This window comes from Tachypleus tridentatus, chromosome 1 (assembly GCF_004210375.1).
Source record: "Tachypleus tridentatus isolate NWPU-2018 chromosome 1, ASM421037v1, whole genome shotgun sequence".
Lineage (NCBI taxonomy): Eukaryota > Metazoa > Arthropoda > Merostomata > Xiphosura > Limulidae > Tachypleus > Tachypleus tridentatus.
In genome coordinates this window covers 45,788,951-45,861,039 of record NC_134825.1, presented here as the reverse complement: position 1 = coordinate 45,861,039, position 72,089 = coordinate 45,788,951, and the positions used below count along the sequence as shown (strand labels likewise).

General features: G+C 31.6%; 8 protein-coding genes across 8 annotated transcripts; 2 read left to right on the top strand and 6 right to left on the bottom strand.

The window, feature by feature from the left end:
• Positions 1–1,488: 1,488 nt before the first annotated feature.
• On the top strand, positions 1,489–5,033 carry LOC143247440 (cuticle protein 10.9-like). Its single transcript, XM_076495535.1, has 3 exons — positions 1,489–1,643; positions 2,536–2,655; positions 4,214–5,033. Exons 1-3 carry the CDS (start codon positions 1,635–1,637, stop codon positions 4,562–4,564), a joined length of 480 nt encoding a protein of 159 aa, XP_076351650.1. The 5' UTR covers positions 1,489–1,634; the 3' UTR covers positions 4,565–5,033.
• Positions 5,034–15,790: 10,757 nt separating this feature from the next.
• LOC143247433 (cuticle protein 10.9-like) lies at positions 15,791–17,978 on the top strand. Its single transcript, XM_076495521.1, has 3 exons — positions 15,791–15,907; positions 16,122–16,241; positions 17,575–17,978. The coding sequence occupies exons 1-3, from the start codon at positions 15,899–15,901 to the stop codon at positions 17,923–17,925; spliced, it is 480 nt and encodes a 159-aa protein (XP_076351636.1). The 5' UTR covers positions 15,791–15,898; the 3' UTR covers positions 17,926–17,978.
• Positions 17,979–27,828: 9,850 nt separating this feature from the next.
• Positions 27,829–29,664, bottom strand: LOC143247428 (cuticle protein 10.9-like). Its single transcript, XM_076495507.1, has 3 exons — positions 29,546–29,664; positions 29,146–29,244; positions 27,829–28,414 (listed from the first exon to the last, which is right to left on the bottom strand). The coding sequence occupies exons 1-3, from the start codon at positions 29,552–29,554 to the stop codon at positions 28,064–28,066; spliced, it is 459 nt and encodes a 152-aa protein (XP_076351622.1). The 5' UTR covers positions 29,555–29,664; the 3' UTR covers positions 27,829–28,063.
• Positions 29,665–35,739: 6,075 nt separating this feature from the next.
• LOC143248569 (cuticle protein 10.9-like) lies at positions 35,740–37,517 on the bottom strand. The gene is made up of 3 exons (XM_076497061.1): positions 37,453–37,517; positions 37,053–37,151; positions 35,740–36,321 (listed from the first exon to the last, which is right to left on the bottom strand). Exons 1-3 carry the CDS (start codon positions 37,459–37,461, stop codon positions 35,971–35,973), a joined length of 459 nt encoding a protein of 152 aa, XP_076353176.1. The 5' UTR covers positions 37,462–37,517; the 3' UTR covers positions 35,740–35,970.
• Positions 37,518–43,850: 6,333 nt separating this feature from the next.
• On the bottom strand, positions 43,851–45,625 carry LOC143248496 (cuticle protein 10.9-like). Its single transcript, XM_076496944.1, has 3 exons — positions 45,563–45,625; positions 45,163–45,261; positions 43,851–44,431 (listed from the first exon to the last, which is right to left on the bottom strand). The coding sequence occupies exons 1-3, from the start codon at positions 45,569–45,571 to the stop codon at positions 44,081–44,083; spliced, it is 459 nt and encodes a 152-aa protein (XP_076353059.1). The 5' UTR covers positions 45,572–45,625; the 3' UTR covers positions 43,851–44,080.
• A 7,187-nt stretch (positions 45,626–52,812) lies between these two features.
• LOC143248435 (cuticle protein 10.9-like) lies at positions 52,813–54,588 on the bottom strand. Its single transcript, XM_076496833.1, has 3 exons — positions 54,524–54,588; positions 54,124–54,222; positions 52,813–53,392 (listed from the first exon to the last, which is right to left on the bottom strand). Exons 1-3 carry the CDS (start codon positions 54,530–54,532, stop codon positions 53,006–53,008), a joined length of 495 nt encoding a protein of 164 aa, XP_076352948.1. The 5' UTR covers positions 54,533–54,588; the 3' UTR covers positions 52,813–53,005.
• A 4,016-nt stretch (positions 54,589–58,604) lies between these two features.
• LOC143248347 (uncharacterized) lies at positions 58,605–60,656 on the bottom strand. The gene is made up of 3 exons (XM_076496736.1): positions 60,592–60,656; positions 59,916–60,014; positions 58,605–59,184 (listed from the first exon to the last, which is right to left on the bottom strand). The coding sequence occupies exons 1-3, from the start codon at positions 60,598–60,600 to the stop codon at positions 58,921–58,923; spliced, it is 372 nt and encodes a 123-aa protein (XP_076352851.1). The 5' UTR covers positions 60,601–60,656; the 3' UTR covers positions 58,605–58,920.
• A 6,018-nt stretch (positions 60,657–66,674) lies between these two features.
• LOC143247422 (cuticle protein 10.9-like) lies at positions 66,675–68,545 on the bottom strand. Its single transcript, XM_076495496.1, has 3 exons — positions 68,420–68,545; positions 67,994–68,095; positions 66,675–67,270 (listed from the first exon to the last, which is right to left on the bottom strand). Exons 1-3 carry the CDS (start codon positions 68,426–68,428, stop codon positions 66,920–66,922), a joined length of 462 nt encoding a protein of 153 aa, XP_076351611.1. The 5' UTR covers positions 68,429–68,545; the 3' UTR covers positions 66,675–66,919.
• Between the last annotated feature and the right edge of the window lie 3,544 nt (positions 68,546–72,089).

The window sequence follows — 72,089 nt, the reverse complement described above, 5'->3', positions numbered from 1 at the left end:
TAACATGATTTCGGTAGAGCTAGATTATACATATATATATGCATCGCATTACCAGTATCGGTAATATATTTTTGTGAGGGTATAGGTTGGGAGTTTAATTAATAGAAATACTAGGATGGTTTCCTTTCAGTTTAATTTTACTTTAAGAAATGACTATAGACCGTGAAAGGCAGTAGAAGCTCTAGATGTTGTGGTAGTAAGCACTCATCCTCTTAACATTAACTGATTTTTTATGATTTTCCATGACGGCTGATTAGATTCATACCGGATTTTTGTCTGAAAGATGTAATATCCCACAGGCATTATTCACTATGACAATAAGTTGAGAAGCTGGATCGATAACGGTAATGCGGTTTTAATTCACTAGTTTTGTAGTGCTGATTTAATCGCCTATTAACAACTAATGTAACAAATAATTTGTGAGATATGAATATACATATGAATAAAAGAGATCTTCTTTTCAAACAAAAGTACCCTAGTCTAAATTTTCTAAGGAGGTACAGACGTCTTAGAATAATGTAAACAATTCTTGATGAGGAGAAATTCACTTGAAGTTAAAATGTATCTCAGAACGGCTGCTATGGGTATTAGCACTTTTTCTAATAAAGCAGAAAACAACGTTTCGACCTTCCCAGGTCATTTTCAGGTTAACTTTATTAGTAAAAGTGTTAATACTCATATTAGTCGTTCTGAGATACAAGTGTAAACAGTTTTTCTTGTTAGCAAATCCAACTAGAGTATTTCACAAATACTTCATTTTTGCAGTTGATTCTGTAGATATTTTAATTATTTAAACAATAGGCATAAATAACATTTTCATTCGAGTTTTATCACAAATGTAAAGTTACTTTTGATTAATCTAATTTCTAAAAAAAAATATAATAAAAAGAGAGACAAACACTTTTGTTACATATTTTGATACTCATGAGGTACAATAAATACCAACAAAATCATCAGCATCGATTCAAGGAAAAGAAATGGTACAAGAGAGATGAATGCTTACCAAACAACAAACTTTCTGTTACAACAACAGTAAAAGCCTTCTTCGTTACCAACCACTGATTACAGCATTATGCTAAAAGTTAAAAACATTGAAGTAAATATTCTGGCGTATACTTACTTGTACCTTTCTTCTTTGTGTAATTAGTTCAATAGACTATTTATAAAACACTTGTAATGATCCCGTTTATCTATGTTAACATTGTTCACATTTGTTGTTACTTAAACCATGTGTCTTCTAGCGGTCACAATGCTGTGATTAATGGTTAAGAACCCGCTCAGATAGTTCACTGTGTATGGATGAACTAAAACAATGCCCGTGATATTTTCTGTCTATGATATCGTTGGTTAAAAAGAACTTACGATATTGAACACTTTCGCAAAAAAAAAACAAAAAAAACTGGTCCAAACCCTCCCTCCCTTCAGGCTAAACTTTCACCACTCCCATCCACGTTCATCCTTAACTTTATATTTGTCAAGCATTCTCGCAGCATGTCAGTCTCGATTCCTGGTCATCAAAACTAGGCCAAAATTTAGTATATAAGACTTCTTCTGACCAGCGTTCTCCACGAAATCCACAAACGACGAACATTTCTTGGAGTCTTCTGTTGACTGTAGCACACCAAGACAACACGATGATCAAGGTATTATTTCATTGAAGAAATTTTAGTGTGTAATCTTAAACAAACTAATTGTTAGAAGTGATTTCTCCACTAGTCTTTCCTTAAGCTAAAAATAAGAGCTATCTTAAGAAAGATAAGCAAAAATAGGCTGCTGGTAAAATGTTTGTATTTTAAGTTAATTATAATATATATATATATACATTTATTAGTTTGTTATAGCCTAACAATAAGCCAATACAAAAATAATAAACAACAATCGCTGCACCAGTTAAAACAGATCCTGGGGTACAAGCTATGTCGTATGTATAATGTGGGATGTATTATGTGGGATGTATAATGTGGGATGTATTATGTGGGATGTATTATGTCCCTTACTTTCTTATTCTTACCTTTATTTTTCAATTCATTTTTTCTTTATGTGAGACTGGCGAACAGTCGTTAAAATTGACCTGCAAAACGTTATATCTCACATTATAGCTTGTAACCTGGGATCGTTTTAACTAGTGCAGTGTTTTTTGTTTAGTATTTTAGTTTCGGCTTCTTTTTATGTTATAACAAACTAATATAATTAGTTAATGGTTTGTATTTGCTGTTTTTAACGCAGTCCTTCCTTTTAAGTTATAACAAACTAATATAATTAGTTAATGGTTTGTATTTGCTGTTTTTAACGCAGTCCTTCCTTTTAATTTTGTTTACTTAAGTCTATTAGTATTAATTTTCTCCAACATGTATATATATATATCCACATATATGCAGTAAACGCCAATACTCTCCAGTACTCATTTACGTATAAATAAATAAACAAAACTAGTATACATTGAAACTCACTATAAAACTTAATAGAAAAGTATTCATTTACCGAGAAATAAAAATATATAAGGCAAAATAATACGGTGATGTTTGCTAATTCCAGGTACTTGTTCTGTGTATGCTGGCTACAGCTGCCTATGCTGGTTATCCTTTCTTTGCTGCCCCAGCTGTCAAGTTTGTCCATGCTCCAGTTTATCAACCTGCAGTTAAAGTTGTTGCTGCTGTAAGTTCGTCTTTTATATTTATTATAATTTCGATCGAAAATTGTTTAAGAATAAAAAATGACTCAAATAAGTGTTCTCATGGAACAAATTCAATCAAATAAGTGTTCTCTTGGAACAAATTCAATCTTGAATGAATCATTTAACCTCAAATCTATTTAGAAAACAGAAAACATGACCAGCAAAAAATTGAAGTTTCGAACAATGTTACATTTTAAGTTAGGAAGTTAAATAGGTTTGTTACCAAATACAGGTTTTTATGTGTTTGGTAAAGAATATGATTTAGTGTAATTTAATGGTCATCTTGGTGAGTCAAATTTTGAAGTTACAACATAAAAATGATTATAATGAGGTCTATACTATGAGCAAACAAAAATTACTGTTTCTATTTCGTATGTTATCCTTTCGAGATACAAAAAATACCAAATATGATGATTATTAAACGTTCTGAGGATAAAGAGAATGTTTGTAAACAACAAACGTATGACAGCTATCGTCTCACCACCTCATTTGATACGGTGATTTGTTGATTAATATGAATTAAACTAAATCTCTTCTGTAGAAGGGTTACTTCAGGTACTTTTATACGTATTTATTTGAATTTCGCGCAAAACTACACGAGGGCTATCTGCGCGAGCCGTCCATAATTTAGCAGTGTAAGGCTAGAGGGAAGGCTGATAGCCATCACCACCCACCGCCAACCTTTGGGCTACTCTTTTACCAACGAATAATGAGATTGATATAACACCCCCACGGCTGAAAGGACGAGCATGTTTGGTGAGATGGGGGATTCGAACACACGACCCTTAGATTGCGAGTCGAGTGCTTTAACCACTTAGCTATGCTGGAGCGTTTATTCGATTTTAAAAATATGTATTTTTAATAAAACAGAAATATATTTTTCATAAGTTATAGCTAAGAATGATAAGCAATTATAAAAGAAAAACTATTGACACATATGTTAAACCAAACATAGAACAATTATTAAATATATAATTAGCTTTCTTGTTTTAAATAGCTTTGTACTTAAGGTAAACCAATCATCAAAAATCAAATTATTTAAAATTACTGTTGCTAAATAACAAAATAAAATTAGAACTCGATCTCGAAGTGCTTGTTGGGTAGTAATAGATATTTTTATGACGAAACAAATATAAAACTTATGGTCAGATTTCTAGTTCTTATACAAAATAAATTTCTTTTGTTCGTTAAGAAAAAAAAGTTACAACATCGTTATATTAGTTTTCGCTGCAAATTCGATTCGGATTCCAATACTGTTGTTGTTGTTTTGAATTAAGCACAAAGCTACACAATGGGCTATCTGTGCTCTGCCCACTACGGGTATCGAAACCAAGTTTTTTAGCGTTGTAAGTCCACAAACATACTGCTGAGCCACTGGGGGGCTTCCAATACTAAAAATACTTTAAAGGAATACATATTGAACATTGAAAAGAGTTTGATACAAGTCTCTTAAAAACACGTAGATTATAGAAAGTTATTTCATTTCACGCAATGGCACAAATATTATGTGAAACTTATTTAAATTTTCTGTACAATCAGGAAAAGCCTGAACCTTTTGACTTCAGCTACGACACCAAGGACGAAGATGGTAACACTCAGTCCCGCCAGGAGTCTGGAGATGGAAGTGGTGCCGTCACTGGCAGCTACTCTTACGCAGATGCAAACGGTCTCTACCGACGAGTATCTTTCACAGCTGATGCTAGTGGATTCAAGCCATCCATCGAAACCAATGAACCAGGTACTGCTAATGCCAACCCTGCTGATGTTCAGGTGTCAGTTCAGGAAGCCCCTGCAGTTAAGGTGAAGGCTGCCCCTGTTCACAAAATCATCAAACTGGTACATGCTCCCTACTTCCACGCTCCTTGGGCCTACGGCTATGCCCACGCTTAAATAGATATATAAGTTTTTTCTGTTGTAGAAAAGGAGCACTGTTTAATATATTTAAATATGGTTCTTAAGTTTACCGTCACAAAATCATGTATGTCGGTTTATCGTACACAGCTACTTTCAGTACCAGGTTGCTTTGCTTTTTTCTTACTTTAGTAAGTAATTGCTTAATGCTATGTTATGGACATAAATCTTTTTATGCCTTAATTATCTATTTATATAATATACGTAACTACATCTTTTTTAAAGAAATACAACCTAGTTTAAAAGGTTTCTAGATCTGATCTCTGGGTTTGTTGTCACAAAATCTGTTACGTTGTTTGATTCAAATAATTCTCTCTAGTTTTTGTCTGCTTTGCCTTATTTGTATCGCTTGATTAAATTATTCGTTTGTTGCTATGTTATGGGACTAAATCTTTTAGTATTCCTGTTGTGTTAGATAACTTGATGTAATAAAGTGTTTTAAAAATCATTATTGAAATTTCAAATTTCAATATTTTGAATAAACACGACTCAGGAAACGACAAGTCAAGGAAGTCATTAGAAACACATTAGTTTTCCTGGAAATTTCGGAATTAGGATTATATTATGACGTAATAATAGCTTTATGTGGAACAGGTTTATATGACACTTGGATAAGATTTTACAAATTTAAACTAAATCATATCCGTATTTTTCTGTGCACAATAATTTTCCTTTACCTTAGAATGCACTTTACACATTATCATATTTCGTTTGATTAACCTTTCATTAACCATGAATTTACATAACTTCCGTCCAGGGTACGGGTACCATAGATAATAGAACTATTTTAACTTTTATGTAAAGCATGCTAGGTTATCTTAGAATAGATAAAATTGTTTCCTTTATATATAATTTTAAAAAATCCAAAACATCTATAAAAATAGCAAAACACAAACTGTGAAACCGGAAATTTGAATGCATCTCCTCATGGACCCAAGAAACCTTTATGCCAAATTTGGTGAAGATCCATCAACAGGGGAGAAATAGTGGTAAACTAAACCGAAAAAAACACTCGTAAAAAACGCAAAATGCGCATTTAAAATATTTGTGTATTTATCCATGGACCTGATGAGCCTCTATACCAATTTTGGTGAAGATCCATTAACACACTGCGAAGTATTTACATGGACATACAACTCATAGTACAATTATATTTGTATAGATGGCATGATCTCCGCGAGTAAAGTATTCATAATGCTACATCTGCAACCTAAGAATGGAGAAAAATAAAATTCTCCGTAACAGGAAAAGGAGACGAAATGGATAAATCGTGACCCTTTATGCAAATTTACGTGAACACAGGATAAGAATTTGATGAAGTTGGGAGTTGCACATCGCGTAATAAAAAGGTTGTTCAGTATCGTTCAAGCAAGAGTTCTATTATAGTATGATTAAGAAGTAAACAAAATGCCAAAACGTCCTGGGTGTTATAAATTTGAACAAGAAATGTTACACAGTATAATAAAAATAAAATATATATGGAATAGTTAAATATTCCAATTATTGTTCATAGGTGATCTATTGAGGTAGTTGAATAATATCAGTGAGATGAGAAGTGCTTAAAAAATGCGTTCATAAGGGGGAAGCTCCCCCAGTGACATAGTAGTATGTCCGCGGACTCACACCTCCAGAAACCGGGTTTCTATACCCGTGAAGGGCACAGCACAGATAGCCGAATGTGTAGTTTTTGCTTAATTACAAATAAACATAACGGGAAAGTGCTGGGTTTAGCTGCTAACATCCAGTTTTCGTATTTAAGTGCTAAATTAAAAAGTTATAACTAGATCTGTAAAATAAATTAAGTACTTTCGTTATAAATACAAAACATAAAGTTAAACTATACGTTGTTAATAAAAAAGAAATATTTAGTAATGAAGGAAATAATAATTCTATGGAATAATAATAAACTTGATACACACACACACCGTTAAACACACATACGCGTGCGCGATACATGTATAACAATCTACAATGATTTGACTGACACAGGTCAAGAAAAAATCAGTCTTAACAAAACCATTCAGGTCAAAAGGAAAAGGCAACATATTTTTTTGTTACTATTAAGATTAGGCCCAGCATGGCCAGGTGATTAAGACATTCGACTCGTAATCTGATGGTTGTGGGTTCGAATCCCCGTCACACCAAACATGTTCGCTCTTTCAACCGTGGGGCGTTATAATGTGACAATCAATCCCACTATTCGTTGGTAAAATAGTAGCCCAAGAGTTAGCGTTGGATGGTGATGATTTCTCTCTAGTCTTACGCTGCAAAATTAGGGCCGGCTAGCGCAGATAGCACTCTTATAGCTTTGCGCGAAATTCAAGAAGAAACAAACTATTAAGAGTACAGGAATATGCAAGAAATTATTTTTGCACTAAGTTAATTACGACTTCATCCACTAGAGGTAACATGTGAACGGACACCATCTATGAAGTATTAACAGAATAATTATCATGAGTATGAATAAACATACTGAAATATGAAAGATCAACTCTCAAGTTACCAAATAGTTTATTAAGCTCCTTGTGAACTGAATTATAAAATCCTATATCTGCTATACATTTAACTTCCTTCGTTATTTTTTAGCTCTGTTAAACTGGAATAGCCGTGACATAACTTTTAATAATCTAATCTACTTTACTGTATAAAAGAAGCGAACGTGCCTTACAATATCATATGTATGGAATTAAACATAAAATTACACAATGGACTATCTGTGTTCCACCCACCACAGGTATTGAAACCGGTTTCTCGCGGTGTGAGCAAGCAGATATTCCGCTGTGCCACTGGAGAGGGGTATCATGTCTTATTCAGTGTTAAATGAAACTGTTAATGGTTTCATAAAGGTTGCTAATGAACAAATAATAAGTATCAACTGGTTCTAAACCATGGTCATGCTAACAACTGTATGTAATTATCACTCATATAAAAGCTCATGATAATTTAATTCAGTCATGTTGTATTTTATTCGCTGATTGCTAGCGTATGACAAAGTTTTCTTACATGCGAGTTTAAAGTTATAAAATGGTGACATATTAACGCATCTTGAATATTCTAATAAATAAAATTTAATGGCGTTATTACAACGAAAAATACGCACTTCGTTTTCCGCTGATGTTCCAAATTTTTATAGTGCCTTTTGAATATAAGTTTCAAGTGTAATTTTAAATAAGGAAACAACTCAATAAAAGTATACTTCTAGGATAACTCTGCATTCATGAATTTGAAAACTTGGGTTAGATTAACATGATGCTAGCTTAAAAATATAATTTCACTGTGTAAGAAATGATTTCGTAATGTTAGGTGTTCATCTAGTGAAATGTATGTAAGAACATTTACACTGGTTACCCAGATTTAAATACATTTTGTTTTTTAAGAGTCTGGTTTGCTTGTTTTATTATAGCAAAGCCAAATCGGGCTATCTGCCGAGTCCACAGACGGGAATCAAACCCCTGTTTTTTGAAAGATGGAAAATCCCACTTATAGAACACGATATAAAAATGGCAAACTTTTTCCAGTCAGATTATTTGTACAATTTATTAGTGTGCATTTTCATTGTTTGTTGAAACTATAAAGTTTGTTTCGTTTGTTTGTTTTGAATTTCGCGCAAAGCTACACTTTATTATTTCCTCAATTTAACAATAATAATATGATATAAGAAAAAAAGTGAACTTCTCAAATAGTTAGGACTAATTTATTCCGTAATCATATATATTATTACAGTACGTGGTGGTCGATTGTTAAGCCTATTAAGTATGACGTTGTCATATGTTAGTATGGTTATTACACGGTTATTGCTTGATAAAAATAGTTTTCATAGTTGTTTAATTTTTTGTATTCATGTGAGAAGCGCTAAAAAAACACAACAAAAACGATTTCAATGATATCCGTGAATCCAGAAAATTAACCATCGTCAGTGACGGATTCTCGTTCATACGCGTTAACTGTTTTACCGAGTTTATTACACGGCTTATAACGATGGTTTCAATCACTCCATTATAAAGAACCAGGCGCAGTAAATATCAACTTAACCGATGTTCAAATGAAAGGTAAGAAATCCTCTGTTATATAGATCAAGATTGTCCTATCCATAAAGTCCCACAAACTTATTCGTGGCCTATATTACTATGCCTTCTTAGCATATGGCTACCGCACGCTTTGAAAAAAAAGAAAATACTACCTACTTCAAAGTGTCGATTCAAGTACGCATTCATCAAATAGTTTTTATTATTACTATGAATATTTTAAATAGTAACTTCCAGTTTTTGCTTGGTTAACTTTTATGGGTGTTATTAATATATCTGTTTGTTTTTAATTTATTATAAACAAATATTTCAACATTCCTATTGTTCCTTGTATGTATTTAAAAAAAAAATGTTCTGAAACGTAATTTTAGTGCTAAAGATTATTTTTAAAGGTATAAAAAGTTTCTCAGTAATATAATGAACTACGTATGAACTAGAATGATAGTTTCACGCATGAGAATAGTTTCACCAAAACAGATTGAATACCTGCTAATGAACATTAACTGTCGATTATAAACTGAAGCAACAATATACAATAAACAATATGTTGTTGATTGGTAATTAAATACTTTTTATTTTAAGAAATTGATCTTAGACCAGAATAAACATTATAATTGTTGAAATAATGAAAAAAGTTTAAAACAAGTAAAAACACATGTGTAGGACAAAAACGTTATATCAATTTACAACGTAACGGTTTAAAACTGGCTGACGAAAGTTTGTTTGTTTATAAATTTTGGGCAAAGCTACACGAAAGTTATCTGCGCTTGCCGTCCCTAACTTTGCAGTGTAAGACTAGAGGGAAAGCAACTAGTCATCACCATCCACCCCCCACTCTCGGGCTACTCTTTTACCAAAGAATAGTGGAATTGACTGTAACATTATAAAGCTCCCACGGTTGAAAGGGCGAGCATGTTTGGTGTGATGGGGACTCGAACCCGCGACAGGCTGACGAAAGACTTTTGCTCGAAATGTGATAAATTAATACAAAGTTTTTGTCATAATCGTGTGTTTTTACTTATTTAAATTTTTTCATTAGTTTATTATTCCTTCAAGTCTTGTTTTACTATTATAACTGTTACTACGAGTTTCGTAACCTTTCCATTACTAGAATTTTTTATGCTTCTTCCATTTTCTGTATATTTTGACGGATTACAGATAACTTCTACACGTATATCATTTTTAGCAGTTTCTCTAATGTATCATTCATCAAATTTTAATATTTTTTCTACAAAAAAACCGAAGTTCATTATCTCTTATTTTCAAGAGCCCCGCTGATACAAAGGTAAGTATATGTATTTCAGAGCAAAAATCAGGGGTTTGATTCTTCTCGGTGGACTCAGCAGATGACCAGATGTGGCTTTGCCATAAGAAAAAAAAAACATGCACACGATCTTTTTAACATTCTGTCCAAAAAATTAAAACAACGTTAACTCCGCTGTATAACATTGTAACTAATAGCATAACAAACAAAACTCTTAAGTTGACGATTCAAATTTTATTAATCTAAATAGAAACATCAAATTTCAAGACAAGAGGTTATTTTTGAACTGTTTGTTTTACAGCAAAGAAACATTGGGTTTTCTGTTGTGTTCGCTGCGAGGACTCTAACCTAGGATTTTAGTGATATAAGTTCCTAAAGTTATCGCTGTCTCACCAAAAAAAACCAATCTCTACAAGAACTTGAACATTGGGACTCGTGTTTTGAGTTTTTAATCGTCACTTCAGTATTTAATAATGAATAGGATAATGATATTTCAGATAAACAAAATTATTTATTTATAACACAATGGGACACAGGTGAACGTTTTTGAATTTAGTAAATTTTAACTTCAGTATCCAAAGCAAAATATAAAGAATTACGTCATTCCTAAGTGGGTAATTAAAATACGTGACTATAATAACAGTAATTTAATTAAAACTATTCATCCTCATTAACCGTAACACTAGTGCATTTGGTACATCAATATACGGACTCCTTACAGAACTGGATAGTTTTATTCTGTTCACATACAAATGGTTTGGTTTGTTTTGAATTTCGCGCAAACCTACACCAGGGGTATCTGCGCTAGCCGTCCTTAATTTAGCAGTGTAAGAATAGTGTAACCCAACTATTAGGCTGTTCTTTTATTACCGAATAGTGGGAGTGACCGACACGTTATAACGCTCCCCACGGCTGAAAGGGTGAGCATATTTTGTGTGACGGGGATTCGAACCCACGACCCTCAGATTACGAGTCTAGCGCCTTAACCAGCTGGCCATGCCGGGCCGCACATACAAAATAAATTTGGTAATATGTTTATTAACAGCGCTTATAACCTGTGTCCTACATACCTTAATTTACGATCTGAAATTCCTCTCATACACAATACTATAAAACGTAACGGTTACCCACAATGTCTATTACGGAAACTTACTAATACTTTTTTAACGAACAAATATACTAACCTATCCAGACTGTCAACTGCACCCAAACTTAATATGTTCTCTTGTCTTCCATACATTAGTAATCAAATTTTAATTTAAAAAGTCAAACGTGTAATTCATTGTTGCTAGTCCCAAGTTGATTTCAGATTAGTGTTTAAACCCACATCACATACAGGATTTTTTTTTCTCGCTAAAGACCTTCTCCCATTTTCTCTTTGTTTTTGGCTTGAATATCTTTATACATGTGTAGATGGCAAAGTCCTATATATTGGCAAAACCAAACGTCACCTACTAGCTACAGCCAATAAACATGTGGGAATTTTTTGAAAACACAAAAAAGTTGAGTAATCCCCATGTGTCCTCTATACGCCAACAAAAGGAAGAAATAGGACATCAAATATGAATGTCCTTTACATGGACACTGATCTGGAATTGCTGATTAAAAACTCTCTATATGAAACGATTTTCACCAACGTTGAAAAACACGCAGTCTTTGTCTAAATTGCACAATTTTTAACGTGTACAGTGTTTTGTTTGTTACTCATTAATTTTTTGTAATTTTGATTAAATTACTGTTGTTATAACTATGTATTTCAGTTACTCACTTTAGAATGATTTAATTATTTCATTTTGCTTCAGATACTGAAGTTGGAATTTGCTGAATTTCGAAAGGTTTCTCTATGTATTTTTGTGTTACAAGTAAATAATGTTATTTATCGGAAGTATCATTATCCTTTTCGCTCTGAAAATTCGTTTTCTTTCGAACGCATCAACTGCTTTTTTCACAGTGTTATCTACGTTATAACTGGAATATAAATCATCTTATTACATTTTCCGCCTTTTAGTGTTCTCATCAAGTTATGTAGGTACAGAAAAAGCGATTTTATTAAAAAATATAATATAGGAGAAAATATATATCAATACTGCGTGTTTATGCATTTCAAAGAGAGTATTAATCGCTCTCATGAGTTATTTTTAATCCAATTTGTAATTTTTTAGTTTAGCCATTATCAAGTTACTTTCGCTGTCTTTTCAACTGACGAAGTAAACAATGTTATGTTTACAGCGCCAAATACTAAGTTGACGTTATTTAATAACTATCAAAACCATTAGTACAGTATACACATTACAGTATTATTTATAGATAAGAATAATAAAATAGGTAAAAATTCTTTCTATGAGGATTTGAATATTATTGGGAAACATTATTAATTATTATTAAATATTAGTAACTAATGGTATACTTTATAAGCAATTGGTAAATAAAAATAATTACTATTAAGTTGTGTTAAATATTATAATTAGAATTATCTACTATTAACCACTTTTACCATTGGTCATTAATCACCCGATATCACAACGACTGACTGTTCGATAGTTTATATCAAATTATAATGCGGTTTCAAATGAGAGATTCTAAAATCTCCTTGTACTAAATTGTTTTTGCATTTTAAAAGCGACTTGTTTTATTTTTTAAGAGAAAAACCAAGCTTTACTCCCTGTCAGTTTGATCATTTGTTCTTAGTAAGTTTCATGCAAAATTAGTAACCCAAAAGAGTTTTCTTATAGAATATCTTAACAGTTTTCTCTAAACTTAATAAAAAAGATCTGAAGAGAAGTCTCAGCACAAGTCAAGTAATAATCAACATTAAACACAAAGCTAAACGAACGTCTATCTGTGCTATGCCCACGCTAGGTATCGATACTTGAGTTTTAGTGTATACGTCTACAGATGTTCCACTCACTGGTGGGGAGATAGTGATGAACATCATGTTTACTGCAGAATGATTTTTATCCCCAAAGTGTCGCATTTAATCTGTACGTTTTAAAAACAGAACGAATTTCACGTTAACTTATCTGTACAATTTGTTTTCGTCGTGGCAGAAGACTGTGGAAGCTTTTGTAAAAAAAATACTGTCATTCTGATATCTCTGATTACATGTGTCAAATAAAGTGTGAACGATAGAGGGAGTTTTGTATTAGAGAAACTCAGATACAAATTTCTACCTATATTAAAAACATAACAACCTTCTCTTGTGCTTATAAATATCCGTCCAAGCATGTTTATTCATTCATTTCAATCTTTCAAAGCTAAAATTCTCAATAAAGAAAAAAAATTAAATCGCCGTAAAACAAAGAAAGCTTTTCTACAACGCAGCACATATAATCAGACTATATTAACCTATCGAAAGTGCCTAGAATATTATCACAACTATATTTCTAACACATATTCCGTAATATAGAATACTTAAAACTGTTTAATTTTTTATTCTCTTAACGTTTATACGAATATCAACACTCTCATAGTACAGAATTGGGGAAAAACAAGCCAATTGTAAATTTCACAAATAGATTATATATTCGTGACCTTGGTTTCACCAGTAAAGGTTGTGAGTAAATAATATACTTGCGAAACGTACAATTATTTTATTTTTCTTCAATATGTAATTATGAAGATTCACCAGGTATCGACGGTGTTCAAGTATAAATAACATAGTAATAACCCTGATGTTAAAGATAAACACTTAGGTTCAAGAAAGCTTAATAGAAAGAAATAGAAACCGTGTAACTAGAGCGCTTTCGGAAGATTAACCCTTCTTCTTCAGGGGGAAATTTGGAGTCGACGAGTCAAGAAACCATATAGAATTGGAAAAGATAGTAAAATTTACTTAACACTTACTGTTTCTTTTTAATTACATTTAACTATACTTGTAACTTAACCCATATAAACGCGGTTTCTTTAAATATTATTACAATTTGTTCTAATTTCATTTACTGATCTGCGAATCATTTGATATTTACCAAAACTTTTATATTTTTGCTTTAGCATCAGGAGTCGAACATGGGAGTTTAGCACTGTAACTACTTAAAGTTACCGCTGATCCACTGAGGACGGATATAACATGAGCGTAATTAATTGGGGCTGGAATGCACTATGGAACAAAATTTTTACTCTTTCTTGTTCCTGGGCAGAAAGTGTTATTTTCCAATTGATTATGAGTAAAGAAAATAGAAAAGACCTATTTTTCTCTTCAAACTTTGCTTTTGTGACCTGGGAGCGTATAACTAAAACATGATGGGCGACTATATTTGGAGTCTGATACGTGAAAGTGATTTACATTACAGTCGCAAATCTCGAAAAACAACTCACTTCTAAACACTTTTTTCATTTTTGTATAACTTTAGTATAAATACATGTAAATCTTGATTTATATGTTGTTTTATTCAGACCTTATATAAATGAAAATGTGCAAATTTGTCCGTTTTTACATAAAAAATAGGTTAATTTCTAAATTTCATTATCCAGGTCACAAAAGCAAAGTTTGAAGGGAATAACGGCCATTTTCTGTACTTTTACAACATAAGCAATTAAGAAATAACACATACTATCCAGAAACAAAATTTGTGTTACATAGTGTTATATACATAAACGCGAGGGATCATATAAAAGTTTATTAGTTCAGGCTTTATAAGGACGTACAAACGTTTTAGAGCCCGGCATGGCCAGATAGTTAAGGGGCTGGACTCGTAATCTGAGGGTCGACGGTTTGAATGCCCGTCACACAAAACTTTCTCGCCCTTTCAGCCGTGGGGGCGTTATAATATGACGGTCAGTCCCATTATTCGTGGATAATAAGAGTTGGCGGTGGGTGGTGATGACTAGCTGCCTTCCTTCTAGTCTTACACTGTTAAATTGAGGATGGCTATATAGATCTCGTGTACCTTTGCGCGAAGTTCAAAACCAAACGAACAAACAAACAGACGTTTTAGAATAACGTAAATAACTTTACTTTTTGAACATTCGACCAGAGTATATTACAATTACTGTTAATTAAACATCTTTACAGTTTATTTTATAGATATTTTAATTATATAAAAAATGAACATAAATAACAATTCCGTTCATGATTTAGAAAAATTATGAACTTTACCATGTTTTGTCTCAATCATGAACAGGAAAAAGAGGGGTACAATAAACCAGTTTTGTTACATTTATTCATGTTTTTAATGAATAAATGAATACAAGTAACACCAATAAAATCATCAGCATGGATTACAGGAAACAAACAAATGATATACCGACGATTTATTATCACCAAACGTCGACAACTCTGTTACAATAACAATTAGAACTCTATGTCTTTACTAACCACTGACAAAAGCATTATTATAAAGGTTAATAGCAGTACAACATCTGTCCTCAGCTGGTACAACGGTAAGTCTACGGACTTACAACGGTAAATTCAGAAGGTTCACTTCCACTTGGTGGATTCCGCAGATAGCTCGATGTGGCTTTGCTATAAGAAAAACATACACACTGTTAAATGTTATCAAATACATCTGGGGTTCCTGGTAGAACTATATTATTATACTATTTATACAGCAGTATAAATTATTCTGCTTAGTTATTAAATATACTATTCCTAGTACTATTTGTTTTATTGTTGTCCAACACTTAGCTTAAAGACTTATAATACTAAAATTCATGGTTCAGTTCCTGCAAAAATAGTCCATTGTATGACGATGGGTTAAAACAATGTCGATAAATTAATGTATGTATCGTTTTGTCTTTGATTTTCTAAGTTGATTAACAAGAGCCTACATTATAAGCACCTTTGTATAAAAACTGGTCCAAACTCTCCCTTCCCTCGAGCTAAACTTTCACCACTCCCATCCACGTTCATCCTTAATTTTTGAATATCAAGCATTCTTGCAGCATGTCAACCCCGATTCCCAGCCATCAAAACTAGGTCAAAATTTAGTATATAAGATGTCTTCTGACCAACATTGTTCACGAAGTCCACTAACGGCAAATACAATTTTTCGAGTCTTCTGTTGGTCAAAGTCCATCTAGGCAACAATGCTTAAGGTAAGATCCTCCCGTAAATGTTTTAGTACACAGCTTTAAAATAATCGACAGTTAGAAGTGATTTTTCTCTTAGTTGTATCTTAAGTATTACCTCAAGAAATAATCGATATTTCTTCTCTTTCACCGTGAAACTTAGGATAAATTGCATGTATTTATTTACTGAGAAATAAACATATATAAAATAAAATAATACAGCATTATCTTCTGATTCCAGGTACTTGTTCTGTGTATGCTGGCTACAGCTGCCTATGCTGGTTATCCTTTCTTTGCTGCCCCAGCTGTCAAGTTTGTCCATGCTCCAGTTTATCAACCTGCGGTTAAAGTTGTTGCTGCTGTAAGTTCATCTTTTATATTTATTATAATTTGGATTAAAATTTCTTTAAGAAAAAATACATATATTGTTCTCTAGAAACATATTGAATCTTAAAATAAATATTTATTCCCACATCAGTTTAAAAATCCGAAAACATGATTAGTGTAGTAACCAATTAAAGAAATTCTAGAAACGTTACCAATCTAGAATGTGAACAAAACAGTTCAGTAAAGAACGTGACTTGATGTAATTTATTGTCATCTTGATGTTGTAAATGTAAAGTTTAAACATATGAATTCGAGTTATTGTTGTAATTTCTCTGCTATTCATATTATAATTTTAAACTAAAAGTATTTTATAGTAAGATTAAAAAGTTCATACTTCGGGAAAATGAAACTTAGAACAATACATTTAAGCTCCCGTCAAATTAAGAAACCCAAAATATGACCAACAGAAAATTTAACCATAGAATAAAGAAATATCTTGTCAATCCAGGAGAAAGATACCAAAAAGTGAAGATTTTTAATGGTTCAGTAGAGAAAATACTTTGTTGTTTTTTATTGGTCACCTTATTGAAGTAAATTTTTAATATATATAAAATCTCATACTGTGTAATAAGTCTATAAAATGAAGAGAAGAAAAATATTTTTTTGATTTCAAAATTTATTATATTGAGACATGATAAAGAGAAAAGTGTCAGAGATAACTCGAAAGAACAGTATTAGCATAAAAGTATGAACATTCATGTATTACACAGAAAATCCAGTTTCTCTTTTAAATGCGGTAATTATCCACTACATTTGGTCTCAAACCCTTTTGAATACAGTGAATTACATTGAATCTTTTCTGTAAAGACACTATTTTAAAAGTGTTAATACATTTTGTATGAATTTAAAAAGTAAATTACAATGTGCTTTTCTCAATAAATACATTAGAATATTTCATATTCTGAAGATTTATGGTCAGATTTGTACATGTGTGTGTGTGTGTTTTTTTGTGGCAAAGCCACATCAGGTTATCTGCTGAGCTCACCAAGAGACATCGAACCACTGATTTTAGCGTTTTAAATCTGTAGAATTATCGTTCTACGAGCGGTTGGAGCAGATTTGTTGTGTTATGCAAGTAATTTTTTCTTGGATGTGAAATCTAGTGAATTATTACATCTTTGTATATTTTATCTATATATTTGACTCTGTCTTTTATATTGAATATAACTTGAAGGAATACCTACTAAAAGAAATATGCGATTAGATCACAAAAAATATTTCAAACATGAAGAATAGAGAATTTGGATTAATTTTATGTAATAACGAGGGCAATATGAAGCATTAACTGAATCTGGATCTGCTATCAGGAGAAGCCTCAACCGTTTGACTTCAGCTACGACACCAAGGACGAAGACGGTAACACTCAGTCCCGCCAGGAGTCTGGAGATGGAAGTGGCGCCGTCACTGGCAGCTACTCTTATACAGATGCAAACGGTCTCTACCGACGAGTATCTTTCACAGCTGATGCTAGTGGATTCAAGCCATCCATCGAAACCAATGAACCAGGTACTGCTAATGCCAACCCTGCTGATGTCCAGGTGTCAGTTCAGGAAGCCCCTGCAGTTAAGGTCAAGGCTGCCCCTGTTCAAAAAATCATCAAACTCGTACATGCTCCCTACTACCACGCTCCTTGGGCCTACGGTTATGGCCACGCTTAAATATATATAAGTTTGTTTCGTTGTAGAAAAATAACTCGGTTTATAAAGTTCGTAAGTTCACAAAGTGTTTTACGTTATATTTGCTTAATAATTGTTTCCAGTTCTTGTCTGCTTTACCTTTTTATCATCGCTTTATTAAATTATTTACATGTTGCTATGTTACAGGAATAATCCTTTTTGTATTACTAATGCGTACTGCTTGTTGCAATAAAGTGGTTTAAAAATAATTGTATGCACATATAAAAAATTCAAGATATTTGATAAATACGAGTCACGAAGTAAGGAGACAAAGACGTCAGTAGTTAAATATTCATAATTATTGATCATTGTGACTTATTGAAATAGTCATGAATAACATTAGTAATTAAACAACTACTTTAAAAAATCCGTGCATAACTGGAAGCCTCCCCTCATCAATGGCACATCGGTATGCTTGCGGACTCACATCTCTATAAATCGGGTTTTGATAACTATTGTGGGCAAAGCACGGATAGTCCATTGTGTAGCTTTGTGCTTAATTCCAAATAAATATAACCAGAAAATTCTGGATTTAGCTGCAAAAAGCCAGTTTAAATATTTAAATACTAATTAAAAAGTTAAAACCACATCTGAAAATATATCAAACACATTCGTAATAAATACAAAAGTTAAAGTATACGTTGTCTAAATAAATAAATAAATATCTAATGAAATGAAAGTTTTCAGTTTAAAGTTGAATAAAAAGAAGAGTTAAACAAGAATTAACTGTAAAAAATAATAGTAAACTTGGATACACACATATCGTTATACAGAAACATAAGATATGTCATACGGAGATTATTAACAATTAATATCTTATTTTAATGAAAATTTTATAGTTAAGAAAAAGCTTTCCGTTTTATTTCAACGTAAAATAAAAATGCGAGCTAAAAATTTGGAATTCATTAAGCATATGTGTGTTTTTATAGCAAAGCCACAAAGGGCTATCTGCTCAGCCCACCGAGGGGAATCGAACCGCTGATTTTAGCATTGTAAATCCGGAGACATACCACTGTGCTAGCGGGGAACCCGTTAAGCATCTCTGATCTGAGTTTTTAAAAACAGGATTTTCTATTTTACAGAAAATAAAATATGTTTAAAACATTCAAATCTGGAGAATAGAAAATACTCTTACAGTACTTGAAGAATACATAGAATTACTAAATCATCTCTCACACACTGTAATAAGTTCTTTAACATTCTAACATTATATTCGTTAAACCAAGCTCTCAAGTTGATGAATTTAGAGTTAGGCAAAAGTATAATTTCATTGAATTATTTTCTTATTCAAAAATACACTAAAACTCATACGCAAAACTTAATATAAGAAATTCGATCGTCAGTTCAACAGAGCGGAAAATAAAGTACGTTACGTTTGTCTCTATTAATTCCATTAAATTTTAATTAATAAGAATATTGAAGATTTCTCAGACAAATCGAGACAGAAAACCTTGATTTTGCATGCAAGAAATTTAATATAAAGAAGTGGCCAAAATTTGGCGACATTTTGCCATTGTTTTATATTCTATTTTACACTTTTGTTATTTTCTCACCTTCTCAGTTATCTCTGGAACTAATGTAAGAAAAAATTATTCGTATATTAATAACCAGTGAATAAAATACTTTCAACATGACCTGAACTAAAGCAACATAAACGTGATATGTGATCATTACTCATGCATTTCAAACAGTCAATATCATATTTAAGAACCAGTTGAGATTTATTATTATTTCTATGGTAATTTGTATTAAACCTTTAACAGTATAATTTACACTGATTAGGAACCACAACAGTGTGATGATACCTTCACTACTATAATACTACAACTAAATAAAGTAGATTACTTTGTTATACCTTATGTTATCAAGTGTTACAGAGTATAAAAATAACGAAGTACCTTGGATGTAAACATCGGATTTTATAGTTCTGTGAAGGAGAATGATAGCTGTGGTTGTTAACTATTTCATAAGTTTCTGTAACTTGAATTGAAGTACTTCTAAAAGAAAAAGTTATTACTCTGAACTCCATGATGTGAATGCCATCTCTTCTCATGTAATCACATTCATACTAAGCATTCTGTAAACACTTCATAAAAGGCGTCTGTTGACATCCCTATAATCGAAGTAGAAATACAATAAATTTCTTGCACATTTTGTTAACCTTGGTGTCAACAAGAGAACTTTTATTATTTAAGTTTTACACGGTCAGTTTCTGTACATTTAATAGTGTGTCGATTCGGGATTCATCTCTTGAACCACGCAGCTGAAGTCATGGTAAGTAATTTTCTCTCTCTTGTGTTTGTATAACAGCTGGTCTGTGCGTGTGATTACAATTCGTTTTATATTTTGTGAAGATCAATGTTTTCCTTCAATACGGTTTCTGTTCAACTTTAAATAGAAAGTTTAATCTCATTAGATATTTCTTACTCATCTAAAGCAAAGATGCTTTAAGTATATGTTTTGTATTTAAGACCAATGTTTGTGATTGATTTTATAGACTTGGTTGTGTCTCTTCTGCACTTAAACGATGAAATTCACTCTTTACCACTTAATACACGATATTCTTGTTATAATGAATTCCAAAGTACTCGTTAGTTAATTAACTTTATTCAAAATCATCACAATGAAACGTGAGGTGAACAACAACGTTGAACACTTAAGTTTTCCGTTATATCTTCTTCTAATACCGCATAATGTTTCTTTACTCACATTTAATAGTTCAAAACATTTTGACTCCTTGTTTGTTTCTTTTTGAAATTCACGCAAAGCTACATGAGGTCTATCTGTGCTAGCCGCCCTTAATTTAGTAATGTAAGTCTAGAGGGAAAGCAGCTATTCATCACCACCCACCGCTAACTTTTCGGCTACTCTGTTACCAACGAATAGTGAGATTGATCGTTACATTATAAAGCCCCCACGGCGGAAAGGACTAGCATGTTTGGTGTGACAAAGATTTTAACTCGCGACCCTCGGATTAGTATGTCTGTATTAAAGTCTTTAATCAGTTACACTATAACATCTTTTTCTCTTAAAAAACTTTCAAAACGTCAAGTACATGAAATGTAATTTTTAAAACATTTTATTGTACAGTAACACTACAGAACAATTTAGGTTCATAAACATAGCATTAAGCAATAATTTATTAAAACAACAGAAAAACCAAGCAACCTGGAACTGGAAGTAATTACTGAAATGTGCACATTAAACCGATTCAAATATTTTGAGGTGGGTTATTTTTCATCAAGACAAGCTTATACATATTTAAGCGTGGACGTAATCATAGGCCGAAGGAGCGTGTTAGTAGGGAACATGTACGAGTTTGGTGATTTTGTGGACAGGGGCAGTCTTGATCTTAACTTCAGGGGTTTCTTGAACTGACACCTGAACATCAGCAGGGTTGGCATTAGCAGTACCCGTTTCATTGGTTTCGATGGATGGCTTGAATCCACTAGTATCAGCTGTAAAAGATACTCGTCAGTAGAAACCGTTTGCATCTGTATAAGAGAAGCTGCCGCTGACGGCGCCACTTCCATCTCCAGGCTCCTGACTAGCTGGGGGTGTCGTAGCTGAAGTCAAAAGGTTGAGCTTTTCCTGATTGTACTGAAAATTTGTAATACAGCTAAATATCGTATTTAATGTTCATACAATGAAAGAACGTTCTTTATTCTTAATGTTTCGTATACTACCCTTGAAACTATTTGAGATATTGGAAGCAAAGTAGGATTTGCAGCAAGTAAAACAATAAAATAATGCAATGTATTTTATGACCAGGTGATCGTTATTTTCTATACCAAAACAAGGCTGACTTTAAAGAAGTTCGTTTGTTTCTAAACATGCAGATCGAAATGAGAAAATAATTGATGTGAGAAAGATAAACCTGTATGTTTGGTGGTTTATTGAAATGCATTCCCTTCATTCAGAGTAAATTATGAAATGAAAAAAATTGTATTTATCTGGACTTAGAATGAGCTTTATTATCTAATTCATATTAGATAATTCATATTACTAATTCATATGTTTAAATTTCAAACTTTCCCTATCAAGATTGCAATAACTTACATCAAATGTCTTTCTTCACTGAACACATAAAGGTTATATGTGGTATCATTCTTCATTATCTTCTTACTAGGTTGGTAAGATGTGACACTGCTCAAAATTTAAATTCTCTGATGTTTATGTTTTCGAGTCTGTAAATAGATGTGAGGTCAAATGTTTCATTCAAGATTGTATTTGTTTCTTTTAGTCTTTTTTTCTCGAATAGTTTTAGTCGCAATTGTAGTCAGTATATTGTAAAAACTTACAGCAGCAAGAACTTTAGGTGCAAGTTAATAAACTGGAGTCTGGATAATTTTAACAGCTGAGGCAGAGTAAAAAAAGGTTACCAGCATAAGTATCTACAGCCGAAATACACAAAAAAAGTACCTGAAATCAGAAGGTGATGTATTATTTTTTTTGCTTAATAAATAAATGTAACAATTTTTATTACGTTATACAGTTTTTATATTTATATTTCTCAGTAAAAAACTACAATAATTTCTGATGAGTGTTACAGTGAGAGTTTGTATTAAATTTGGGTATAAGGTAATTAATTTATAGGAAATTATTGCTGAATACTTGAGAGTTTTAGTTTCTATATATTATAATATGTATTACGATGAACGTAAAATGACTATTTCGATGAAGACTTATCTCAGTAATGCACGGAATTTTTATTTTAGAGATAGCAGTTGTTGTTAATTTAAGGAACAACTAATTTATAAGTCATTTCTAACCCTTTATTACTTTGAAACTGTACAAAAAAACGTCTGTAAAAAATTATACCTTCAGCATTGTGCTGTCTGTATGGACTGTAGTTAGCAGAAGACTAACTAAGTAATATGTAAGTTACTACAAAAATAATGAAAGAATAATTTGTGATCGTGGTTTTAATTATTCTAAAAGTTGTAGCGTTAGAGACATAGTTATACTGAAAGTTTACAGATGTTGTTTTCATTTCACCAACCTATAACATCTGAAGAAATAAATAGGAAAATAAAAAAATTAGTTATTTATGGAATTGATATAAGAAGTATTGAAAACAAAGTAAATGCTGTAATAAAAATACACAAACTGATATTAGCTGGTTAGATCTCAAAACGATTTTCAGTCCATACTCTGATTGGTATTGTGACCATATAGCTCAATGCAGTCTTTTAAATTTTCCAAATAAATCAATACACGTTACAAATGGTGTGTTAGTGAAATAAAGATCTCATTCCGGTAACTTAGTACTGAATCTGATATATTCTAATGCCAAAATCGAATTTTCAACCGCAGTTGGAACACAGCCAATAACCTATTGTATAATTATGTGATAAACAATTAACAAAGTCAAATTTTGCTGAAGTCAAAGTTTGACAAACTAAGTTTCCTTATTATAGAATATTGAAACTACAGAGACATGTATTTAAAAGGATTGGTTCAAAACAGTGAAGAAATCATCTTGTCATTTTGAAGGTTTAGAAAATTGTGTTGAAATTCAAAGACACTTTTTACAAATTCCAATGTTTTCTTCTTTTACTAGTATCTAGTATACTATTGAATGTGAATCAGATGATTCATTGTATACGTGCTATTGCTGGAAAAAAAGCGAGTTCCATATGTTTGGTTTGTATGTGCTATAAGAATAACAAACAAATCGAACTATTTGTTCAATGTAGAGTTGCATAAGGACTGGCATATGGTGCAGCCGATTAGTTAGCTGCCTTTCTATGATCTCTAAACGACTATTCTCAGGTGACCCTTTTGTAGATTTGTACGAAATTTGAAAACAAACATTATTTTACACTGTTAATGAGGTTCTAGCTGATGTACTACAAACTCTCCTATCAGATGCAGGAAATGAGTGTAATTTTATCATATATTATCTTATCTAGTTTTAGATTAAAAACTTAAAATGTAATTGTTTAAGAACTGAGGTTGTGAGCTGTATCATCTTTCAATAACGTAACATGGTTAACTCTAAGGAACAACAGCTAACGAGGTTTCATAAACGACTTTATGTGATAAATTATTTCTGATAAAGTTCTGCTTTGTATGATATAGTTATTTAATTGGTCTCAGAATAATTTTCTTGAAGTATTTCTAGACGACAACAAAACAAAAATTCTTTACAACGAAAACATTTATTATTGAAACATCTGACATGAAGCTAGTATAATAATGTTCTTTCATGTTACTACACTAATTTTGAGTATAACATTTAAAAATTATATAATACTCGTTTTTCACATCACACTCATAAGAGAAAATTGTGGGTTTTACTAAGTACATTAATTGCAATTTTTCAGTATACCACTGTTTAGGACGTTAAAGTTAAACTATTTTTTGTTATGGGTACCACAGAATAAAAAACAATAATCTTACTATGACGTACAAGTAAATAAGTTACTCCTACTGAGGTTATAAACCTCAGTTTTATTAAATCTTGTTTATCGTAACAACGAATGATTTATTCTGATATCAGGAAACATTATAATATTTATTAATGTTGCTTTAGTTTTGATGGATTAATGGAGTCACTAATATAACTTACAAAATAAAGGTTACTATTATATAATGATAGCACACTGACAGCAACAGTACGTATCTTGCTGTGAGAACACTGGAGGCAACGGTCGATAATCAGAACTTAACATTATATTCATAAAATGCAAGAGCTCTCAAAATGCTAGAAAAAGTGCTGTTAAACAAATTAAAGAAGATATATATAGCTTGTGATATTTAATGTAACAAAGCTGTAGAAATCAAGAACTGGTATACGACATCTTGGATTTCTTGTTTGTTTGTTTCGGAATTTCGCACAAAGCTACTCGAGGGCTATCTGTGCTAGCCGTCCCTAATTTAGCAGTGTAAGACTAGAGGGAAGGCAGTTAGTCATCACCACCCACCGCCAATTCTTGGGCTACTCCTTTACCAACGAAAAGTGGGATTGACCGTCACATTATACACCCCCACGGCTGGGAGGGCGATCATGTTTAGCGCGACTCGGGCGCGAACCCGCGACCTTCAAATTGCCAAGCGCACGCCTTAACGCGCTAGGCCATGCCGGGCTCTTGATAAACAACACTGATGTGAATAAACAAAATTAGGATTAGTGAACGTTTAGCCTGAGAGGAGAAATGACTTAGACAGGGTTGTATTTAAAATATTACAGTATTGAAGACTCACTTTAATCAACATATAAAACCATGGGCAAAAAATAGGCATAACTGTTGCTTTAAGTCAACGGTACGGAATGAATAATCCATTCGGGAACTGAGCTATGGATTTTAGCGTTATGAGCTTCACACATACTGCTGGACCATGAGGAGACAAAGAAAACTAGCAAAAACATATGTGAACAATGATACGATATGAAAATGAAATAATTCTTTTTGTTACACAAATAGCCTATTATAAAATTTACATAAACAGAAGCCACCCACAACTAAATGTATTTAAGAATATTTATTTTAAATACCTTTTAATCTTACTTGTAAGACTTTAATGAGAGGCTGAAAACGAATATGAATTTATCTGTTATTAAACCAGGATCGTTGAGGATCGCTTATGATGAATCATTCGTGTACCTTTTGTTTCTACTGTAGTTTCTGATGAAGGTCTTGTTGGTGTTACTTGTACTAAACATGAACATTTTTAATGAAAGCAACTGTTATCTCTCTTTATTGTATTTTTGTTAGCTATTATTCACATATAGATATATATTTTTTCTGTTTATTTTAAATATTGAACGAAACTGTAGCATCAATGTTTATTGAATATTTAAAATGTCTATAAAATAGACTGAAAACCTATTCAGGAAACAGGAGTATTCACCTTTTCTTACTTTAGGTTTGTTTTTTCTGCTTAGTAAGCGTAGAGCTACAGAATGGGCTATCTGTACTTTTCCCACCACGGGTGTCAAAACGTGATTTCAGTATTTTAAACTTCTACTGAGCCACTGAAGGGGCTTTTATTTTTTTATTTTAGGGAATTATCTAGTTGACGTGCTCCAGTGGGAAAATTTTCATGAGAGAAACTATCCTAGTAGTTAAAACTAAAAATGTGTAAAAAAAAAACGTTTTTTTCGCACAATGAAAAGTAAAAATATGTTTATCAGTTAAGGCCGGCTAGAACTGTTAAGATAGTTACCATCATCAGGGCTAATGTCTACAGTGTTAGCTAGCCTATACCGGTTGAGGCTCAATATAGGCAAGCTAACACTGTGAACATTAGTCCCAAATTAACTTAAAATAGTCATATTTTATTCTGAATTCTGAATATTAAGAATATGAATATTAATATTATCACAGTGCACCTGAAAAAAATAACCATTTTATCTCAGCCGTGTTGCTCATTATATTATGAAAATAAAAGTAATCAGTTTATGTAATGATAACTGATATTAGATATTATGAGTATCTTTCAGAATAATTTATTAGAAAAACAAGATACAGTAGGAATTATAACTATATTAACATATAGTATGGAAGCCTTGAAACTATCGAGATCTTTACAAAATTTACTTGTTTGTGGAGATCGTCAGAGTCTCTGTAGAAGAATCTGCCACTGACGGCGCTAGTTCCACCTAATTACTTTTGGAGAGTTTTAGTTGTTGCCATTATATTCCATATTGGCTTTATATGAGAATTTCATCTAGTATTATTTACTGGACAAACAATATGAATATGGCAACTGATCTTTGACTTATAACAGCTCATATACTATGTATCTCTTTTTGTTAACCCAAAAGATAATTAACGACTTTTATGTTTCCTCAGGGTTAAACATTTATTTATATATAACAACAAATAATAAGTTAATACTTTACTGACAGCCATGAAAGTTAATCTAGCAAAACATTGAAATTACTCCATAAATACGTTGACCTGGATTGTCATGAATTTCTAAGTGTTTTTTTTTCGATATCGAAAAGAGTGTCCCTTTGTAGAGCCTTGACATGTTAAATCTATAGGTAAAGTAGAAATACAACGAAGTTCTTGCACATTTTGTTAACCTTAGTGTCAACAAGAGAACTTTTATTATTTAAGTTTCACACGGTCAGTTTCTGTACATTTAATAGTGTGTGGATTCGGGATATATCTCTTGAACCACGCAGCTGAAGTCATGGTAAGTAATTTTCTCTCTCTTGTGTTTGTATAACAGCTGGTCTGTGCGTGTGATTACAATTCGTTTTATATTTTGTGAAGATCAATGTTTTCCTTCAATACGGTTTTTGTTCAACTTTAAATAGAAAGTTTTATTTCATTAGATATTTCTTACTCATCTAAAGCAAAGATGCTTTAAGTATATGTTTTGTATTTAAGACCAATGTTTGTGATTGATTTTATAGACTTGGTTGTGTCTCTTCTGCACTTAAACGATGAAATTCACTCTTCACTAATAAATACGCAATATTTTTGTTATTATTTGATTATTAAGAACTCGTTAGATATTTAATGTAATGCGAGACCCCCACATTTACCTGTAGGGTGAAAAACAACGTTGAATTCTCAACTTCTCAATTTTCTCTCTTTTCTCACACAAATAATATACCTGGTAATTGTTTCCCTGTTTTTTTCTCGCTGAGATTCCTTGACACACGACAAACGTTATGTAAATATTTAATGTTTCGTATGACAGTGTGTAGTATATTATAAGTGAATAGAAAGGAGTAACATACAGAAAAACGTCATTGCAGAGTTGTTTAAGATGTTACATACATAAAAAATATATTTGTTCTAGATAAAGCTATTATTAAACAACTTTATAATCATAATGTTAGACTACTAAGAAAATTAAAATCACTGCATCTGTGTTGAACTATTTAACGTGTTATACCAATGTACAAAGTTTTCAAATATGTGAAATGCGGCTTTTAAAACACTTTATTGCACAATAAAAATACAAAATTTTGAACTTAGACCCATAACATAGCATCAAGCAATAACTTACTAAAGCATTGTATATAGAGAAGCAAAACAATCTGAAACTGTAAAAAAATCTGCATATAAATTTTGTGACAATAAGCATAACAGCAAGATTCAAGTATTTTCAACCGGTTCATTTTTCCAGAAAAAAAAAACTTATATACATATGTTTACTCGTGGGCATAGCCGTAGGCCCAAGGAGCGTGATAGTAAGGAGCATGTACGAGTTTGATGATTTTTTGAACAGGGGCAGCCTTCACCTTAACTGCAGGGGCTTCCTGAACTGACACCTGGACATCAGCAGGGTTGGCATTCGCAGTACCCGGTTCATTAGTTTCAATGGATGGCTTGAATCCACTAGCATCAGCTGTAAAAGATACTCGTCGGTAGAGACCGTTTGCATCTGCGTAAGAGTAGCTGCCAGTGACGGCGCCACTTCCATCTCCTGACTCCTGACGGGACTGAGTGTTACCATCGTCGTCCTTGGTGTCGTAGCTGAAGTCAAAAGGTTCAGGCTTTTCCTGATTGCACAGAAAATTTGTATTATAGCTTAATATCATATTTAATGTTTGTAAAATAAAATAACGTCCTTTATTCTTAATGTTTCGTATATTACCCTTCAAATTATTTGAGACAAAGTAGGATTTGCAATAAGTAAAATAATAAAACATTCCAATGTATTTCATGACCGAGTGATAATTATTTTCTATACGAAAAACAAATCTCACTGTAAAGAAATTCATTTGTTTCCAAATATCGAAATGAGAATAGACAATGTATTTGATATAAGAAAGATAAACCTGTAAGTTTGGTAGTTTACAAAAATAAATACCCTTCATTCCGAATATCTTCTATATAACTGTATTAAAACTTAAGTTTTACTTATACTTCCATAGGGTAAATTATGAAATTAAAAGAACAGTTTTCACCAGGCTCTACACTGAGCTTTATTATCTATTATGAATTCATATCTTTAAACTTCAGACTTCCACCATCAATATGACAATAATTTAATCAATTAATGTTATTTACTGAACACATAAAAATCTCCGTTGTTAACATTCTTTATTAACTAGGTTGGTGAAAGTGCTAGAAACCTTAATGGTTAACTGGTCATATTTTCGGATTTTTAAATTGATGTGAGGTTAAACGTTTCTTTCAAGATTCAATTAGTTCCAGAGGACAATTTATGAATCTTTTTTCCTGAACAATTTTTAATCTAAATTATAAAATATATAATTGACAAACTTACAGCTGCAACAACTGGAGCCTGGATGACCTTAACAGCTGGGGCAGAGTATAAAAGATTACCAGCATAGGCAGCTGAAGCCAACATACACAGAACAAGTACCTGGAATCAAAAGGTAACGACGTATTATATCGTTTCTATATTTATTTTCCTTGACAAATAAGGGTGGTTCGGATTGTCGTCACACCAAACATGGTTGCCCTTTCCGATTGCTTCAGTGTTTTAGTTTTTATATGGTATGATGATCATAAACTAAGTACTTCAAATACGGCTTATCTCAATAAAGGACGGTATATTTTTCAAAAAAAGAACTTTTCGTTAATTTAAGAAATAACTAACACATAAATCATTCCTAACCCTTAGGTTTAAAACTGTACACAAATATGTCTGAGAAAAAGTATACCTTCAGCATCGTCTTCTCTGTATGGACTGCGGTTAACGGAAGATTCGGAGAGATGTGCTGACCGTTGCTACACTTAGTAGAGAAAGTTGGTCAGAAAACATCTTTTATACCCAATTTTGGCCTAATTTGGGTGGTTTGGAATCCAGGCTGATATGCTGCAAGAATTATTGATAAATAAAAAATAAAGGATGAACGAGGATGTGAGTGATGAAAGTTTAACCTGAGGGAAGGGAGGGTTTGGACCAGTTTTTCAGTGAAAGTTCTCAATAACGTAATCTCGTTTTAACTATCCAACTAAATCATAAAGAAAACAGTTATTGGCATAATTTTTTCTGAACGAAATTTACCTCTTTCTTTCTTTGTGAACCTGATGATGACCGAAGAAGGTCGAAACGTTGTTCGGTCCTCTACGTAAAATATTTTCTTAACCCAAACGAGCCGTTTTTACATATAAATGTCAAATTTATTAAAGTTTGCAAAATTAAACTTTATTAGCGATATTGAAACTACAAAGACGTATTTTAAGAGAGCTGGTTGAAAACATAATATTCCTAGAAGTCCAAATGTTTTCTTTTTTACTAGTAGCTAACATGCTACTGACTGTGAATCAGCTGATTCATTGTCCTCCAGACATTTCTGGAAAATAACGAGGTCCATAAATTAGATTGATGGGTGTGCATGTCAATAGCCATCAAACCACACTATTTGATCATTGTAGAGTAGCATAAAAACTGGTATACGGTGCAGCCGATTAATTAGCTGCCTTTTTTTTAATCAATTAACTCGAAACGACTGCCTGCGAAATTCGAAAACAACGTTACACTGCTAAATGGATTCGAACTCATATTTTACAAACTCTTTCATCAAATACAAGTATTGGCCATAATCTTAACAAATGTCCTCTTATTGCGTTTTAGATTAAAAAGTTTAAAAATTAACTTGTTAAAAATTGGAGTTTTAACCATACCAGTTTGCATTAGCGTAATATGGTTAATTGTAAGAAACAACAGATAACGAAGTTTCATAAAATACTTTTGATGATGAATTGTTTGTAATGAATTCTGATTCGTGTAATATAGTAACTTATTTCGTCTACGAATATTTTGGAAATATTTGGAGACAAATATAAAGAAAATTCTTTAAAATCAAATTATTTGTTATTGAATTATGTGACACTAAGTTAGTATAATGATGTTTTTTTTTCATATTACCACACTCATTTTGGATATATCATTAGAAATTATATAGTTATTTTATCTCATGTCATACTTATAAGAGAAAATTGTGAGCCTCGCTCAATACCAGTAATTTTTATTTGTCTGTATACTACCGTTAATAACGTTGAAATTAAAATATTTCGTGTCATGATTGCCACAGAATAAGAAACAAAAATCTTATTATGACGTAACAAATAAATAAGTTACTCGTCCTGAAGTGATAAACTTTAATTTTATTTTGCATCCAACCTGTTTATCGTAACGACGAATGACTTACTTTTGATATGAGGAAACATTATAATATTTATCAATATTGCTTTAGTTTTGATGGATTATTGAAGTCACCAATGTAACTTACTAAATAAAGGTTACTATTATATAATGATAGCACCCTGACAGCAAAAACACGTATCTTGTTTTGAGAACGTTGGAGGCAACGATAATCAGAATCTAATGTAACGTGTATGAAATTCAAGAATTCTCAATATGCGAGAAATAAAATAAGTAAGATATGCATATCTTATTGTATCTGATGTAACAAAGATATAGAAATCAAGAACCTGATATACGGCTTCTTGGATTTCTGTTTCGTTACAAAAAAAAAACTGATAATCTAGCTCACATCAAATATAAATACTATGTATAATATACAGTTATTATGTATAAAAACTCAGGATTTACTTATTATAAATGATGCTGTTGACTGTCTATATTGGAACCCGTAAATATCAATTACAATGTGTATGGGTGTTTTCTTATAGCAAAGCTACATTGGGCTATCAGCTGTGTCCACCAAGAGGAATCTCAGCAGGGGACAATTACAGTCTAATGAAATGTCTAAGCAAAATAAATGCCGAAAGTAAAGGTATATAAAAGGTATAAATGATGATATAAAATTACTATAAAAACAAATTTTGAAGAGACAGATGACTTAACTTGTTTACGTGACGAATGATTTCTTATAAAATATGAACACTTTACTCACGAATGTTATCCGAAACATTTAATTACATTTATTTACGTCACCGATATATAACAAGAAATAATAATTTAATAATTTATATATGTAAAAATGGCTCGTTTGGGTTGAGAAAAGGAAACCTCTTTCTTTCTTTGTGAACCTGACGATGACCGAAGAAGGTCGAAACGCTGTTCGCTCCTCTACGTAAAAGATTTTCTCAAACCAAACGAGCCGTTTTTACATAAATATTTTTCTCTACAAGAGGGTTTTCTCGACATCACTGATTAATTTAACACTTCACTAACAGCCATGAAAGTATATATAGAAAAGCATTGAAGTTACTCTATAAAGACGTTTACAATGTACCAAATATATATTTTATGAATACACATGGCGAAATAGTAAACCCATCATTTAACAGCAGGAAGTATTTTCAATATACGGCTAAACGTGATCGTATGTATATAGGTGAAGAACAAGTTTGACAGCTTTACGAAAAGGGACAACATTGACCTGGATTGTCGTGGATTTCTATATTGTTTTTTTTTTTTTTCGATATCGACAGGAGTGTCCCTTTGTAGTGCATTTATCATTTAAATGGAAGGTATAACAACATTAACATTAGCCTGGTGAAACCATTAGCATCAACCGGACACAAATAAATATAATTAGATAATCATCTGAATGATTACTAGTATAGGTTAGAGCAATATAATGAGACACCTTGGGTCTAAGTAAAAGAAAACTAAGTTGATAAGGCCTAATAGAAACGAAAGACGTTTGTATATAAGAGGAGGGAAGCACAGAATAAGATTCGTAAGAGAAAAACTTATTATATTAGAAGCTTTCGTAAACAATCGAAGAAGGATATCCAAAGATATAAATGTCGATGGAAAAGAAGTAATTACACCAATTCAACTTTATGGCTCAACATCTGACTATTATGATGAGATAGAAAATTTCCATGACGATGTTAAAAACGTACTAAGAGAAAAGAAGGCAAAACGCCAAGTATTTACGGGTAATTTTAGTGTCAAAATATGAGTTAAAGAAGATACCGAACAGTTTCAAAGTGTAGAGAAATACAGCACATGTCAAAGAAAGAAAAGGGAGAAAGATTTCCTGAGTTTGCAGAAAAAGAACAGTTATCAATAGGAAATACATTGTTTAAGAAATAAAAATGGAAATATTGGGCTTAAGAAAGTCCAAGTGGATAAATAAAACATAAATAAACTTTATATCGGTGAATAAAAAAGAGAAATTATGGAATATTGTGAATCCTTAACCAAGACAGACGTAGAGAGCAACCACAGAATTGTGAGAACAAAAATTAAGATAAATAAAATATTAGCGAGACTTAAAAATATGCATCAGAAGAAATCTCTCAAGATCAATGTTGGTCATGTAAATGAAAGTGAAAGATATTTTGAGTTAAATGTGAGAAACAGATGTGGAATGTTAAAGGAATGCCAAGATCTATACATAACATTGTTGGAAAACGAAATGAAGTTTTTAACCAAATGAAAAGAAAAAAATAATCGATTTTAAGAACAACCTTAAGAAAAGATGAGGAACATGAGCTCAAAGAGAAAACGGTTGGCAGGAGAAAGTAATTAAGTAAAATATAGAGGAAGAACATACAAGAGAAATGTGAATATGTTGAGTTAAGAAAGATATTAAGGAAATAAAGAAGGAAAAAAACAAGGAAAAGAAAGAAAGAAAATATCTTTAAAGCTCGTAGAGGACCTAAGAGTATTACTAGAGTGGTTTTGAACAGAAGGAAGAAGAAATCACCACAAATGATAGAACAGAAACAGTTGAAGTATGTGCAGAATTTTACAAAGAATTATTACTTCAATAATAAAGATAAAATAGGAACAGAGATACATAGTGATAACAACAACGCAGATAACACAGAAATACCTAAAATTTTAGTCTCAGAATTGGAGAATGCATTGACTGACATGAAGATTAGGAAAGCTTCAACAAACGATACAATCACCAGAGGTGATTTGAATAGTCACTGAAAGGAGTGATTCAAAGATTGATAGCTCATTTTCATGCTGGGATAGACTTTGTTCGTAGAAATGGACATGACTGTTTGGTAGAGCTCTCGATTTCGAAGTTCCAAAGGAAGTACAACAATGTAATGATACCTTCATTACTATAACAGAATAAAGTAGATTACTTTGTTATATCTTTGGTTCCCAAAGTTTACAAAGCATAAGAATAACAAAGTAGCTTGGAAGCATCAGAAACATCGGTTATGATAGAAGGAGAGTAACAACAATGTTTCTTAATAATTGAAAACTTTCTGTTAAGTTAAGTAGAAATGCATATAAAGACTGGTACTAAAATAATATTTTAATACTCGGAGCTTCTCTACTTGTTATACATTACCCACAAGTCCATGCTGTGTATCCCATCTCTTTTTCTGCAACAACATTCAGAGTAAGCATTCTGTAAACACTTCATAAATGATTGTCTGTTGACATGTTATTTCTCTAGGTGAAGTAGAAATACAATTACTTTCTTGCACAATTTGTTAGCCTTGGTATTAACAAGAGAACCTTTATTACTTAATTTTACAATGTCACTTTGTAAACATTTAATAGAGTGTAGATTGTGAATTTATCTCTTGAACCACGCAGCTGATGTCATGGTACTAAGTACTCTCACTTTTGTTTTTGTATCATAGTACTCAGTTTGTGCAATTGCAAGTTTTTTTATTTTTGGTAGTTTTCAGTGTGAGCTTCAATTGTGTTTTTGTTGAGCTTTAAATGAAAAAAATGAATTAGTTTATATATTTCTCTTTTTTGTCTTTAGAAAGTTATGATTTAAGTATATATTTTGTATTTAAGACGAATGTTTGTGGTTGATCTTGAAGACTTGATTGTGTCTCTTCAGTACTTAAACGATGAAATTGACTCTTTACTAATAAATACGCAAGATTTTTGTTATTATTTGGTAACTAAACACTCTATTTGTCTTGTTAAAGTTACTATTAAACTACTTTACAGTATATCTTTGGTATATCCCATCTCTCTTTCTGCAACCACATTTATAGTAAGCATTCTGTAAACACTTCATAAATGGTGTGCGTTGACATGTTAACTCCACAGGTAGCGTAGAAATAGAACGAATTTTTTGCACATTTTGTTAACCTTGGTGTCAACAAGAGAACTTTTATTATTTAAGTTTTACACGGTCAGTTTCTGTACATTTAATAGTGTGTGGATTCGGGATTTATCTCTTGAACCACGCAGCTGAAGTCATGGTAAGTAATTTTCTCTCTCTTGTGTTTGTATAACAGCTGGACTGTGCGTGTGATTACAATTCGTTTTATATTTTGTGAAGATCAATGTTTTCCTTCAATACGGTTTTTGTTCAACTTTAAATAGAAAGTTTTATTTTATTAGATATTTCTTACTCATCTAAAGCAAAGATGCTTTAACTGTATGTTTTGTATTTAAGACCAATGTTTGTGATTGATTTTATAGACTTCGTTGTGTCTCTTCTTTACTTAAACGAAGAAATTGACTTTTCACTAATAAATACGCAAATTTTTGTTATTATTTGATTACTAAGAACTCGTTAAATATTTAAAGTAATACGAGACCCCCACATTTACCTGTAGGGTGAAAAACAACGTTGAATTCTCAACTTCTCAATTTTCTCTCTTTTCTCACACAAATAATATACCTAGTAATTGTTTCCCTGTTTTTGACTCGTTGAGATTCCTTGACACACGCCAAACGTTATGTAAATATTTAATGTTTCGTATGACAGTGTGTAGTATATTATAAGTGAATAGAAAGGAGTAACATACAGAAAAACGTCATTGCAGAGTTGTTTAAGATGTTACATACATAAAAAATATATTTGTTCTAGATAAAGCTATTATTAAACAACTTTATAATCATAATGTTAGACTACTAAGAAAATTAAAATCACTGCATCTGTGTTGAACTATTTAACGTGTTATACCAATGTACAAAGTTTTCAAATATGTGAAATGCGGCTTTTAAAACACTTTATTGGACAATAAAAATACAAAATTTTAAACTTAGACCCATAACATAGCATCAAGCAATAACTTACTAAAGCATTGTATATAGAGGAGCAAAACAATCTGAAACTGTAAAAAAATCTGCATATAAATTTTGTGACAATAAGCATAACAGCAAGATTCAAGTGTTTTCAACCGGTTCATTTTTCCAGAAAAAAAAAAACTTATATACATATGTTTAGGCGTGGGCATAGCCGTAGGCCCAAGGAGCGTGGTAGTAGGGAGCATGTACGAGTTTGATGATTTTTTGAACAGGGGCAGCCTTGACCTTAACTGCAGGGGCTTCCTGAACTGACACCTGGACATCAGCAGGGTTGGCATTCGCAGTACCCGGTTCATTAGTTTCAATGGATGGCTTGAATCCACTAGCATCAGCTGTAAAAGATACTCGTCGGTAGAGACCGTTTGCATCTGCGTAAGAGTAGCTGCCAGTGACGGCGCCACTTCCATCTCCAGACTCCTGACGGGACTGAGTGTTACCATCGTCGTCCTTGGTGTTGTAGCTGAAGTCAAAAGGTTCAGGCTTTTCCTGATTGTACAGAAAATTTGTATTATAGCTTAATATCATATTTAATGTTTGTAAAATAAAATAACGTCCTTTATTCTTAATGTTTCGTATATTACCCTTCAAATTATTTGAGACAAAGTAGGATTTGCAATAAGTAAAATAATAAAACAATCCAATGTATTTCATGACCGAGTGATAATTATTTTCTATACGAAAAACAAATCTCACTGTAAAGAAATTCATTTGTTTCCAAATATCGAAATGAGAATAGACAATGTATTTGATATAAGAAAGATAAACCTGTAAGTTTGGTAGTTTACAAAAATAAATACCCTTCATTCCGAATATCTTCTATATAACTATATTAAAACTTAAGTTTTACTTATACTTCCATAGGGTAAATTATGAAATTAAAAGAACAGTTTTCATCAGGCTCTACACTGAGCTTTATTATCTATTATGAATTCATATGTTTAAACTTCAGACTTCCACCATCAAGATGACAATAATTAAATCAATTAATGTTATTTACTGAACACATAAAAATATCCGTTGTTAACATTCTTTATTAACTAGGTTGGTGAAAGTGCTAGAAACCTTAATGGTTAACTGGTCATATTTTCGGATTTTTAAATTGATGTGAGGTTAAACGTTTCTTTCAAGATTCAATTAGTTCCAGAGGACAATTTATGAATCTTTTTTCTTGAATAATTTTTAATCTAAATTATAAAATATATAATTGACAAACTTACAGCTGCAACAACTGGAGCCTGGATGACCTTAACAGCTGGGGCAGAGTATAAAAGATTACCAGCATAGGCAGCTGTTGCCAACATACACAGAACAAGTACCTGGAATCAAAAGGTAACGACGTATTATATCGTTTCTATATTTATTTTCCTTGACAAATAAGGATGGTTCGGATTGTCGTCACACCAAACATGGTTGCCCTTTCCGATTGCTTCAGTGTTTTAGTTTTTATATGGTATGATGATCATAAACTAAGTACTTCAAATACGGCTTATCTCAATAAAGGACGGTATATTTTTCAAAAAAAGAACTTTTCGTTAATTTAAGAAATAACTAACACATAAATCATTCCTAACCCTTAGGTTTAAAACTGTACACAAATACGTCTGAGAAAAAGTATACCTTCAGCATCGTCGTCTCTGTATGGACTGCGGTTAACGGAAGACTCGGAGAGATGTGCTGACCGTTGCTACACTTAGTAGAGAAAGTTGGTCAGAAAACATCTTTTATACCCAATTTTGGCCTAATTTTGGTGGTTTGGAATCCAGGCTGATATGCTGCAAGAATTATTGATAAATAAAAATAAAGGATGAACGAGGATGTGAGTGATGAAAGTTTAACCTGAGGGAAGGGAGGGTTTGGACCAGTTTTTTAGTGAAAGTTCTCAATAACGTAATCTCGTTTTAACCATCCAACTAAATCATAAAGAAAACAGTTATTGGCATAATTTTTTCTGAACGATACACAATGAACCATGATGAGACAAACAGTGTTGGAAATATTGCGATTGAACTATGGTATCATTGTTGAGTTAAATATTGTTTTTCTGTTAAATAAATATTATAATGAAATAGTTACAAAAAGAAGCTAGTGTCGAACCGATGTATTATAATAATGTACTGTCGTTAGTGCTTAATATTTTTGTAATATAATCATGAAAGGTTCATGATTATTAATTATTCTTCTACTTTAATTTTTCTTGTAGTCACAGCTGATGAATATGTTAGAGTTACTTGTACTTAATTAATAGGAAATATGTGAAAAACGTTTTTTTTGTATATGGCTATACTGAAGTTTACAGATGTTGTGTTTATTACACAGACGTATAAAAGTTGAAGAAATAAACAGGAATATAGAATTATAATTTTAACCGAATGTAGGTCAATGGTTATTTATACTTTTGAAATAAGAAGTATATAAAAACGTAGACAAACAATTAAAGTGATATTAGTTGGATAGATTTTATAACGGTTCTCAGTTCCTACTTTGGTTGACATTATGATCCGTAGAGCCAAATGTAGCAATCTACATTTTTTAAATAATACAATACATGTTACAAATGGTGTGTTAGTGCAATAAAGATTTTCAACCGGTGACTCTATACTGACTTTCATATATTCTTATGTTAAAAGTCGAGTTTTGACCCGCATCTGGAAGAGAACCAATAATCTATTGTACAGTTATGTGATTCACAATAAATAATGTCAAAGTTAGTGATCAGTGATGGGGAGAAAACCCACTCGTAGAGAAATATATATGTAGAAACGGCTCGTTTGGGTTGAGAAAATATTTTACGTAGAGGAGCAAACAACGTTTCGACCTTCTTTGGTCATCGTCAGGTTCACAAAGAAAGAAAGAGGTAACTGACCGGAAGCCAATGCAATGGAACACATTTATATCTATATTAAAAAAAATAAAATAAATAATATAAAATTATATATTAAAACATTTAACACCGCCCTCTACATTCCGACATTCAGTTACACAACCCCTTTCAAACATGTGGTCAGCTTCCGGTCAGTTACCTCTTTCTTTCTTTGTGAACCTGATGATGACCGAAGAAGGTCGAAACGTTGTTCGGTCCTCTACGTAAAATATTTTCTTAACCCAAACGAGCCGTTTTTACATATAAATGTCAAATTTATTAAAGTTTGCAAAATTAAACTTTATTAGCGATATTGAAACTACAAAGACGTATTTTAAGAGAGCTGGTTGAAAACATAATATTCCTAGAAGTCCAAATGTTTTCTTTTTTACTAGTAGCTAACATGCTACTGACTGTGAATCAGCTGATTCATTGTCCTCCTGCCATTGCTGGAAAATAACGAGGTCCATAGATTAGACTGATGGGTGTGCATGTCAATAGCCATCAAACCACACTATTTGATCATTGTAGAGTAGCATAAAAACTGGTATACGGTGCAGCCGATTAATTAGCTGCCTTTTCTTTAATCAATTAACTCGAAACGACTGCCTGCGAAATTCGAAAACAACGTTACACTGCTAAATGGATTCGAACTCATATTTTACAAACTCTCTCATCAAATACAAGTATTGGCCATAATCTTAACAAATGTCCTCTTATTGCGTTTTAGATTAAAAAGTTTAAAAATTAACTTGTTAAAAATTGGAGTTTTAACCTTACCAGTTTGCATTAGCGTAATATGGTTAATTGTAAGAAACAACAGATAACGAAGTTTCATAAAATACTTTTGATGATGAATTGTTTGTAATGAATTCTGATTCGTGTAATATAGTAACTTATTTCGTCTATGAATAATTTTGGGAATCTTTGGAGACAAATATAAAGAAAAATTCTTTAAAATCAAATTATTTGTTATTGAATTATGTGACACTAAGTTTGTATAATAATGTTTTTTTTTCATATTACCACACTCATTTTGGATATATCATTAGAAATTATATAGTTATTTTATCTCATGTCATACTTATAAGAGAAAATTGTGAACCTCGCTCAATACCAGTGATTTTTATTTTTCTGTATACTACCGTTAATAACGTTGAAATTAAAATATTTCGTGTCATGATTGCCACAGAATAAGAAACAAAAATCTTATTATGACGTAACAAATAAATAAGTTACTCGTCCTGAAGTGATAAACTTTAATTTTTTTTTGCATCCAACCTGTTTATCGTAACGACGAATGACTTACTTTTGATATGAGGAAACATTATAATATTTATCAATATTGCTTTAGTTTTGATGGATTATTGAAGTCACCAATGTAACTTACTAAATAAAGCTTACTATTATATAATGATAGCACCCTGACAGCAAAAACACGTATCTTGTTTTGAGAACGTTGTAGGCAACGATAATCAGAATCTAATGTAACGTGTATGAAATACAAGAATTCTCAATACGCGAGAAATAAATTAAGAAAGATATGCATATCTTATTGTATCTGATGTAACAAAGATATAGAAATCAAGAACCTGATATACGGCTTCTTGGATTTCTGTTTCGTTACAAAAAACTGATAATCTAGCTCACATCAAATATAAATACTATGTATAATATACAGTTATTATGTATAAAAACTCAGAATTTACTTATTATAAATGATGCTGTTGACTGTCTATATTGGAGCCCGTAAATATCAATTACAATGTGTATGGGTGTTTTCTTATAGCAAAGCTACATTGGGCTATCAGCTGTGTCCACCAAGAGGAATCTCAGCAGGGGACAATTACAGTCTAATGAAATGTCTAAGCACAATAAATGCCGAAAGTAAAGGTATATAAAAGGTATAAATGGTGATATAGAATTACTATAAAAACAAATTTTGAAGAGACAGATGACTTAACTTGTTTACGTGAGGAATGTTTTCTTATAAAATATGAACACTTTACTTACGTATGTTATCCGAAAAATTTAATGACATTTATTTAGGTCACCAATATATAACAAGAAATAATAATTTAATAATTTATATATGTAAAAATGGCTCGTTTGGGTTGAGAAAAGGAAACCTTTTTCTTTCTTTGTGAACCTGACGATGACCGAAGAAGGTCGAAACGTTGTTCGCTCCTCTACGTAAAAGATTTTCTCAAACCAAACGAGCCGTTTATACATAAATATTTTTCTTTAAAAGAGGGTTTTCTCGACATCACTGATTAATTTAAGACTTTACTGACAGCCATGAAAGTATATCTAGAAAAGCATTGAAGTTACTCTATAAAGACGTTTACAATGTACCAAATATATATTTTATGAATACACATGGCGAAATAGTAAACCCATCATTTAACAGCAGGAAGTATTTTCAATATACGGCTAAACGTGATCGTATGTATATAGGTGAAGAACAAGTTTGACAGCTTTACGAAAAGGGACAACATTGACCTGGATTGTCGTGGATTTCTATATTGTTTTTTGTTTTTTATCGATATCAACAGGAGTGTCCTTTTGTAGTGCATTTATCATTTAAGTGGAAGGTATAACAACATTAACATTAGCCTGGTGAAACCTTTAGCATCAACCGGACACAAATAAATATAATTAGATAATCATCTGAATGATTACTAGTATAGGTTAGAGCAATATAATGAGACACCTTGGATCTAAGTAAAAGAAGTTGATAAGGCCTAGTAGAAACGAAAGATGTTTGTATATAAGAGGAGGGAAGCACAGAATAAGAGTCGTAAGAGAAAGACTTATTATATTAGAAGCTTTCGTAAACAATCGAAGAAGGATATCCAAAGATATAAATGTCGATCCAAAAGAAGTAATTACACCAATTCAACTTTATGGCTCAACATCTGACTATTATGATAGAAAATTTCCATGACGATGTTAAAAACGTACTAAGAGAAAAGAAGGCAAAACGCCAAGTATTTACGGGTAATTTCAGTGTCAAAATATGAATTAAAGAAGACACCGAACAGTTTCAAAGTGTAGAGAAATACAGCACATGTCAAAGAAAGAAAAGGGAGAAAGTCTTCCTTAGTTTGCAGAAAAAGAACAGTTATCAATAGGAAATACATTGTTTAAGAAATAATAATGGAAATATTGGGCTTAAGAAAGTCCAAGTGGATAAATAGAACATAAATAAACTTTATATCGGTGAATAAAAAAGAGAAATTATGGAATATTGTGAATCCTTAACCAAGACAGACGTAGAGAGCAACCACAGAATTGTGAGAACAAAAATTAAGATAAATAAAATATTAGCGAGACTTAAAAATATGCATCAGAAGAAATCTCTCAAGATCAATGTTGGTCATGTAAATGAAAGTGAAAGATATTTTGAGTTAAATGTGAGAAACAGATGTGGAATGTTAAAGGAATGCCAAGATCTATACATAACATTGTTGGAAAACGAAATGAAGTTTTTAACCAAATGAAAAGAAAAAAATAATCGATTTTAAGAACAACCTTAAGAAAAGATGAGGAACATGAGCTCAAAGAGAAAACGGTTGGCAGGAGAAAGTAATTAAGTAAAATATAGAGGAAGAACATACAAGAGAAATGTGAATATGTTGAGTTAAGAAAGATATTAAGGAAATAAAGAAGGAAAAAAACAAGGAAAAGAAAGAAAGAAAATATCTTTAAAGCTCGTAGAGGACCTAAGAGTATTACTAGAGTGGTTTTGAACAGAAGGAAGAAGAAATCACTACAAATAATAGAACAGAAACAGTTGAAGTATGTGCAGAATTTTACAAAGAATTATATACTTCAATAATAAAGATAAAATAGGAACAGAAATACATAGTGATAACAACAACGCAGATAACACAGAAGTACCTAAAATTTTAGTCTCAGAATTGGAGAATGCATTGACTGACATGAAGATTAGGAAAGCTTCAACAAACGATACAATCACCAGAGGTGTTTTGAATAGTCACTGAAAGGAGTGATTCAAAGATTGATAGCTCATTTTCATGCTGTGATAGACGTTGTTCGTAGAAATGGACATGACTGTCTGGTGGAGCTCTCGATTTCGAAGTTCCAAAGGAAGTACAACAATGTAATGATACCTTCATTACTATAACAGAATAAAGTAGATTACTTTGTTATATCTTTGGTTCTCAAATTTTACAGAGCATAAGAATAACAAAGTAGCTTGGAAGCATCAGAAACATCGGATATGATAGAAGGAGAGAAACAACCATGTTTCTTAATAATTGAAAACTTTCTGTTAAGTTAAGTAGAAATGCATATAAAGACTGGGAATAAAATAATATTTTAATACTCGAAACTCCTCTACTGTGTGTGGATTCGGGATTTATCTCTTGAACCACGCAGCTGAAGTCATGGTAAGTAATTTTCTCTCTCTTGTGTTTGTATAACAGTTGGTCTGTGCGTGTGATTACAATTCGTTTTATATTTTGTGCAGATCAATGTTTTCCTTCAATACGGTTTTTGTTCAACTTTAAATAGAAACTCTAATTTCATTAGATATTTCTTACTCATCTAAAGCAAAGATGCTTTAAGTGTATGTTTTGTATTTAAGACCAATGTTTGTGATTGATTTTATAGACTTGGTTGTGTCTCTTCTTTACTTAAACGAAGAAATTGACTCTTCACTAATAAATACGCAATATTTTTGTTATTATTTGATTACTAAGAACTCGTTAAATATTTAAAGTAATGCGAGACCCCCACATTTACCTGTAGGGTGAAAAACAACGTTGAATTCTCAACTTCTCAATTTTCTCTCTTTTCTCACACAAATAATATACCTGGTAATTGTTTCCCTGTTTTTGACTCGCTGAGATTCCTTGACACACGTCAAACGTTATGTAAATATTTAATGTTTCGTATGACAGTGTGTAGTATATTATAAGTGAATAGAAAGGAGTAACATACAGAAAAAAGTCATTGCAGAGATGTTTAAGATGTTACATACATAAAAAATATATTTGTTCTAGATAAAGCTATTATTAAACAACTTTATAATCATAATGTTAGACTACTAAGAAAATTAAAATCACTGCATCTGTGTTGAACTATTTAACGTGTTATACCAATGTACAAAGTTTTCAAATATGTGAAATGCGGCTTTTAAAACACTTTATTGCACAATAAAAATACAAAATTTTGAACTTAGACCCATAACATAGCATAAAGCAATAACTTACTAAAGCATTGTATATAGAGGAGCAAAACAATCTGAAACTGTAAAAAAATCTGCATATAAATTTTGTGACAATAAGCATAACAGCAAGATTCAAGTATTTTCAACCGTTTCATTTTTCCAGAAAAAAAAAACTTATATACATATGTTTAGGCGTGGGCATAACCGTAGGCCCAAGGAGCGTGGTAGTAAGGAGCATGTACGAGTTTGATGATTTTTTGAACAGGGGCAGCCTTCACCTTAACTGTAGGGGCTTCCTGAACTGACACCTGGACATCAGCAGGGTTGGCATTCGCAGTACCCGGTTCATTAGTTTCAATGGATGGCTTGAATCCACCAGCATCAGCTGTAAAAGATACTCGTCGATAGAGACCGTTTGCATCTGCGTAAGAGTAGCTGCCAGTGACGGCGCCACTTCCATCTCCAGACTCCTGACGGGACTGAGTGTTACCATCGTCGTCCTTGGTGTCGTAGCTGAAGTCAAAAGGTTCAGGCTTTTCCTGATTGTACAGAAAATTTGTATTATAGCTTAATATCATATTTAATGTTTGTAAAATAAAATAACGTCCTTTATTCTTAATGTTTCGTATATTACCCTTCAAATTATTTGAGACAAAGTAGGATTTGCAATAAGTAAAATAATAAAACAATCCAATGTGTTTCACGACCGAGTAATAATTATTTTCTATACGAAAAACAAATCTCACTGTAAAGAAATTCATTTGTTTCCAAATATCGAAATGAGAATAGACAATGTATTTGATATAAGAAAGATAAACCTGTAAGTTTGGTAGTTTACAAAAATAAATACCCTTCATTCCGGATATCTTCTATATAACTATATTAAAACTTAAGTTTTATTTATACTTCCATAGGGTAAATTATGAAATTAAAAGAACAGTTTTCATCAGGCTCTACACTGAGATTTATTATCTATTATGAATTCATATGTTTAAACTTCACACTTCCACCATCAAGATGACAATAATTAAATCAATTAATGTTATTTACTGAACACCTAAAAATCTCTGTTGTTAACATTCTTTATTAACTAGGTTGGTGAAAGTGCTAGAAACCTTAATGGTTAACTGGTCATATTTTCGGATTTTTAAATTGATGGGAGGTTAAACGTTTCTTTGAAGATTCAATTAGTTCCAGAGGACAATTTATGAATCTTTCTTCCTGAACAATTTTTACTCTAAATTATAAAATATATAATTGACAAACTTACAGCTGCAACAACTGGAGCCTGGATGACCTTAACAGCTGGGGCAGAGTATAAAAGATTACCAGCATAGGCAGCTGAAGCCAACATACACAGAACAAGTACCTGGAATCAAAAGGTAACGACGTATTATATCGTTTCTATATTTATTTTCCTTGACAAATAAGGGTGGTTCGAATTGCCGTCACACCAAACATGGTTGCCCTTTCCGATTGCTTCAGTGTTTTAGTTTTTATATGGTATGATGATCATAAACTATGTACTTCAAATACGGCTTATCTTAATAAAGGACGGTATATTTTTCAAAAAAAGAACTTTTCGTTAATTTAAGAAATAACTAACACATAAATCATTTCTAACCCTTAGGTTTAAAACTGTACACAAATATGTCTGAGAAAAAGTATACCTTCAGCATCGTCTTCTCTGTATGGACTGCGGTTAACGGAAGACTCGGAGAGATGTGCTGACCGTTGCTACACTTGGTAGAGAAAGTTGGTCAGAAAATATCTTTTATACCCAATTTTGGCCTAATTTGGGTGGTTTGGAATTCAGACTGATATGCTGCAAGAATTATTGATAAATAAAAAATAAAAGATGAACGAGGATGTGAGTGATGAAAGTTTAACCTGAGGGAAGGGAGGGTTTGGACCAGTTTTTTAGTGAAAGTTCTCAATAACGTAATCTCGTTTTAACCATCCAACTAAATCATAAAGAAAACAGTTATTGGCATAATTTTTTCTGAACGATACACAATGAACCATGATGAGACAAACAGTGTTGGAAATATTGCGATTGAACTATGGTATCATTGTTGAGTTAAATATTGTTTTTCTGTTAAATAAATATTATAATGAAATAGTTACAAAAAGAAGCTAGTGTCGAACCGATGTATTATAATAATGTACTGTCGTTAGTGCTTAATATTTTTGTAATATAATCATGAAAGGTTCATGATTATTAATTATTCTTCTACTTTAATTTTTCTTGTAGTCACAGCTGATGAATATGTTAGAGTTACTTGTACTTAATTAATAGGAAATATGTGAAAAACGTTTTTTTTGTATATGGCTATACTGAAGTTTACAGATGTTGTGTTTATTACACAGACGTATAAAAGTTGAAGAAATAAACAGGAATATAGAATTATAATTTTAACCGAATGTAGGTCAATGGTTATTTATACTTTTGAAATAAGAAGTATATAAAATCGTAGACAAACAATTAAAGTGATATTAGTTGGATAGATTTTATAACGGTTCTCAGTTCCTACTTTGGTTGACATTATGATCCGTAGAGCCAAATGTAGCAGTCTGAATTTTTTAAATAATACAATACATGTTACAAATGGTATGTTGGTGCAATAAAGATTTCCAACCGGTGACTCTATACTGACTTTCATATATTCTTATGTTAAAAGTCGAGTTTTGACCCGCATCTGGAAGAGAACCAATAATCTATTGTACAGTTATGTGATTCACAATAAATAATGTCAAAGTTAGTGATCAGTGATGTGGAGAAAACCCACTTGTAGAGAAATATATATGTAGAAACGGCTCGTTTGGGTTGAGAAAATATTTTACGTAGAGGAGCAAAGAACGTTTCGACCTTCTTCGGTCATTGTCAGGTACACAAAGAAAGAAAGAGGTAACTGACCGGAAGCCAATACAAAGGAACACATTTATATCTATATTAAAAAAATAAAATAAATAATATAAAATTATATATTAAAACATTTAACACCGCCCTCTACATTCCGACACTCAGTTACACAACCCCTTTCAAACATGTGGTCAGCTTCCGGTCAGTTACCTCTTTCTTTCTTTGTGAACCTGATGATGACCGAAGAAGGTCGAAACGTTGTTCGGTCCTCTACGTAAAATATTTTCTTAACCCAAACGAGCCGTTTTTACATATAAATATCAAATTTATTAAAGTTTGCAAAATTAAACTTTATTAGCGATATTGAAACTACAAAGACGTATTTCAAGAGAGCTGGTTGAAAACATAATATTCCTAAAAGTCCAAATGTTTTCTTTTTTACCAGTAGCTAACATGCTACTGACTGTGAATCAGCTGATTCATTGTCCTCCTGCCATTGCTGGATAATAACGAGGTCCATAAATTAGATTGATGGGTGTGCATGTCAATAGACATCAAACCACACTATTTGATCATTGTAGCGTAGCATAAAAACTGGTATATGGTGCAGCCGATTAATTAGCTGCCTTTTCTTTAATCAATTAACTCGAAACGACTGCCTGCGAAATTCGAAAACAATGTTACACTGCTAAATGGATTCGAACTCATATTTTACAAACTCTCTCATCAAATACAAGTATTGGCCATAATCTTAACAAATGTCCTCTTATTGCGTTTTAGATTAAAAAGTTTAAAAATTAACTTGTTAAAAATTGGAGTTTTAACCATACCAGTTTGCATTAGCGTAATATGGTTAATTGTAAGAAACAACAGATAACGAAGTTTCATAAAATACTTTTGATGATGAATTGTTTGTAATGAATTCTGATTCGTGTAATATAGTAACTTATTTCGTCTACGAATATTTTTGGAAATATTTGGGAACAAATATAAAGCAAAATTCTTTAAAATCAAATTAATTGTTATTGAATTATGTGACACTAAGTTAGTATAATAATGTTTTTTTCATATTATCACACTCATTTTGGATATCTCATTAGAAATTATATAGTTATTTTATCTCATGTCATACTTATAAGAGAAAATTGTGAGCCTCGCTCAATACCAGTGATTTTTATTTGTCTGTATACTACCGTTAATAACGTTGAAATTAAAATATTTCGTGTCATGATTGCCACAGAATAAGAAACAAAAATCTTATTATGACGTAACAAATAAATAAGTTACTCGTCCTGAAGTGATAAACTTTAATTTTATTTTGCATCCAACCTGTTTATCGTAACGACGAATGACTTACTTTTGATATGAGGAAACATTATAATATTTATCAATATTGCTTTAGTTTTGATGGATTATTGAAGTCACCAATGTAACTTACTAAATAAAGGTTAATATTATATAATGATAGCACCCTGACAGCAAAAACACGTATCTTGTTTTGAGAACGTTGTAGGCAACGATAATCAGAATCTAATGTAACGTGTATGAAATTCAAGAATTCTCAATATGCGAGAAATAAATTAAGAAAGATATGCATATCTTATTGTATCTGATGTAACAAAGATATAGAAATCAAAAACCTGATATACGGCTTCTTGGATTTCTGTTTCGTTACAAAAAAAAAACTGATAATCTAGCTCACATGAAATATAAATACTATGTATAATATACAGTTATTATGTATAAAAACTCAGGATTTACTAATTATAAATGATGCTGTTGACTGTCTATATTGGAGCCCGTAAATATCAATTACAATGTGTATGGGTGTTTTCTTATAGCAAAGCTACATTGGGCTATCAGCTGTGTCCACCAAGAGGAATCTCAGCAGGGGACAATTACAATCTAATGAAATGTCTAAGCAAAATAAATGCCGAAAGTAAAGGTATATAAAAGGTATAAATGGTGATATAGAATTACTATAAAAACAAATTTTGAAGAGACAAATGACTTAACTTGTTTACGTGACGAATGTTTTCTTATAAAATATGAACACTTTACTTACGTATGTTATCCGAAAAATTTAATGACATTTATTTACGTCACCGATATATAACAAGAAATAATAATTTAATAATTTATATTTGTTAAAATGGCTCGTTTGGGTTGAGAAAAGGAAACTTTTTTCTTTCTTTGTGAACCTGACGATGACCGAAGAAGGTCGAAACGCTGTTCGCTCCTCTACGTAAAAGATTTTCTCAAACCAAACGAGCCGTTTTTACATAAATATTTTTCTCTACAAGAGGGTTTTCTCGACATCGCTGATTAATTTAACACTTCACTAACAGCCATGAAAGTATATCTAGAAAAGCATTGAAGTTACTCTATAAAGACGTTTACAATGTACCAAATATATATTTTATGAATACACATGGCGAACTAGTAAACCTATCATTTAACAGCAGGAAGTATTTTCAATTTTCGGCCAAACGTGATCGTATGTATATAGGTGAAGAACAAGTTTGACAGCTTTACGAAAAGGGACAACATTGACCTGGATTGTCGTGGATTTCTATATTGTTTTTGTTTTTTTTTCGATATCGACAGGAGTATCCCTTTGTAGTGCATTTATCATTTAAGTGGAAGGTACAACAACATTAACATTAGCCTGGTGAAACCATTAGCATAAACCGGACACAAATAAATATAATTAGATAATCATCTGAATGATTACTAGTATAGGTTAGAGCAATATAATGAGACACCTTGGGTCTAAGTAAAAGAAAACTAAGTTGATAAGGCCTAGTAGAAACGAAAGATATTTGTATATAAGAGGAGGGAAGCACAGAATAAGATTCGTAAGAGAAAGACTTATTATATTAGAAGCTTTCGTAAACAATCGAAGAAGGATATCCAAAGATGTAAATGTCGATGGAAAAGAAGTAATTACACCAATTCAACTTTATGGCTCAACATCTGACTATTATGATAGAAAATTTCCATGACGATGTTAAAAACGTACTAAGAGAAAAGAAGGCAAAACGCCAAGTATTTACGGGTAAGTTCAGTGTTAAAATATGGAGTAAAGAAGACACCGAACAGTTTCAAAGTGTAGAGAAATACAGCACATGTCAAAGAAAGAAAAGGGAGAAAGATTTCATGAGTTTGCAGAAAAAAAACAGTTATCAATAGGAAATATATTGTTTAAGAAATAAAAATAGAAATATTGGGCTTAAGAAAGTCCAAGTGGATAAATAAAACATAAATAAACTTTATATCGGTGAATAAAAAAAGAGAAATTATGGAATATTGTGAATCCTTAACCAAGACAAACGTAGAGAGCAACCACAGAATGATGAGAACAAAAATTAAGATAAATAAAAGATTAGCGAGACTTAAAAATACGCATCAGAAGAAATCTCTCAAGATCAATGTTAGTCATCTAAATGAAAGTGAAAGAGATTTTGAGTTAAATGTGAGAAACAGATGTGGAATGTTAGAGGAATGCCAAGATCTATACATAACATTGTTGGAAAACGAAATGAAGTTTTTAACCAAATGAAAAGAAAAAAATAATCGATTTTAAGAACAAACTTAAGAAAAGATGAGGAACATGAGCTCAAAGAGAAAACGGTTGGCAGGAGAAAGTAATTAAGTAAAATATAGAGGAAGAACATACAAGAGAAATGTGAATATGTTGAGTTAAGAAAGATATTAAGGAAATAAAGAAGGAAAAAAACAAGGAAAAGAAAGAAAGAAAATATCTTTAAAGCTCGTAGAGGACCTAAGAGTATTACTAGAGTGGTTTTGAACAGAAGGAAGAAGAAATCACCACAAATGATAGAACAGAAACAGTTGAAGTATGTGCAGAATTTTACAAATAATTATTACTTCAATAATAAAGATAAAATAGGAACAGAAATACATAGTGATAACAACAACGCAGATAACACAGAAGTACCTAAAATTTTAGTCTCAAAATTGGAGAATGCATTGACTGACATGAAGATTAGGAAAGCTTCAACAAACGATACAATCACCAGAGGTGTTTTGAATAGTCACTGAAAGGAGTGATTCAAAGATTGATAGCTCATTTTCATGCTGTGATAAACGTTGTTCGTAGAAATGGACATGACTGTTTGGTAGAGCTCTCGATTTCGAAGTTCCAAAGGAAGTACAACAATGTAATGATACCTTCATTACTATAACAGAACAAAGTAGATTACTTTGTTATATCTTTGGTTCTCAAATTTTACAAAGCATAAGAATAACAAAGTAGCTTGGAAGCATCAGAAACATCGGATATGATAGAAGGAGACTAACAACAATGTTTCTTAATAATTGAAAACTTTCTGTTAAGTTAAGTAGAAATGCATATAAAGACTGGGAATAAAATAATATTTTAATACTCGAAACTCCTCTACTTGTTATACCTTACCCACAAGTCCATGCTGTGTATCCCATCTCTTTTTCTGCAACAACATTCAGAGTAAGCATTATGTAAACACTTCATAAATGATTGTCTGTTGACATGTTATTTCTCTAGGTGAAGTAGAAATACAATTACTTTCTTGCACACTTTGTTAGCCTTGGTATTAACAAGAGAACCTTTATTACTTAATTTTACAATGTCACTTTGTAAACATTTAATAGAGTGTAGATTGTGAATTTATCTCTTGAACCACGCAGCTGATGTCATGGTAATAAGTACTCTCAATTTTGTTTTTGTATCATAGTACTCAGTTTGTTCAATTGCAAGTTTTTTTATTTTTGGTAGTTTTCAGTGTGAACTTCAATTGTGTTTTTGTTGAGCTTTAAATTTAAAAAAATGAATTAGATTATATATTTCTCTTTTTTATCTTTAGAAAGGTATGCTTTAAGTATATATTTTGTATTTAAGACGAATGTTTGTGGTTGATCTTGAAGACTTGATTGTGTCTCTTCAGTACTTAAACGATGAAATTGACTCTTTACTAATAAATACGCAAGATTTTTGTTATTATTTGGTAACTAAGAACTCTATTTGTCTTGTTAAAGTTACTATTAAACTACTTTACAGTATATCTTTGGTGTATCTCATCTCTCTTTCTGCAACCATATTTATAGTAAGCATTCTGTAAACACTTCATAAATGGTGTGCGTTGACATATTAACTCTACAGGTAGCGTAGAAATAGAACGAATTTTTTGCACATTTTGTTAACCTTGGTGTCAACAAGAGAACTTTTATTATTTAAGTTTTACACGGTCAGTTTCTGTACATTTAATAGTGTGTGGATTCGGGATTTATCTCTTGAACCACGCAGCTGAAGTCATGGTAAGTAATTTTCTCTCTCTTGTGTTTGTATAACAGGTGGACTGTGCGTGTGATTACAATTCGTTTTATATTTTGTGCAGATCAATGTTTTCCTTCAATACGGTTTTTGTTCAACTTTAAATAGAAAGTTTAATTTCATTAGATATTTCTTACTCATCTAAAGAAAAGATGCTTTAAGTGTATGTTTTGTATTTAAGACCAATGTTTGTGATTGATTTTATAGACTTGGTTGTGTCTCTTCTTTACTTAAACGAAGAAATTGACTCTTCACTAATAAATACGCAATATTTTTGTTATTATTTGATTACTAAGAACTCGTTAAATATTTAAAGTAATGCGAGACCCCCACATTTACCTGTAGGGTGAAAAACAACGTTGAATTCTCAACTTTTCAATTTTCTCTCTTTTCTCACACAAATTATATACCTGGTAATTGTTTCCCTGTTTTTGACTCGCTGAGATTCCTTGACACACGCCAAACGTTATGTAAATATTTAATGTTTCGTTTGACAGTGTGTAGTATATTATAAGTGAATAGAAAGGAGTAACATACAGAAAAACGTCATTGCAGAGTTGTTTAAGATGTTACATACATAAAAAAATATATTTGTTCTAGATAAAGCTATTATTAAATAACTTTATAATCATAATGTTAGACTACTAAGAAAATTAAAATCACTGCATCTGTGTTGAACTATTTAACGTGTTATACCAATGTACAAAGTTTTCAAATATGTGAAATGCGGCTTTTAAAACACTTTATTGCACAATAAAAATACAAAATTTTGAACTTAGACCCATAACATAGCATCAAGCAATAACTTACTAAAGCATTGTATATAGAGAAGCAAAACAATCTGAAACTGTAAAAAAATCTGCATATAAATTTTGTGACAATAAGCATAACAGCAAGATTCAAGTATTTTCAACCGGTTCATTTTTCCAGAAAAAAAAAACTTATATACATATGTTTAGGCGTGGGCATAACCGTAGGCCCAAGGAGCGTGATAGTAAGGAGCATGTACGAGTTTGATGATTTTTTGAACAGGGCAGCCTTCACCTTAACTGCAGGGGCTTCCTGAACTGACACCTGGACATCAGCAGGGTTGGCATTCGCAGTACCCGGTTCATTAGTTTCAATGGATGGCTTGAATCCATCAGCATCAGCTGTAAAAGATACTCGTCGGTAGAGACCGTTTGCATCTGCGTAAGAGTAGCTGCCAGTGACGGCGCCACTTCCATCTCCAGACTCCTGACGGGACTGAGTGTTACCATCGTCGTCCTTGCTGTTGTAGCTGAAGTCAAAAGGTTCAGGCTTTTCCTGATTGTACAGAAAATTTGTATTATAGCTTAATATCATATTTAATATTTGTAAAATAAAATAACGTCCTTTATTCTTAATGTTTCGTATATTACCCTTCAAATTATTTGAGACAAAGTATGATTTGCAATAAGTAAAATAATAAAACAATCCAATGTATTTCATGACCGAGTGATAATTATTTTCTATACGAAAAACAAATCTCACTGTAAAGAAATTCATTTGTTTCCAAATATCGAAATGAGAATAGACAATGTATTTGATATAAGAAAGATAAACCTGTAAGTTTGGTAGTTTACAAAAATAAATACCCTTCATTCCGAATATCTTCTATATAACTATATTAAAACTTAAGTTTTATTTATACTTCCATAGGGTAAATTATGAAATTAAAAGAACAGTTTTCATCAGGCTCTACACTGAGCTTTATTATCTATTATGAATTCATATGTTTAAACTTCACACTTCCACCATCAAGATGACAATAATTAAATCAATTAATGTTATTTACTGAACACATAAAAATCTCTGTTGTTAACATTCTTTATTAACTAGGTTGGTGAAAGTGCTAGAAACCTTAATGGTTAACTGGTCATATTTTCGGATTTTTAAATTGATGTGAGGTTAAACGTTTCTTTCAAGATTCAATTAGTTCTAGAGGACGATTTATGAATCTTTTTTCCTGAACAATTTTTACTCTAAATTATAAAATATATAATTGACAAACTTACAGCTGCAACAACTGGAGCCTGGATGACCTTAACAGCTGGGGCAGAGTATAAAAGATTACCAGCATAGGCAGCTGTTGCCAACATACACAGAACAAGTACCTGGAATCAAAAGGTAACGACGTATTATATCGTTTCTATATTTATTTTCCTTGACAAATAAGGATGGTTCGGATTGCCGTCACACCAAACATGGTTGCCCTTTCCGATTGCTTCAGTGTTTTAGTTTTTATATGGTATGATGATCATAAAATAAGTACTTCAAATACGGCTTATCTCAATAATGGACGGTATATTTTTCAAAAAAAGAACTTTTCGTTAATTTAAGAAATAACTAACACACAAATCATTCCTAACCCTTAAATTTGAAACTGTACACAAATATGTCTGAGAAAAAGTATACCTTCAGCATCGTCTTCTCTGTATGGACTGCGGTTAACGGAAGACTCGGAGAGATGTGCTGACCGTTGCTACACTTAGTAGAGAAAGTTGGTCAGAAAACATCTTTTATACCCAATTTTGGCCTAATTTTGGTGGTTTGGAATCCAGGCTCATATGCTGCAAGAATTATTGATAAATAAAAATAAAGGATGAACGAGGATGTGAGTGATGAAAGTTTAACCTGAGGGAAGGGTGGGTTTGGACCAGTTTTTTAGTGAAAGTTCTCAATAACGTAATCTCGTTTTAACCATCCAACTAAATCATAAAGAAAACAGTTATTGGCATAATTTTTTCTGAACGATACACAATGAACCATGATGAGACAAACAGTGTTGGAAATATTGTGATTGAACTATGGTATCATTGTTGAGTTAAATATTGTTTTTCTGTTAAATAAATATTATAATGAAATAGTTAGACAAAGAAGCTAGTGTCAAACCGATGTATTATAATAATGTACTGTGGTTAGTGGTTAATATTTTTGTAATATAATCATGAAAGGTTCATGATTATTAATTATTCTTGTACTTTAATTTTTCTTGTAGTCACAGCTGATGAATATGTTAGAGTTACTTGTACTTAATTAATGGGAAATATGTGAAAAACGTTTTTTTTTGTATATGGCTCTACTGAAGTTTATAGGTGTTTTGTTTATTACACAGACGTATAAACGTTGAAGAAATAAATAGGAATAAAAAATTATAATTTTAACCGAATGTAGGTCATTGGTTATTTATGCTTTTGAAATAAGAAGTATATAAAAACGTAGAGAAACAATTAAAGTGATATTAGTTGGATAGATTTTATAACGGTTCTCAGTTCCTACTTTGGTTGACATTATGATCCGTAGAGCCAAATGTAGCAGTCTACATTTTTTAAATAATACAATACATGTTACAAATGGTGTGTTAGTGCAATAAAGATTTCCAACCGGTGACTCTATACTGACTTTCATATATTCTTATGTTAAAAGTCGAGTTTTGACCCGCGGCTGGAAGAGAACCAATAATCTATTGTACAGTTATGTGATTCACAATAAATAATGTCAAAGTTAGTGATCAGTGATGTGGAGAAAACCCACTTGTAGAGAAATATATATGAGCCGTTTTTACATAAATATTTTTCTCTACAAGAGGGTTTTCTCGACATCACTGATTAATTTAACACTTCACTAACAGCCATGAAAGTATATCTAGAAAAGCATTGAAGTTACTCTATAAAGACGTTTACAATGTACCAAATATATATTTTATGAATACACATGGCGAAATAGTAAACCCATCATTTAACAGGAGGAAGTATTTTCAATATACGGCTAAACGTGATCGTATGTTTGTAGGTGAAGAACAAGTTTGACAGCTTTACGAAAAGGGACAACATTGACCTGGATTGTCGTGGATTTCTATATTGTTTTTTGTTTTTTATCGATATCAACAGGAGTGTCCTTTTGTAGTGCATTTATCATTTAAGTGGAAGGTATAACAACGTTAACATTAGCCTGGTGAAACCATTAGCATCAACCGGACACAAATAAATATAATTAGATAATCATCTGAATGATTACTAGTATAGGTTAGAGCAATATAATGAGACACCTTGGATCTAAGTAAAAGAAAACTAAGTTGATAAGGCCTAGTAGAAACGAAAGATGTTTGTATATAAGAGGAGGGAAGCACAGAATAAGAGTCGTAAGAGAAAGTCTTATTATATTAGAAGCTTTCGTAAACAATCGAAGAAGGATATCCAAAGATATAAATGTCGATGGAAAAGAAGTAATTACACCAATTCAACTTTATGGCTCAACATCTGACTATTATAATAGAAAATTTCCATGACGATGTTAAAAACGTACTAAGAGAAAAGAAGGCAAAACGCCAAGTATTTACGGGTAATTTCAGTGTCAAAATATGAATTAAAGAAGACACCGAACAGTTTCAAAGTGTAGAGAAATACAGCACATGTCAAAGAAAGAAAAGGGAGAAAGACTTCCTTAGTTTGCAGAAAAAGAACAGTTATCAATAGGAAATACATTGTTTAAGAAATAAAAATGGAAATATTGGGCTTAAGAAAGTCCAAGTGGATAAATAAAACATAAATAAACTTTATATCGGTGAATAAAAAAGAGAAATTATGGAATATTGTGAATCCTTAACCAAGACAGACGTAGAGAGCAACCACAGAATGATGAGAACAAAAATTAAGATAAATAAAAGATTAGCGAGACTTAAAAATATGCATCAGAAGAAATCTCTCAAGATCAATGTTGGTCATCTAAATGAAAGTGAAAGAGATTTTGAGTTAAATGTGAGAAACAGATGTGGAATGTTAGAGGAATGCCAAGATCTATACATAACATTGTTGGAAAACGAAATGAAGTTTTTAACCAAATGAAAAGAAAAAATAATCGATTTTAAGAACAAACTTAAGAAAAGATGAGGAACATGAGCTCAAAGAGAAAACGGTTAGCAGGAGAAAGTAATTAAGTAAAATATAGAGGAAGAACATACAAGAGAAATGTGAATATGTTGAGTTAAGAAAGATATTAAGGAAATAAAGAAGGAAAAAAACAAGGAAAAGAAAGAAAGAAAATATCTTTAAAGCTCGTAGAGGACCTAAGAGTATTACTAGAGTGGTTTTGAACAGAAGGAAGAAGAAATCACTACAAATGATAGAACAGAAAGAGTTGAAGTGTGTGCAGAATTTTACAAAGAATTATATACTTCAATAATAAAGATAAAATAGGAACAGAAATACATAGTGATAACAACAACGCAGATAACACAGAAGTACCTAAAATTTTAGTCTCAGAATTGGAAAATGCATTGACTGACATGAAGATTAGGAAAGCTTCAACAAACGATACAATCACCAGAGATGTTTTGAATAGTCACTGAAAGGAGTGATTCAAAGATTGATAGCTCATTTTCATGCTGTGATAGACGTTGTTCGTAGAAATGGACATGACTGTCTGGTGGAGCTCTCGATTTCAAAGTTCCAAAGGAAGTACAACAATGTAATGATACCTTCATTACTATAACAGAATAAAGTAGATTACTTTGTTATATCTTTGGTTCTCAAATTTTACAGAGCATAAGAATAACAAAGTAGCTTGGAAGCATCAGAAACATCGGATATGATAGAAGGAGAAAAACAACCATGTTTCTTAATAATTGAAAACTTTCTGTTAAGTTAAGTAGAAATGCATATAAAGACTGGGAATAAAATAATATTTTAATACTCGAAACTCCTCTACTGTGTGTGGATACGGGATTTATCTCTTGAACCACGCAGCTGAAGTCATGGTAAGTAATTTTCTCTCTCTTGTGTTTGTATAACAGCTGGACTGTGCGTGTGATTACAATTCGTTTTATATTTTGTGCAGATCAATGTTTTCCTTCAATACGGTTTTTGTTCAACTTTAAATAGAAAGTTTAATTTCATTAGATATTTCTTACTCATCTAAAGCAAAGATGCTTTAAGTGTATGTTTTGTATTTAAGACCAATGTTTGTGATTGATTTTATAGACTTGGTTGTGTCTCTTCTTTACTTAAACGAAGAAATTGACTCTTCACTAATAAATACGCAATATTTATGTTATTATTTGATTACTAAGAACTCGTTAAATATTTAAAGTAATGCGAGACCCCCACATTTACCTGTAGGGTGAAAAACAACGTTGAATTCTCAACTTTTCAATTTGCTCTCTTTTCTCACACAAATTATATACCTGGTAATTGTTTCCCTGTTTTTGACTCGCTGAGATTCCTTGACACACGCCAAACGTTATGTAAATATTTAATGTTTCGTTTGACAGTGTGTAGTATATTATAAGTGAATAGAAAGGAGTAACATACAGAAAAACGTCATTGCAGAGTTGTTTAAGATGTTACATACATAAAAAAATATATTTGTTCTAGATAAAGCTATTATTAAATAACTTTATAATCATAATGTTAGACTACTAAGAAAATTAAAATCACTGCATCTGTGTTGAACTATTTAACGTGTTATACCAATGTACAAAGTTTTCAAATATGTGAAATGCGGCTTTTAAAACACTTTATTGCACAATAAAAATACAAAATTTTGAACTTAGACCCATAACATAGCATCAAGCAATAACTTACTAAAGCATTGTATATAGAGAAGCAAAACAATCTGAAACTGTAAAAAAATCTGCATATAAATTTTGTGACAATAAGCATAACAGCAAGATTCAAGTATTTTCAACCGGTTCATTTTTCCAGAAAAAAAAAACTTATATACATATGTTTAGGCGTGGGCATAACCGTAGGCCCAAGGAGCGTGATAGTAAGGAGCATGTACGAGTTTGATGATTTTTTGAACAGGGGCAGCCTTCACCTTAACTGCAGGGGCTTCCTGAACTGACACCTGGACATCAGCAGGGTTGGCATTCGCAGTACCCGGTTCATTAGTTTCAATGGATGGCTTGAATCCATCAGCATCAGCTGTAAAGATACTCGTCGGTAGAGACCGTTTGCATCTGCGTAAGAGTAGCTGCCAGTGACGGCGCCACTTCCATCTCCAGACTCCTGACGGGACTGAGTGTTACCATCGTCGTCCTTGCTGTTGTAGCTGAAATCAAAAGGTTCAGGCTTTTCCTGATTGTACAGAAAATTTGTATTATAGCTTAATATCATATTTAATATTTGTAAAATAAAATAACGTCCTTTATTCTTAATGTTTCGTATATTACCCTTCAAATTATTTGAGACAAAGTATGATTTGCAATAAGTAAAATAATAAAACAATCCAATGTATTTCATGACCGAGTGATAATTATTTTCTATACGAAAAACAAATCTCACTGTAAAGAAATTCATTTGTTTCCAAATATCGAAATGAGAATAGACAATGTATTTGATATAAGAAAGATAAACCTGTAAGTTTGGTAGTTTACAAAAATAAATACCCTTCATTCCGAATATCTTCTATATAACTATATTAAAACTTAAGTTTTATTTATACTTCCATAGGGTAAATTATGAAATTAAAAGAACAGTTTTCATCAGGCTCTACACTGAGCTTTATTATCTATTATGAATTCATATGTTTAAACTTCACACTTCCACCATCAAGATGACAATAATTAAATCAATTAATGTTATTTACTGAACACATAAAAATCTCTGTTGTTAACATTCTTTATTAACTAGGTTGGTGAAAGTGCTAGAAACCTTAATGGTTAACTGGTCATATTTTCGGATTTTTAAATTGATGTGAGGTTAAACGTTTCTTTCAAGATTCAATTAGTTCTAGAGGACGATTTATGAATCTTTTTTCCTGAACAATTTTTACTCTAAATTATAAAATATATAACTGACAAACTTACAGCTGCAACAACTGGAGCCTGGATGACCTTAACAGCTGGGGCAGAGTATAAAAGATTACCAGCATAGGCAGCTGTTGCCAACATACACAGAACAAGTACCTGGAATCAAAAGGTAACGACGAATTATATCGTTTCTATATTTATTTTCCTTGACAAATAAGGGTGGTTCTGATTGCCGTCACACCAAACATGGTCGCCTTTTGAGCAGTGGGGGCGTTATAATGTAAAGTAAAATCCCATTATTCTATGGTAAAAGAGTAGTCCAAGAGTTGGCGGTGGGTGGTGATGACTAGGTGCTTTTCCTCTAGTGTTACACTGCGAACTTAGGGACGGCTAGCGTAGATATAATTCGAGTAGTTTTGCGCAAAATTAAGAAAGAAACCAAAGAAATCTTAATAAATAAATATCACAAATTAAATACGTTTTACAGTGAAAGTTTGTTTTAAACTAGAGAACCAAGTCATTCATTTACGAGGAATTATTTCCGATAGCTTATAGTTTTGATATATTATGATGACCATAAAATAAGTATTTCAATGATGCCTTATTTCAGTAATAGACGGAATCTTTTTCTGAGATAGCACTTTTCGTTAAGTTAAGAAATAATTAATAGATAAATCATTTCTAGCCCTTAATTTTTAAAACTGTACACAAATATGTCTGAGAAAAAGTATACCTTCAGCATCGTCTTCTCTGTATGGACTGCGGTTAACGGAAGACTCGGAGAGATGTGCTGACCGTTGCTACACTTGGTAGAGAAAGTTGGTCAGAAATCATCTTTTATACCCAATTTTGGCCTAATTTTGGTAGTTTGAAATCCAGGCTGATATGCTGCAAGAATTATTGATAAATAAAAATAAAGGATGAACGAGGATGTGAGTGATGAAAGTTTAACCTGAGGGAAGGGAGGGTTTGGACCAGTTTTTCAGTGAAAGTTCTCAATAACGTAATCTCGTTTTAACCATCCAACTAAATCATAAAGAAAACAGTTATTGGCATTATTTTTTCTGAACGATACACAATTAACCATGATGAGAAAACAGTGTTGGAAATATTGCGATTGAACTATGGTATCATTGTTGAGTTAAATATTGTTTTTCTGTTAAATAAATAGTATAGTGAAATAGTTACACAAAGAAGATAGTGTCGAACCGATGTATTATAATAATGTACTGTGGTTAGTGGTTATTAACTAATAAAGCTCTGCATATTTTTGTAATATAATCATGAAAGATTCATGATGATTAATTATTCTTCTACTTTAATTTTTCTTGTAGTCACAGCTTTTGAATTTGTTAGAGTAACCTGTATCTAATTAATATGAAATATGTAATAAACGTTTTTTTTTTATTTTTCTGTTAAAAAACAAATCTTACAAAATAGAATATCCTGTATTTGTGATAGGTTTTTAACGAAAGTGTTACTTCTATTTATTGTTTAATTAATAAAGATCTCTGTACACGTACTGTAAAAATGTAACAGAAACTGTGGGACACTGTGGTTGGATTTTGTAACATACAAAATTATTTACATTATTTGCCAGCGACTGTATTTGGTCAAAAAATCTAGACAAATAAACATGTGTATGACAAGTAAAATCTTTTGATCCTTCATTGTGTTATACATACAAAGCAACAAACAAAATATTATTAAATTATTAATTCTAAAATAAAATATTTAACCTACTACAAAAATTAATAAAAGAAAAATTAAAACAACAATCACAAATTTATTTAATTTAATCCCGACTCTCGCAGATTTATTTAGCTATCCATAAGTGAGAATTGTATTTTAGAAATTTATGATTGTGGTTTTAATTGTTTTTAAAGTCATAGCTATCAGTGATATGGTTTTACTGAAGTTAAGAGATGTTGTGTTTATTTCACAGACGTATAAAAGTTGAATAAATAAATAGGAATAAAAAATTATAATTTAAACCGAATGTAGGTCATTGGTTATTTATATTTTTGAAATAAGAAGTATATAAAAATGTAGAGAAACAATTAAAGTGATATTAGTTGGATAGATTTTATAACGGTTCTCAGTTCCTTCTTTGGTTGACATTATGATCCGTAGAGCCAAATGTAGCAGTCTAAATTTTATAAATAATACAATACATGTTACAAATGGTGTATTAGTGTAATAAAGATTTCCAACCGGAAACACTTTTCTGACTCTCATATATTCTAGTGTTAAAAGTTGAGTTTTAACCCGCGTCTGGTGGAGGACCAGTAATCCATTGTACAGTTATGTGATTTACATTAAAAAATGTGAAATTTATAAAAGTTTGCTAAATAAAACTACTTTATTCGCGATATTGAAACTACAAGAACGTATTTTAACAGAGTTGGTTTGATACATAATATTTCTAGAAGTTCAAATTTTTTCTTTATTACTGGTAGCTAGCATACTACTGACTGTGAATCTACTAATTCATTATCGTCCTGCCATTGTTAGAAAATCACGAGGTCCATAGATTAGACTGATGAGTGTGCTATGAGAATAGCTATCAAACCACACTATTTGATCATTGTAGAGTAACATAAAAACTTGTATATGGTGCAGCCAATTAATTAGCTGCCTTTTTTGTAATTTATTAACTCGAAACAACTGCCTGCGAAATTCGAAAACAACGTTACACTGCGAAATGGATTCGAACTCATATTTTACAAACTCTCTTATCAAACACAAGAATTGGAAGTAATCTTAACAAATGTCCTCTTACTGCGTTTTAGATTAAAAAGTTTAAAAATTAATTTGTTAAAAATTGGAGTTTTAACTATACCAGTTTGCATTAGCGTAATATGGTTAATTGTAAGAAACAACAGATAACGAAGTTTCATAAAATACTTTTGATGATGAATTGTTTGTAATGAATTCTGATTCGTGTAATATAGTAGCTTATTTCGTCTACGAATATTTTTGGGAATATTTGGAGACAAATATATATTGCAAAATTCTTTAAAATCAAATTATTTATTATTGTATTATGTGACACGAAGTTGGTATAATAATGTTGTTTTTTTTTCATATTACCACACTCATTTTGGATATATCATTAGATATTATATAGTTATTTTATCTCATGTCATACTTATAAGAGAAAATTGTGAGCCTCGCTCAATACCAGTAATTTTTATTTGTCTGTATACTACCGTTAATAACGTTGAAATTAAAATATTTCCTGTCATGATTGCCACAGAATAAGAAACAAAAATCTTATTATGACGTAACAAATAAATAAGTTACTCGTCCTGAAGTGATAAACTTTAATTTTATTTTGCATCCAACCTGTTTATCGTAACGACGAATGACTTACTTTTGATATGAGGAAACATTATAATATTTATCAATATTGCTTTAGTTTTGATGGATTATTGAAGTCACTGATTTAACTTACTAAATAAAGGTTACTATTTTATAATGACAGCACCCTGACAGCAAAAACATGTATCTTGCTGTGAGAACGTTGGAGGCAACGATAATCAGAATCTAATGTTACGTGTAAGAAATACAAGAATTCTCAATATGCGAGAAATAAATTAAGTAAGATATGTATATCTTATTGTATCTGATGTTACAAAGCTACAGAAATCAAGAACCTGATATACGGCTTCTTGGATTTCTGTTTCGTTAAAAAAAAAAAAAAACACTGATAATCTAACGTACATCAAATGAAAATACTATGTATTATATAAAGTTATTATGTATAACAACTTATGATTTACTGATTATAATAAAGGATAAATGATGCTGTTGACTGTCTGTATTGAAACCTTTAAATGTTCAATTACAATATATACGGGTGTTTTATTATAGCAAAGCTACATATGACTATCAGCTGTGTCCACAAAGAGGAATCGAGCTTGTGATATTGTAGAATGTAAATTCCAAGACAAAACAACAGGGGACAATTACAGTCTAATAAAATGACTATGCAAAATAAATGCTAAAAGTAAAGGTATATAAAAGGTATAAAAATTAATATAGAATTATTATAAAAAAATTTTGAATAGACAGTTGACTTATCTTGTCTTCGTAACGAACGTTTTCCCATAGAAATGAACATATTACTCATGTTTGTTGTCACAAAAATTTAATGACATTTATTTATGTCTCTAATATAAAACAACAAATAAAAAAATAATACTTTACTGAGAGACATGAAATTTAATCTAGCAAAGCACTGAAGCTACTGTGCAAATACATTCATAAAGTAGCAAATATATATTATATGAATACACATGGCGAATTTGTAAACCCATCATTTAACAGCAGGAAGTACTTTCAATTTTCGTTTAAACGTGATCGTATGTATATAGGTGAAGAACAAGTTTGACAACTTTACGAAAAGATACAACATTGACCTGGATTGTCGTGGATTTCTAAGACGTTGTTTTTTTCTCTTATATATCGGCAGGAGAGTCCCTTTGTGGATCCTTTATTATTTAAGTGGAAGGTATAACAACATTAACATTGGTCTTTCATAAACAATCGAAGAAGGATATCCCAAGATATAATAATGTTGCAGGAAAAGAAGTAATTACACTAATTTAAGATTATGCCCCAACATCTGACTATTATGATCAGATAGAGTAATTTCATGACGATGTTAAAAACGCACTAAGAGAAAAAAAGGCAAAACGCTGAGTATTTACGGGTAATTTCAGTGTCGAAATATGAATTGAAGAAGACACCGAACCGTTTCAAAGTGTAGGAAGAAACGGCAGAGGTCAAAGCAACAATAAGGTAGATAGACATCCTAAGTTTGTAGAAAATGAACAATTGTTAATAGGATATACTTTATCTCTGAACAAAAATGTAAATATTAGATGTAGGAAAGTCCAAGTGCAAAAGTAAAAAATAAATCAATTTTATATCGGTGAATGAGAAATTATGGAAAATTGTGAATTTCTATCCAAGACGGACATAGAGAGTAACCGTAGAATGGTGAGAACAAGAATGAAGATAAATAAAAGATTAGCGAGACTTAAAAATATGCATCAGAAGAAAGCTCTCAAGATTAATATTTGTCATCTAAATGAAAGCGAAAGAGATTTTATGTTAAATATGAGAAACAGATTTGGAATGTTAGAGGAAGGCCAAGATCTATATAACATTCGTTAAACTAAATAAGATTTTAATCAAAGAAAACAAAATCAACTGATTTTAAAAACGAATTTTAGTAAAGATGAGGAACATGAGATCAAAGAGATAACGGATGGCAGGAGAAAGTAATTAAGTGGAATATAGAGGAAGAACATACAAGAGAAATGTGAATATGTTGAGTTAAGAAAGATATTAAGGAAATAAAGAAGGAAAAAAAAACAAGAAAAAGAAAGAAAAAATATTTTTAAAGCTCGTAGAGGACCTAAGAGTATTACTAGAGTGGTTTTGAACAGAAGGAAGAAGAAATCACTACAAATGATAAAACAGAAACAGTTTAAATATGTACAAAATGTTACAAAGCCTTATTTATATACTTCAATAATAAAGATGAAATAGGAACAGAAATACATAGTGATAACAACAACGCAGATAATACAAAAGTACCTAAAATTTTAGTCTAAGAATTGGAGAATGCATTGAAAAGCGGGAAAGCTCCAAGAAATGATACAAACACTAGGAATGTTTCAAAATAGTAACTGAAAGGAGTGATGGAAAGATTGATGGCTAATCTTGTTGCTATGATACTCTATGTACTGTAGAAATGGACATGCCTGTCTGGTAGAGCTCTCGATTTCGAAGTTCCAAAGGAAGTACAACAATGTAATGATACCTTCATTACTATAACAGAATAAAGTAGATTACTTTGTTATACCTTTGGATCTCAAATGTTACGGAGCAGAAAAATAACAAAGTAGCTTGGAGGTTTCAGAAACATCGGATATGATACAAGGAGAGTAATAACCATGCTTCTTAATAATTGAAAACTTTCTGTTAAGTTAAGTAGAAATGTATATAAAGATTGGTAATAAAATAATATTTAATACTCGGAGCTTCTCTACTTGTTATATATTACCCACAAGTCCATGCTATGTATCCCATCTCTTTTTCTGCAACAACATTCAGAGTAAACATTCTGTAAACACTTCATAAATGATTGTCTGTTGACATGTTATTTCTCTAGGTGAAGTATAAATACAATTACTTTCTTGCACAATTTGTTAGCCTTGGTATTAACAAGAGAACCTTTATTACTTAATTTTACAATGTCACTTTGTTAACATTTAATAGAGTGTAGATTGTGAATTTATCTCTTGAACAACGCAGCTGATGTCATGGTAATAAGTACTCTCACTTTTGTTTTTGTATCATAGTACTCAGTTTGTTCAATTGCAAGTTTTTTTATTTTTGGTAGTTTTCAGTGTGAACTTCAATTGTGTTTTTGTTGAGCTTTAAATGAAAAAAAAATGAATTAGATTATATATTTCTCTTGTTTGTCTTTAGAAAGGTGTGCTTTAAGTATATATTTTGTATTTAAGACGAATGTTTGTGGTTGATCTTGAAGACTTTATTGTGTCTCTTCTTTACTTAAACGATGAAATTGACTCTTTACTAATAAATACGCAAGATTTTTGTTATTATTTGGTAACTAAGAACTCAATTTGTCTTGTTAAAGTTACTATTAAACTACTTTACAGTATATTAGACTACTAAGAAAAGTAACACTGTTTGTTCTGTTAAACTCTTTAACGTGTTGTATATATTATACAGTTCGTTTTATTTAAAAACTCTAAAAATTTCAAATATCTAAAATACGGCTTGCAAAACACTACTTTATTGCACCATAGAAATCCATAATTTAGGTTACTAACAAAGCATTAAGCAAATAACTTACTAAAGCAACACATATGAAGAAGCAAAGCAATCTGAAACTAAAGTCACTATTACGATGGATGCAACTGATCAACAGGTAAAATCGTGTGACGATAAACATAACGAAAAGTTACAAACATTTTAAAAAGGGTTATTTTTCTACAACAAAATAAACTTATATATATTTAAGCGTGGGCATAGCCGTAGGCTAAAGGAGCGTGGTAGTAGGGAGCATGTACGAGTTTGATGATTTTGTGGACAGGAGCAGCCTTGACTTTAACTGCAGGGGCTTCCTGAACTGACACCTGGACATCAGCAGGGTTGGCATTCGCAGTACCCGGTTCATTAGTTTCAATGGATGGCTTGAATCCACTAGCATCAGCTGTGAAAGATACTCGTCGGTAGAGACCGTTTGCATCTGCGTAAGAGTAGCTGCCAGTTACGGCGCCACTTCCATCTCCAGACTCCTGACGGGACTGAGTGTTACCATCGTCGTCCTTGGTGTCGTAGCTGAAGTCAAAAGGTTCAGGCTTTTCCTGATTGTACAGAAAATTTGTATTACAGCTTAATATCATATTTAATGTTCGTAAAATGGAAGAACGTCCTTTATTCTTAATGTTTCGTATATTACCCGTCAAACTATTTGAGACAAAGTAGGATTTGCAATAAGTAAAGTAATAAAACAATGTAATGTATTTCATAACCAAGTGATAATTATTTTCTATACCAAAAATGAGTCTGACTTTAATGAAATTCGTTTGTTTTCAAATATGCAGATCGAAATGAGAATAGATAAAGTAATTGATGTAAGAAAGATAAACCTGTGTGTTTGGTAGTTTACTGAAATACATACCCTATATTCCGAATATCTTCTAGAGAACTTAAGTTTTATTGATACCTCAATAGGGTAAATTATGAAATTAAAAGAACAGTTTTCATGAGGCTCTATAATGAGCTTTATTATCTGTTACGAATTCATACGTTTAAGCTTCAAACTTACCCCATTAATATGACAATAACTTACAACAAGTAATGTTCTTCACTGAACACATAAAAAGCTATTTTATTAACAGTCTAGATCGGTAAGGTTGCTAGAAACGTTAACTGTGTACTGATCATGCTTTCGATTTTTTTTTTATATTGACATGAAGATAAATATTTATTTAAAAATTAATTTGTCTCTTGAGAACAATATATGAGACTTTTTTTCTCAAAGAAATTTCAATATAAATTATAATATATATAATAGATGAACTTACTGCAGCAACAACTTGAGGCGCATGGATAACTTTAACAGCTGGGGCAGCATAGAAAGGATATCCAGCATAGGCAGCTGTGGCCAAAATACACAGGAGAAGTACCTGGAATTAAGTTAACGACGTATTATATCGTTTCTATATTTCTTTCCTTAACAAATAAATATCACAATTTTTATTTAGTTTCACTTTGAAATTTTGTATTAAATTTTAATTATAAGAAATTATTTGTGAATACTTCAATGTTTTAGTTTTTATATATTATGATGACCATAAAATAAGTACTTCAATGATTCCTTATTTCAGTAATAGACGGAATCTTTTTCTGAGATAGCACTTTTCGTTAAGTTAAGAAATAATTAATAGATAAATCATTTCTAGTCCTTAATTTTTAAAACTGTACACAAATATGTCTTGAAAAAATTATACCTTCAGCATTGTGTTGTCTATATGGACTGTAGTTAACAGAAGACTCGAATAAATTTGCTGACCGTTGCTACACTTGGTAGAGAGAGTTGGTCAGAAAACATCTTTTATACGCAATTTTGGCCTAGTTTTGGTCATTTGGAATCGAGGCTGACATGGTACAAAAATTCTTGATAAACAAGTAATTAAGGATGACAGAGGATGTGAGTGGTGAAAGTTTAGGCCTGAGGGAAGGGAGGGATTGGACCAGTTTTTTAGTGAAAGTTCTCAATAACGTAGGGTCATTTTAACCATCTAAAGAAATCATAAAGAAAAATATTTATCGACATTGTTCTTACTGAACGATACACAATGAATCATGATAAGACAAACAGTGTTGGATATATTGTGGTTGAACTATTGTATGATTGCTGAGTTAAATATTGTTTTTCTATTAGACAAATAGTTTAATGAAATAATTACGCAAAGAAACTATGTTCGACTAGGTGTATCTTAATAGTGTAGTGTGGTCAGTGGTTTATAATGAATAAGGCTCTACCTGTTTTTGTAATACAATCATCAAATATTCATTCATTCAGTGTACTTTCTTGTAATCACTCCTGATTAATTTGTTAAAGTTACTTGTACCTAATGAATATGAAATATGCAATAATGTTAAAAAAGATATCCGACATTGTAGAATAATCTGTATTTGTAGCAGGTCTCCAACGAAGTGTTATTTGTATTTATTGTAAAAATAACCAATATCCCTGTAAATATACTGTTAAGATGTTTAAGCAACAGAAAAATAGAGACACTGTGGTTGGATTTTGCAACAAATAAAATTATTTACATTATTCGCCAACGACTGTATTTGAGCAAAACGTTTAGACAAGTAAACCTGTGTTTGACGAGAAAACCCTTTGAGTGGTCCATTGTGTTATAACACACCAAGAAAATAAGAGATGGTGCTCAAACTTTTTGTATTCTAAAACGTAATAATTAACCTACTACAAATAGTAATGAAAGAAGAATTAAAACAACAATCACAAATTTGTAATATTTAATCCCGACTTTCTCAGCTTTATTCAGCTATCTCTAAGTGAGAATTGCATTTCACAAATTTATGATTGTGGTTTTTAATTATTCGAAAAGTTATAGCTATCAGTGATATGGCTATACTGAAGTTTACAGATGTTGTGTTCATTCCACAGACGTATAACAACTGGAGAAATAAATAAGTGAGTGTGTGTTTTTTTTATAGCAAGCCACATCGGGCTATTTGCTGAGCCCACCGGGGGAAATCGAACCCCTGATTATAGCGTTGTAAATCCGTAGACCTACCGCTGTAATAGCGGGGAAAAAATAAATAGGAATATAATCTTATAATTTTAATCGAATGTGGGCCATTGGTTACTTGTATACTTCATATAAGAAGTGTGTAAAAAGTGGACAAACAATTAAAGTGATATTAGTTGGAGAGATTTTATTACGGTTGTCAGTTACTACTTTGATTGAGATTGTGATCCGTATAGCCAAAGGTAGCAGTGTAAATATTTCAAATAATACAATGCTTGATATAAGTGGTGTATTTGTGCAATAAAGATTTCTTACCCGTGACTCTATATTGACTCTCATATATTCTAACGTTAAAAGTCGAGTTTTGACCCGTGTCTGGTAGAGAACCAATAATCCATTGTACAGTTATGTGATTCACAATAAACAATGACAAATTTATAAAAGTTTGCTAAATTAAGCTTCTTTATTAGAGATATTGAAACTACAGAAACGTACTTTAATAGAGCTTGTTCAAAACATGATATTTATATAAGTTTAAATGTTTTGTTTTGTTTTGTTTTACTGGTAGCTAGTATACTACTGACTATGAATCAGTTGATTATTTGTCCTCCTGCCATTGTTGGAAAATAATGAGGTTTATAGATTAGACTGATGGGTGTGCTTTGAGAATAGCCATCAAACTACACTATTTGATCATTGTAGAGTAGCATAAAACTGGTATATGGTGCAACCGATTAATTAGCTGCCTTTCTCTAATTTATTAGCTTGAAACGACTACCTGCGAAATTCGACTCAATATTGAGTCTGATGTATTATAACGTTAAAAGTCGAGTTTTGACCTGCGTCTGGAAGAGGATCAATAACCCATTGCAAAGTTATGTGATTTTACAATAAACAAAGTTAAACTTATAAAACTTTGCTAAACTAAGCTTTCTTACAAACACATCTTTGTAGTTTTAATAGAGCTGACTCAAAATAGTGAAGCAATTATCTTGTAATTTTGAAAATCCAGACATTGATGTGAAAAATTATAGAATCTTTGTGCAAGTTCTAATGTTTTATTTTTTACTAGTATCTAGTATACTATTTACTGTAAATCAAAGGATTCATTCTCCTTCTGCCATTGTTAAAAAATAACGTGTTACACAAGTTAAATTGGTGGGTGTGTTATAAGAATAACAATAAAATCACAGTATTCGATCAGTGTAGAGTAGCATATGGTGCAGCCGATTACTTAGCTGCCATTTCTTTAATATATTACCTTGAAACGCCTATGAGCAGGCGACCCTTTGTGTAGATTTGTGCGAAATTCGAAAACAATTAATGGTGTTCGAAGTCATATCCTTCAAACTTTCTTATCTAATACAGGAATTGAGCGTAATTTTAACAAATGACCTCCTCTTGCGTGTTTGATTAAAAAGTCTGACAATAAAATGTTTAAAAATTGGATTATCAGCTTTTATTAGTGTAACATGATTAATTGAAGGAATCAAAAGCTTACGAAGTATTATAAATGTCTTGAAGTTATTTGATAAGTCAAACTTATGTAGAATTTGTCCACGAGAAAGAGGTTTATTTTGATCGATGGTGTAATTCTGTACATATTGAGGACAGTTTCGACAAATTAAGACACTTTTGTATAATTGAGGACTTTAAACGCTGTAGAAGTAATGACCTCAAACCTTACATGGATGAGCAGAATGATGAAACACAACAGGAAGCAGCTGATCTTTTCTATGGTTACATTTTAACAAATAAAGCTACTTTTCATAAAAAATAAATTCCTTCCATCTTATCAAAACTCTATACCTGTTCAATCCATTAAAGCTGGGGATTCTTCTAGAAATCCAGCTGTTCTTATTCGAAATCTTCAGATAGTCATGTTAAAACTTCATCAAAGTCATTACGGTCTGTCTGTTATCTTTGTAAAAAACCTGGTCATGATATGTCCGATTGTTAATGTTTGAAAAAGATAAAAGAATAGGAAGCAGCACCTGGTGAGTTTGTGTCCAATATGGACGTAGTTTCATCACATCATCCAATGTTTTTCGTTTTGTCACTGATATATTTAGGGAGGAATTTAGATCTTTTGTGTCCGTTGGTTTTTGTCTTTGACAAATTGCACTGCTAATTCCATACCCATACAAATTGTACGTAATACTGAGGTGATTCAGTGTTAGAAGACATACTAAGATTCGAGTTCTTCCACTGGTGAGTCTGTTATTGCTCAGAGCAATGAGGCTGGCTTTGTTAATGTTCTTTTTCATAACATATATTTAACATCAGACCTACTTTCAGGACCAGATGTGATTGGAGTAAGACCTACTCTAATAATTAAGGGTGTATAATTATTGCTGGGAATCGATTTGCCTGGTGGATAAGTTGTTGCTGAACC

Bases quoted from the DNA above. Each gene is read 5' to 3' on its own strand.
- LOC143248435 (XM_076496833.1), bottom strand. The intron at 53,393-54,123 runs GTAAGTTTGTCA...CTGTACAATCAG, and splicing joins AGGCTCCAGTTGTTGCAGCT to GAAAAGCCTGAACCTTTTGA.
- LOC143247428 (XM_076495507.1), bottom strand. The intron at 28,415-29,145 runs GTAAGTTTGTCA...CTGTGCAATCAG, and splicing joins AGGCTCCAGTTGTTGCAGCT to GAAAAGCCTGAACCTTTTGA.
- LOC143248496 (XM_076496944.1), bottom strand. The intron at 44,432-45,162 runs GTAAGTTTGTCA...CTGTACAATCAG, and splicing joins AGGCTCCAGTTGTTGCAGCT to GAAAAGCCTGAACCTTTTGA.
- LOC143247440 (XM_076495535.1), top strand. The intron at 2,656-4,213 runs GTAAGTTCGTCT...CTGTACAATCAG, and splicing joins CAGTTAAAGTTGTTGCTGCT to GAAAAGCCTGAACCTTTTGA.
- LOC143247422 (XM_076495496.1), bottom strand. The intron at 67,271-67,993 runs GTAAGTTCATCT...CTGTACAATCAG, and splicing joins CGCCTCAAGTTGTTGCTGCA to GAAAAGCCTGAACCTTTTGA.
- LOC143247433 (XM_076495521.1), top strand. The intron at 16,242-17,574 runs GTAAGTTCATCT...ATCTGCTATCAG, and splicing joins CGGTTAAAGTTGTTGCTGCT to GAGAAGCCTCAACCGTTTGA.
- LOC143248347 (XM_076496736.1), bottom strand. The intron at 59,185-59,915 runs GTAAGTTTGTCA...CTGTACAATCAG, and splicing joins AGGCTCCAGTTGTTGCAGCT to GAAAAGCCTGAACCTTTTGA.
- LOC143248569 (XM_076497061.1), bottom strand. The intron at 36,322-37,052 runs GTAAGTTTGTCA...CTGTACAATCAG, and splicing joins AGGCTCCAGTTGTTGCAGCT to GAAAAGCCTGAACCTTTTGA.